This window comes from Hydra vulgaris, chromosome 10, assembly GCF_038396675.1.
Source record: "Hydra vulgaris chromosome 10, alternate assembly HydraT2T_AEP".
Taxonomy (NCBI): Eukaryota; Metazoa; Cnidaria; class Hydrozoa; order Anthoathecata; family Hydridae; genus Hydra; species Hydra vulgaris.
The window spans coordinates 42004304-42076392 of record NC_088929.1 but is presented as its reverse complement, the minus strand read 5'-3'; the positions used below and the strand labels follow the sequence as shown (position 1 = coordinate 42076392).

General features: G+C 28.0%; 4 protein-coding genes and 2 long non-coding RNA genes across 6 annotated transcripts; 3 read left to right on the top strand and 3 right to left on the bottom strand.

Moving 5' to 3' along the window:
- The first annotated feature begins 4643 nt into the window (after window positions 1-4643).
- On the top strand, window positions 4644-8723 carry LOC136085978 (uncharacterized). The gene is made up of 2 exons (XR_010641299.1): window positions 4644-8218; window positions 8547-8723. It is a non-coding gene; the product is annotated as an uncharacterized LOC136085978 (long non-coding RNA).
- Window positions 8724-30452: 21729 nt separating this feature from the next.
- On the bottom strand, window positions 30453-31016 carry LOC136086359 (uncharacterized). Its single transcript, XM_065808653.1, has one exon. The coding sequence runs from the start codon at window positions 31014-31016 to the stop codon at window positions 30453-30455; it is 564 nt and encodes a 187-aa protein (XP_065664725.1).
- Window positions 31017-33268: 2252 nt separating this feature from the next.
- Window positions 33269-34742, bottom strand: LOC136085977 (5-hydroxytryptamine receptor 1B-like). The gene has a single exon (XM_065808062.1). The coding sequence runs from the start codon at window positions 34317-34319 to the stop codon at window positions 33372-33374; it is 948 nt and encodes a 315-aa protein (XP_065664134.1). The 5' UTR covers window positions 34320-34742; the 3' UTR covers window positions 33269-33371.
- Window positions 34743-40451: 5709 nt separating this feature from the next.
- On the top strand, window positions 40452-42002 carry LOC136085976 (uncharacterized). The gene is made up of 2 exons (XR_010641298.1): window positions 40452-41147; window positions 41821-42002. It is a non-coding gene; the product is annotated as an uncharacterized LOC136085976 (long non-coding RNA).
- Window positions 42003-52105: 10103 nt separating this feature from the next.
- On the bottom strand, window positions 52106-52522 carry LOC136086358 (uncharacterized). The gene has a single exon (XM_065808652.1). The coding sequence runs from the start codon at window positions 52520-52522 to the stop codon at window positions 52106-52108; it is 417 nt and encodes a 138-aa protein (XP_065664724.1).
- Window positions 52523-60389: 7867 nt separating this feature from the next.
- LOC136085975 (uncharacterized) lies at window positions 60390-65041 on the top strand. The gene is made up of 10 exons (XM_065808061.1): window positions 60390-61451; window positions 61591-61883; window positions 62049-62261; window positions 62375-62614; window positions 62767-62843; window positions 62992-63197; window positions 63303-63632; window positions 63769-63927; window positions 64336-64528; window positions 64705-65041. Exons 1-8 carry the CDS (start codon window positions 61041-61043, stop codon window positions 63772-63774), a joined length of 1776 nt encoding a protein of 591 aa, XP_065664133.1. The 5' UTR covers window positions 60390-61040; the 3' UTR covers window positions 63775-63927; window positions 64336-64528; window positions 64705-65041.
- The last annotated feature ends 7048 nt before the right edge of the window (window positions 65042-72089 follow it).

Sequence of the window (72089 nt, the reverse complement as noted above, 5' to 3'; positions counted from 1 at the left end):
CTTTCAAAAATTTGAGAACACTTAAAACGAGCCGATTTCTGCTCGTGAGTGTTTAGCTGTATGAGCAACTCAGTATAACATTTTACTTGCTGCAGCATTTGCTTTACTGGTTATTCTTAAGCCTTTTATTTTAGACTTACCATCAGATGCCAGAACTTTACCATCTACTTCAAAAGTAACTGATATAGTGACTTGCGGAGGTGGTCAACATTATCATTTCGGATTAACTAACTCTCTGCGCTTACTTTTGAAAACTTTATTAATCCCCTTGAATGATATATAAAATACATTAACGATTCATATAAATATTGATGGCGTACCTTTATCAAGATGTTCAAATTTATGTATTTTGCCTATTCTTGGAATGGTAAATGAACTACCTCATCTTGGTGTCTTTACAATAGGCATCTACTCAGGAAATTTCAAGCCAAATTCTGTCAATGATTATTTAAAAGCTTTTGTTGAAGATATGTTGACAGTAGCAAGAATTGACTTTGATGACAAAAAATTTAATATTGCTTTTGATGCTGTTATTTGTGAGGCAACTGCATTTTTAAAGTGTACAAAAGGGCATTCTGGATATTATGGCTGTGAAAGGTGCACACAGAAAGGGGAGTACTTCAACAATAGTATAATATTTCCTGAACTTTCTTCTCCGTCAAGAACTGATAAGCAATTTAATACATTTATTTACCATGGTCATCATAATGGAAAATCTCCTTAGAAGATGTTAGTTTATTTATTTATTTTACTTAAGTATTGGATTTACACCCATTTATTTTTCATTTAGCTAACTATGAAAGAGCAGTGGAAAAATTGCGAAAAGCAGAGACAACATCTGATTTACAAACGACGGATACAGAAATCTATAGGCCACAAAGGTAATTTTTTTAGTCTGGTATATAAACATCATTTAAACATTTTAATGGATAGCAAACTATAATAAATGTTATTTTTACGAAAAATTTTCATATGATTTTACTTTTTTTAAATTCTATTGAGTCAACAAATTTGAATATTCCTAATAAATTTGGCAAAGACTTACTTTACAGATTCACTATAGATTTTCTAAAGTCTTCTTAATTTTCTCTTTGTTCTTTTTACATTTTATTGAGCAAAAAACAGCAAAAAGGTAATTCCGTCTGACTCAGAATCAGATGATGATGATGATGATGATGATGATGATGATGATGATGATGATGATGATGATGATGATGATAATGATGATGATGATGATGATGATGATGATGATGATGATGATGATGATGATGATGATGATGATGATGATGATGATGATGATGATGATGATGATGATGATGATGATGATGATGATGATGATGATGATGATGATGATGATGATGATATTGCTGTTCCTCTAACTCCAAAGTCATTTGCACCAAGTATTTCCTTTTCGCTAACATTTTCTTCTTCAATTTCTAAATAGCCATTTGCTTTCCAATCATCTTCTCATGAGCTCAAACTTTGTGTTCCTTCTGAATCACAAGGCAATATACAAACAAATTGCAAAAAGCCTTCTCTTTTACCTAACAATTCAAATGGTAGGTATTTGTTTTAAATCTTTTAATAATTATGGCATAAAGAATCTATACGCAAATTACTAAATTAGTAGTTTATAATGTTACATTATATAATATATAATATAAATAATTTTGTTCACATTGTGTTCAAAACTATTAACAATGAAGATATTTAAAAGCGTCACAAAAAAATCCTATTGAAATACATTTTTATTTTGTGGATCGGTACCCAGTGAAAAATAAAACCGCGTCCCACATGGGTTCCGCGTGGGTTCCGTGTGTGATTGATGGGATTTACGTGGGACGGATTTTCCCATGTGGTATCCGTATGGAAATTTGTCACCTTAAACCCAAGTCGGTAATCCCACATGGGTTACATGTGGGAACCATATGGTATTTACACACATGGGAAATCCCACGTGGGTTTCTTGTGGGATTTGCATGGGAATTAATTTGAAAACTGGAAACTAAAAAAAAAACTTTTTAAAAAAAGCTAAATAAAAATTTTTTAAATCGACATTGCATTGCGTTACGTTTATATTGTGTGAAAATATTTTATATTAAAATAGAGAATGGCAAGCAAGTATGTAAGTACCACGATTAATGTTTATCTTTCTTTATAGAAATAAGATCAAGAGTTGTGCAAATAGACGTATTATTAGGATAATATAATAGTTATTTGAATATAGATCTTCAGTATCTTATCTGCAAACAATAAACTGATGAAAGTTCAAATGTTGTCAAAAACCAAGTATGCATGCATAGAACACTACAGTGTCCCACAAAGAAATGCAGGTTTGAAAGTCAAAGAATTCCCAATTTTCTTTGTTAAAGAAGAAAAAAATAGGGTGGTGGTGGTGGGGGAGATAAGTTTCTGTAACTTTTTTTATGCTGCAAAACTTTTAACTTTTGATATAATAAGGTCCTTATGACTTAAGGGACTTACAAACTACATTGAGGAACAAAAACAAGATATTAACAGAAACTTTTCAATTTTTAATCTGGAGTACCGCAGTGTTATTGGAAATAAAGCCTCTGGGTCCAGTTTTCAAAGTAATATAATCTAAAGTAATGTTTAAATAAAATAGTATAACTTAAAATGCATATAGTTATACATATAACTCCTGATATAGTTATACATATAACTCCTGATATAGTTATACATATAATTCCTGATATAGTTATACATATTTCTCCTGATATTCAAGTATATGTATAACTAGTTATACATATAATTTGTTTTAGAAACATATTTTTTAAGGTTATGTTTGAACAAATTAATTCAAATTTAAGATTTAGTTCAAGTTCAAGTTAAAGTTCATATTTATTCATTGTTTTTGTTAATTTTATATTTATTTGTTCAAATTTGTTAATTAGTACTATTTCTTACTACAGTAAGAATGTTTATCATTGTAGAACGGGATTTTATTTGTTAATTTTATTTTCAACATTATTTTTAACATACTTTGACAACACCCTTTACATTTTAAATGATGACAGCTTTACTTTTCTATTGATGTTAAATTTATTACGTTTCAATAACACAGATTGTATCATAACTAAATTATTGTAAGCTTTGTAGGGGTTTGTTGTATATCAAATGGTGTTGTAAATAAAGTAAAAAGAATATATATATATATATATATATATATATATATATATATATATATATATATATATATATAACATTAAAACAATAAAATTGATACAAAATTTCACTTTAAAACGAATACCATTAACATTGTGATGGTAATAGCATTAGGAAACTAGTATTTTTGTATTAATATTATACTATAAATTAATAGTTTTTTAATTCATTTTATAAAATAGAGACTGACAACTGATAATTAATGGAAATAAATACAAATTATAAAAATCATGTAATCTTCATTTATTATTTCTAAATACCATATTAATGTTAGTCTACAAAGTTAAAATCAATTTGGAGCGTTGTTATTAGTTCTTTTGCAATTCGCACTTCCACTTCTGTCTCTCAAATTTATAAAATAGGTGGTCAAAGCTTGCTTAATAAGTAGGTTCTCAGCATAACAATGCTTTTTTCTTACACTTTCTAAAGAGAAATATGGCAAATTGATTACTTATTTTACCTAAATCATAGGGTCATTTATGCATAATGATGTCAGATGATGATCCGGTTTATTGAACACCTTCACCCTTTATCAAACTCAGTCAATTTTTGCCATCTCCCATTGAAAATGATGTCAGTTTTTGTTATCATATTATGACGGTATATCTGAATTGTTAATATAATATAAAAAATGCATATACCATCAATTTTTTTCTGGTTCAATTATACATTTATTCTCAACAGTACTAAAAGTAAAAAAAAAAAACACAAATTGTTCTTTCAGATAAGCAAGCTAATTTCTGAATTTAAATTGTTTTTCCTATGATTTACAGTTTTAAGCAACAAAAGCAAGAAGCTTTTAGACCACATTGTAGGTGTAAATGCCTCTAAAACCTGCTCATAGCTAGCATAAATTGTTTTACTTTTTTTTTAAGTAAAATATAGTACTTTTTTTTCATTCAATTTTTTAATTGACATTATTTTGGTCTCAACATTCCCTCCCCATTATTAGTTATTGTTAAACTCACACTGCCCCTCTATCTACTGGCATCATTTATAGATGATCCCATAGCCTAAATACTATATATATATATATATATATATATATATATATATATATATATATATATATATATATATATATATATATATATATATATATATATATAAATATATATATATATATAAATATATATATATATATTATTTTTACTTTATTTACAACAAAATTTGATATACAACAAACCCTTACAAAGCTTACAATAGTTCAGTAAAATTCAATATGAGTTATTGAAACGTAATAAATTTAACATCAATAGAAAAGTAAAGCTGTCATCATTTAAAATGTTAACGGTGTTGTCAAAATATGTTGAATGTAAAATTAAGTTACTAATAAAATCACGTTCATCACGTTCTTACTGTAGTAAGAATTAATACTACTTAACAAATTTGAACAAATAAATATAAAATAGTGAAAAAACAATAAACAAATAAGAACTTGAACTTGAACTAAATCTTGAATTTGAATTAATTGGTACTAATTTGTTCAAGCATAACCTTAAAAAATAAGTTTATATAACTAATTTTATGTATAACTAGTTATACATATAGTTAACTATCAGGAGTAATATGTATAACTGCATGCATTTTTAAGGCATTTTATTTAATTTATATATTAGTTTAGATCATATTACTTTGAATACTGGCCCCAGCGACTTTATTCCCAATTACACTGTGGTACTCCAGATTAAAAATTGAAAATTTCCTGTAAATAACCTGTTTTTGTTCCTCAATGTACTTTGTAAATCCCTTAAGTTTTATGAACCTTATTATATGTTTTTATGAACCTTATTATATATTATAGTTAAAAGTTTTGGAGCCTAAAAGAAATTACAGAAACCTCCCTATCTCCTCCCAATTTTAATATTTTTTTTAATAAAGAAAATTTGACTTTCAAACCAGCATTTCTTTGTGGGACACTGCAGTGTCCCATGCATGCATGCTTGGTTTTTGACAACATTTGAACTAGCATCAGTCAATTGTTTGCAGGTAATATACTCAAGAACTATATTCAAATATCATATGAACATGTTAGAGTATGTTTATATGATATTTGAACATCACAAATATAATAATATTGTTGTGATATGTTATATAAATAATACCATAATAAATTATGATATAAAAATTAGATAGGATGTAAAGGCAATGATCAAAGAATAAATTTACTTATAGAAATTTAGATGTTTGTTTATTAGTTTCAGAATATTATATTATGTGTGACCGCGGCCTTCTATAATAACAGGCCTTGACATTGCACAACAAAGTTGTTAAACTGAAGGCTACCTCCAAATACTGTGTTTACATTTTTATCTTTTAACATTAGACGAAAGTTTGGGGTCGCGCTTTTTTAAAAAATCTTTAAAATTTGATTGGTTTATAAATTAGATAGCGCAACATCAAGACGATAACGTTGTAAGTTTCAAGGCATTAACAATATAAGGTAATAATATTGTCAAACTAAAGATTAGTTTTTTTATATGCCTTAAAAATGCCTTTGAAATGCTGTGTATCTCTTTGCAAGTCGAACTATCTCAACTGCAACAAAAATATCAATTTATACAACTACAACTACAATATCAATTACAACTACAACGAAGTTTATATGAATGTTTGTGTAATGACTACAAGTTGCCAAGTATAAGGATTTTAACACGATTGACTTCAAAAATAAGCTCAATGGAGGACCTAAGTTTCATAAATAGTATTTTTACGAATTTAAATCCATTGAAAAGAACTTCCATACTACTAATTGATGAGGTCTGTGTCAAAGCTTCATTACTTTACCAAAGAGGTGCTTTGTTTGGTCAAGCAGTAAACTACCCTGAAAAGTTAGCTAAAACAATTTTATCATTTATGATTAAATGTCTTTTTGGAGGTCCAGAATTTATATGTAGAGCTCAACCTGTTGCAAGTTTTTCCTCTGAATTTCAGTTTGCTCAATTTCAACAAATTGTTGATACGATAAATAATATTGAAAATAGTAAGTCACTAGTAATAATTACTGATGGTAACCGTGTAAATCAAAGATTTTTTGGAATGTTTAAAACAGTTGATAGTAAACCATGGTTAACAACATCAGGTATATATTTATTTTATGATTATGTACATCTACTAAAATCTATACGAAACAATTGGTTGACAAAAAAGACAGGGGAACTTCAATTTTTGAACAATAAAGAACTGGCTTTGGCTAAGTGAAGTGATTTAGAAATTATATATAAAACTGAGTGCAATAGTCTTTTTAAACTCTCTAAACTTACAGCTAACTCAGTTTATCCAAAACCAATAGAGAGACAATCTGTTAGGTTTTGTTTGCCTGTTTTTTGCGAAGAAACAGTAGCTGCATTAAGAATGCATCCAGAGATTGAAAATAAAGCATTTGAAGGTACTGCTGTATTTATTGAAAAAATAATTTTTTTTCGAATGTTTTTAATGTCAAAGCAATTGGTTCTGGCATTCAGTTTAGAAATGAATTATGCTAAGAAATCCACTCAGTTGGAGATCAACAGTTACAAATGTTATGAGATATTGCTGAACTGTCAAATTTTATGAAACCTACAGGTAAGCGTGAAAAACAGCTTACGCTAGATAATAGCAATGCAACAGCGCATTCCTGTTATGGCTTTATTGATCTTGTAGAAACTTTGTTGAGTAATGGAGCAAAGTATGTCTTATTAGGTTGATTTTCAACAGATCCACTTGAAAAAGCTTTTCCTAAGCTTCGACAGGGATCTGGAGGTACTTACGTTATAAACGCTAAATCTGTAATTGAAAAAATTAATATTCAACATACTAAATTGATATTACAACTTGACATTCCTGTTGATGGTATCAATGGTCATACTTGTGACATATGTTTTAGAGATATTTCTACTGATGAAAAAGAACTTCTGGATAATATACATGATCTTGAAAGCTCAGTTAATAAATCTATATTAGTGGTTATAGTTTACATAGCTGGCTATGTGCAAAAAAGCGAAATAAAAATTTATGATAATTCTACCAATTATTATTATAAATATGGAAGTTATCTGTATAGCCTAAACAGAGGCAGACTTGAAATTCCTTCTGATGCTCTTTTCTGATGGTCAATATTTTGCTTTTTTTTTTTCAAGGTGCTACTGACCTTTTATTCAGAATATTTTGTGTTACTCAGTTTCGGTTCATTGCTGCTAAATATAAATTTAAAATCACAAAAAAGCAATGCAGAGTATATTCTAATATTCTGCTAAAGAATTACTTACTAATTACCACTCCCAAAATACTAAAGCTATCATAATTTATGTGAAAATTAGTTTTGTAATTTATTATGCTATTTACTTGTAATTTTTTTAATTTTCTCATTGGCCTATATGTCTCTCAATATGTTTGGATTTGTAAATATTTACCCTGTTGAGATAAATTGATTCAAGCAAAAAAACTTTTTTTTTGCTTGAATCAACTTTTGTTGGTGTTTTTTATTGTTGGTGATTTTGATTGTTACTATTTTTAGCAAAAAAAATTAAAAATACAGTTATCTTTTTAATATATCGATATATACTTCGTTTTGGTTCTGCATGTTATTGATACTATTTAATATTACATAAATATTCTTAATGAAATTTGAAATACGAAAAATATGATTATCTTTTACCAACTTTTTGGTTTTCTTTTTATATTTCCGTCTTTACTAGAGATTTTTATTAGAAAACATAGACTGCCATTACACCCTACCTAATATAAAAATATATCAATATAAGTAAAAATGAAAGTTTAATCGACCTTCAGTTTTTACGGCATTTTGCGCGATGTCAAGGGCGGTTATTATAGAAGGCCGTATATGTGTGACGAAAAAGTAAAGATACTTTTGCATCCAGTGGCTATTGCACCCAACGTCTACATCATTGAAAAAGTAGGTTTTTACATTTTTGTTTTTGTTTGTTTGTTCAACTACTTTTCATAATTGATCACTTTTTTTCAGGATTCTCTTCATGGGTTCAAGCTCATTACGCATAATATGTGTTCAATTACCCATAATACGTTAGTCATTGTAAGTAATAAATTAGGAAATAATAATTTGCGAAATATTTAGTCATTAATGACTTCAACGTGGCTAATAATTAAAATTGCTCGACTAATAAGGTTTCTTAATAAAATTTCTCTCTCTCTCTCTTTATATATATATATATATATATATATATATATATATATATATATATATATATATATATATATATATATATATATATATATATATATATATATTTATATATTTATGTTTATATATATATATATTTATGTTTATATATATATATATTTATGTTTATATATATTTGTATTTATATTTATATTTATTTGTATTTATATTTTATTTTAAGAAAATGTTTGAAGAAAGTTAGAAGATACTAAAAACCTTAGTATTATGCAAGCGATTTAATTAATTCAGTCGACAAAAAACGGCGTGTTAATCGCAAAAGAAAAAATAATATTTTTAATATTCATTTTGGATGTATTGATTAATAGCATTTATTTTAAAATAAATTCATTTTGCAACACGTTTTTTAATTTTATAAAATTTCGTCATATTAGTTTAAGGTAAATCCCACATGGGTTATAGGTGGAAAACATCACATGTAAAAGATCAAAAATGCTACACATTTTGAATACCAAATGGGATAAAGAAGCAAATACCAGATTAAGTTAAGCCTCTCTGAAAGCTTCGATGATTAATTTTAAATTACTATTTAAGTAATTTTTAAATTAAAAGAATTGTAAAAATTATCATAGAAGCATTCGGACTTTCATTTGTCTAGTATTGACTACTTTTATACCATTCTGATTAAAATATGTGGCATTTAAGATCTATAACATGTAGTATTTTCCACCTATATCCCATGTAGAATTTACCACATAAAACCCATGTGGGATATACGATATAAAACCCACATGGGACAAAATAATAATCCCCCCATGGGTTTCATATGGAAAAAATCCACGCGTATCCCATGTGCGCTTTTTCACTGGGTAGGGGGTGTCAGATTCATACATTGGTTGATTGCATTGATTGAATCTCCTAGTTCCATTGGCAATGGTGAGGTCAAACTAAGAGTTGAATAAAAATAACTTACGCATAATTATCAAAAGTATTTATTTTTGAATATTTTTTTTAGTTTATATTAGGTCAACTTAACAGAATTGTTTCGCCTTGTACTCTACACAAATCTTTTGTGTAGAGTACTAAGGCAGCTCTAAGATATGAAAAAAATGCCGCGCTTACAAATGACAATGGTTAAAAGTTTAGAACAGCGGCCACTTCAAAATGTGGAGATTCTTCCAGATGGAACTGTTTTTCATTTATCATGTGAGTTAGAGTTTGATGAAATGGAAATATAACTAAATAATATTAGTTTTATGATTAGTGTGGTAGCTATTATTTGATTTTTTAATAATTTAATAAATTGATCCTGTCATACTAAGGTCCAAATGATTTTCAAATTACTGTGTAAAGTATTAAGTAAATTTTTAGGTTAAATTTGTAAGTGATATTGGGGGTAATTGTCTTGATTAGGTAACGAAACGTATGATGACACTTGTGATGTCCAATAACTTAGCTGTGAAATTTAATGTTTTTGGTAGGAGAGATAAAAGAGGATTCAGGATCACTAAATTTTTTGAGACTATACAGCAACTGCATTTTTTTTCTTATGTAATATTATTAAATTTTAAGTTAATGAATTGATAAATAATGTTCAAATGAACTTTTTTTTTGTTAATGAAAAGGTGTTGTTATAACTCATGTTACTGAAAACTTGTGAGAAATTTAGTGAATAAACCAAAACACTGGAAATTGCTTGCCAAATCTAGGATGATATTTTTAAAATTTTGAAAGAAAGATTTAATATCACTGTCAATTTTATTAAAAATTAAAGTTGGGTCAAACAGCTTAAAAGCATTTTTTATTCTTATTCTATTTATTATATTTTATTATCATTTAATATAGAAAACATGATTTAAATAAATGAAAAAGCAGTTTAATATAAAATACTGGTAAAATAAATAAACAATAATTTTTAGATAAAAAAAATATTACAAAATTATTTGAAATCCAATAAATTCTCCTAACACAATTCCTTGATATAAAAAGTTCAATACTTCTATGTATTTAATCATTATAATAAAATTCTCTCACAGAAGCAATAAAAGGAAATCAAAAAACAGCTGATGTAAATCAGAAAGATTGTGAAAAAACATAGGTAATTTGGTTAACAGTTTTTTTAATGATTTTGTATACATTAGAAAAAAAAATTATATGTAAGCAACGTAAGTAATATAAGTAAGAATTTATTTATTGAATTTTTAAAAAAATCTTTTTTCACTAAAAAATACAAATTTATTGTTAAGTTTTAATATTTATTGCAGGAAAATGGCTACTTAAAAGCGAGACCGTGATGGTAATCGTGCAATATTTCCAAATGTTAGGATCACAATCAATCGATTAGTTTCTCACACGCACATACATAAGCACGTGTGTGAGTCTATATATATATATATATATATATATATATATATATATATATATATATATATATATATATATATATATATATATATATATATATATATATATATATATATATAGTAATAGTTTCCAAAAGATGTAAAGTATTGGAAGCTAATCGTTAACTCAAAATAAAGATTTTTAAATTTTAATCTTTTTTTACAATTATTGAAATAAAGCGAAATTATTAAAATGGTAGGTGTTGAATAGACTTACCATGACCAGTAATATATTATTATTCAAAAATAGTTATGCGGGTCATGGTAAGTTCGTTATTCCACATATTTAAGTCATCTCATGTTTTTTAAGACTTTTTATACCAATGGTACTTAATTAACACATTTCAAGCTGGTATTCTAAATATTATTTAAACTGGTAATAATATCCATTTTGTAGATAAAAAGAGATTCGCGTAACGTCTACCGAAACGTTCAAAGTTTTTTAAAGTTAAGTATAATATAAAATTTGTTTTATTGCTTTAATAAGTAAATAATAAGTATAGTTTTTGTATACGTATTTAACTATTTTTCTACCTCTTACTAGAATATATTGAAGTAAGGAATGAGTACAAAAATGGTCGGTGTAGAATAGATTTAACAACACCAGTATTTTACGGGTCATGACAGCCAGTATAAATATTATTCATAAAAGTATAAATATTTTTAAAGTTTATAAGTTTTATATTTTTTGTTGTAATTTGGCAAAACTATTAGCGTAACACATCGTGGTCACAAATTTTTAATAAACATTGGCAATAACGTTTACAATATCCAATTATTAAAAATAAGTATTTGACGTTATGGTAAATGATAAAATAGATAAAAATTTTAGCATGTTGAATTGTTCTAAAAGACTTCGAGAAAAAATCGACCAATTTAATTACTTATAAGCAGAAAGCAACCCGTAATACGGGTTATGGTCGGTCTGTCTGGTTGTTTTCCACAATTAAAAGTTGCAAAACCTTAATTAATACCCTTTTAGAAAAACGCCTTTATATTGAAAAAATTGAACCATCTGTTAAATTAGCATAAAAGAGTATGAGGAGGTAAAATAATTTACCAATTATTGAGCATTATTTGAGTAATTTACAACTGACATTGTAAATTACTCAAATAATGCTCAATAAAAACTTGTAAAACTGACCATTTTCCTCGACATTCAAAAGTTCAACACAATATGCTTTTAGATTTTTAGATTTTTAGCTTACACAAAATAATAACACTTCATCATGCTTTAAATTGACGATAAACTAAAACTAAATTTTTCTAATATTTTTTATAACATGAACTTTAATTAATTATTAAGATTAATATGAAGTTAACTTATATTAAACAGGAATTAATAGTTTTTTGGTATTCCCTTGATTCTTTTTTCTTTAAAAAAAAAATTATCTAAAAAACGTTAAATGCACACAACTTAATAAATTTATTAAAATAATTAAACAATTGAGTACAAATACGTTTCAATCAAAAATAAAAATTAATTTAAAATCAAATCTGTGTATAACAAATTTAAAAAAATATGTGAACTTTGATCTTTTATATTGCATTAATGCGTCGAATGACAAACCTAAAACAAAATTGTAACAGATTAGTAGACATAAAAGAAAAAAAAGCTGGAAAAAAATTTACCTTGTACCTGTACGAACATAGTAAACTTTAGTTTAATGTAAAAGACACCATGATAGATTTAAAATAGTTTAATTAAAAAGCAAAATAACAAATGCTTCAAGAAGCCAAGCTATAAACATTAAAGATAAAAAATCAAACTGAAATACAAATAAATTGCATTTATATAGCTTAACATATTGTCTTGGCTTATTGTAAACTTTAAAAGCAGTTATTTCAATAGATTAAACTATCATTTAATCATTTTTAACAGTAGCATCTTTATAATATGATAATTAGGTAACGAATCAGTTTAACTATATTTAAGTTAAATTGGTAAAAAACAAATAAAATTTTAATCAAAAAAGACCAAAACAAATCAAATATACAACATAACATGTATTCCAAAAAAAATTACAAATTAAAAAATAAAAAAAAAGTTAAAATAAAAAAAAATCACCCAACAAAAAGCCCCAACAAAAAAGTTATAAATATCTTCACTGAGAAAAGACATTTATAACCGTTTGGTTGCTGTTTTTATTCGATGTCTCACAACACCCCGGTATGGATAAGCCCTCTATTTGAAGGAGGGCTCATCCATACTGCCCATATTACACCACTTATTGAAGGACCTCTTTGAGAGAGGTCCTGGGTTTTGGGAGCAATAATTTTTGTAGTCCTCAAATGTTAACAAAATGTTAACGACTCTAAAATTACAAATAGAGGGATATAATAAAAGTTATAAATATTTGCAATTTTATCTAATCAAAACATAAAGCATAACCTCACCCTTTTTTACAGGATTAAGAGGAATGCTAAAAATATTTAAAAAAATAAAAAAATGAGAATAAACTAAAAAGAGTTAAACGTGTGAAAATTTTATTTCAATAAAAATAGCGTCTTTAAAGTTTTTTTTAAAAACTCTAGCACTTCCTACATATATTGATGGCAAAACTACAACTCGTCTAACATTATGATAATTTCCAAAGTTGTTTACAGTTTGTGTAAGGCATCATACTGCTCTCTTCTCAGTTTGTTTTGGTTATTTATGATAAAAGCAAAGCGCTGACCTTTTCGCCACAAAAAAGTGAAGGAAAATATTTGTCTAACTGAAAGTTTATAATTGTAATACTGAGGTAATGTAACATGATTTCAAACCAATGTAGCCCGTTCAGGGTTGTAAACAAATTGATTATGCCAACCAGCATTACCCCTTGGAAAAAATAGAGGTTGAACCATAGGATCTAAGTTGGCAAACATTCTTGATATAGTTTTAAGACGAAGACCTCTTGGGTAATTAACAACTTCCCTGGAAGCAGGTGATGCACCATCTTCAACAACAAATACAACTGCAATTTCCTACTTCATTTTGTAAAGGGAGATTAAAGCGACGTCTATCTTGCCCTTCAAATAAAGACAATTTTACAACTGACACTGAACAACCTTCTATAGCTGCTCGATGAATTTCTTCATATTCCATTTTAGCCAGGTTCTCTTCACTAATAATAGTTTGCAATCGAAACATTAAATTATTTAAGCAAAGATTATTACCACGTTGTTGCATTCTAAAATTTACTGCTGCAAGTGGATCTTAGATGTATATTTGACAATATGTTGGCGGAACACCTTGGTTTGGTGGTCCATGATTCATGACTTGACTACATTAGCTTTAAATAAAGCAAAAGAAAGACACGCATTATAATTTCCAATATGTTTTAAAAAACTCAAATTAGCATTTCCATCTGCATAGTTTCTTTTAAATACATATTGTAAATCTTGTGGAAATGGTGAAGGCTGCGACAAAATTACCTTTCCATACTGGCAACATAAAACATATGTTTCATTAATTTAATTTTAATCGAAAGCAGTAACAAAAAACCTTAAACAAATCTTGAAGATTGTGATCTATCCTATATAATTTTTATTCTACTCTAAATAGCACACACAAATAATTTTTAAATATAACAAACAAACTTTAAATAAAACTTTTAAAGTATTAGAAAAAATTAGTTAATTATTTAATTCAAACAACTTTTGCATAACGTTACTGCCAATATTGTTCTATATCACTATTTACTGACAATTTTTTTATGCAACTAAATTTTTTTCCGATTCGAAAAGATGTTTAAATTATAATCTTCTTGTTTTTATAATATTATATGTTTAGCAATTGTTAATAAAAATATAAATAAAACTCAGTTCATAAATTTCAGTATATTTATTAAATATTTATATAGCTTTTTAATTCATTAAAATACCCAACTTTTACACAATAATAATTCTAGGATATATTTCTTTATAAAGAAAGATTCTCAAGAAACATCATTAGTTTTTTGTTTTTGGGTTAGCATGGTTAAAATCAAATTTACTTATAGTAGCACTGTTTTTACTTTACTTTTAGTGTGAATTATATTAAATGTCTTTGATATTTACTTAAAGTGTTACATAAATTATTAGTATAAGTAATACTCTAAGTAAATGTCAAAAGCATATAATATTGTTTGGCCTAATAGATATAATGTTAATCTTATTTCATGCCTTTAACTAAAGCTTAGTCGTCATCATTGTATCATTCTTTGATGAACTTTATTTATTAGTGGAACAAAAAGATTTTAACCCAGAAAGATTTTGGAAATACCACCTAACACAGATTGAAACAATTGGAAAAGTGCACTTATAGTTTTGTTTACTATCATGTTTTATTTTTAAAAATGTGGTAAAAGAAAAACCTTCACCAAATTTGCAAACCATAAAAAACCATAAATTACAAATTTTTGTAAAATGTGCATAAAACCAGTTTTATTTTTTTTGTATATGTTCACAGGAGTGAACATTTTTAAAAGTTACTTAAAATCTAGTCTTATTTTACTGCTATTTTTTTTTTGTATTTTGTAACTAGTTATAAATCACTTCTTTTTATATTTAGTATCATAGGCAGATTAATTGAACAATGGTATTATGATCCTGAAAGAAGTAAAAAAAGCTATTCAACTATGCATTGATGCTGTCATATCGGAACAAGCAGAGATTAAAAATGAGTTGAAGGATTTTAAAACCTAATATAAAAAAGACTGATTTACATTACTTAATTATGCATTACTTACCCAGCAAACATTGTTTTAGTGGATTTGCAGTAGACCCATATCTGCATTTTTTAGAAGCTCATTGGAGCTTTGCTCATTGGTTACTTGGTAAACCATTAGTGGCAGCCGCTAGAAATGGCAAGCCAATACCTTTCCGTAATTTTAATAGTGGCTAGTCATCGGCTAGCCAATTTTTTCGGCTCCTACTGATGGCCCACTAAGTAACCAATGAGCAGAGGTTCGCTCAAAATGCCTATACAGGTCCACTGAAAACCCGATATAGCATGTTTGCTGGGTGGCCATGGCATTGTTATCAGGTAAAATGTATCTTGCTTTATTTTAAAATTGATATTTAACAGTTTATTTGTTGCTATTACTTATCAACATTCCGCTTTTTATATTTTCACTGCACCCTAATCTACATACACGTATTAGAAACTGTATGTATATTGCTATACATACAGTACACACGTGTAAATACACACCCCATATAAATAAAATGTGTGAATACACACCCCATATAAATAAAATGTGTGAATACACACCCCATATAAATAAAATGTGTGAATACACACCCCATATAAATAAAACGTGTGAACACACACCCTATATAAATAAAACAATTATATTACATAACATATATAACACAAAACTGAGATGAAATAAATGTATATACAACTTTTAAAAAAAGAATATATATGGTAATATTTTTAACATTTTATATACAGTTATTTTATCTCATCCCAGTGGGCAGAAGAACGCTTTTGCAATTGTTTTTTAATGGTCTCGTAGAAAAGCTATTTATTGGTTTTTTAAACGTCAATCTGAAACGGTGACAGGTCTCTTTTTTAAAAACGTTAACATTTTTTAAGGGTTCTACTAAAACGTTTTTATTGGTTTTTTAAATATTTATATAGGGCGGTGAACGGAACTTGTTCTTAAAACGTTTTTTATTGGTTTTTATTGTTTAAATGAGACGTTCTATAGTTTTTAAAGTTGTTCTTAAAAAACCTTTTTTTTACGTATAAGTTATTACAGTAAATTACTTTTTGCGTTTATTTATAACTATAGCATACAAAAACATAATAAAATAGTTTTTATGCTATTCTCTTAAGAGCTCTCTTCAAACGACTGCAACTTATCGACTAAATTGAATTTTGATATACGTGACACTGTTTCTAAAAAGCATAATACTATAGAAATCTTTCATGCGTTTCACTAGCATGTAAAAAATGTATTAAAATGTAAATAATGATACTATTAAGATATAAGTAATATCAATCTTCACACGCTAAATAAAAAGAAAAATATAAACGACATTCAGCTTTCTTAAACAATGCTATAAGACATTTGGACATAAGTTTAATTCAAACATTATTAGCTGAAGCGGAAAAAGACCTAAGAAATCATAGAATATATATAGTTTGATCACATTTTACTTTATTTAAAAAAACATTATTCACAAATAAAATATTACTTTATTATTTAAAACTATTTCACTTTAACCAAACCTAGTTATATCTTTTAATTTATCATTAAAAAAATAATGAACCTTAAAACTCAGTCTTTTTCTCCAGCATATCCATTGCAGATAAAAACTTTTTGATTTCAGATTTTAGGCAATGAAGTTCCATGAATATTGCATATTGATTTTAGGCAATGAAGTTCCATGAATATTGAAAAACAGTGATAAAAATAAAAAAAATTAAAATAGAGTAAAATATTAATGGAAAACTTTTGTAGAAAACTAAAAACTGAATTAAATACAATAACGTCTTCAGAAAAATGTAAAGACAACATTTATTAAATAGGTATTCCACTTATAGGTTTAATATTTTATGCCAGTTCATCATAACAATAAAGTGCAGCGATGCTTCTTTGGAAGTCTTTTTTAACTTGTGGAAGAAATGTTTCAAATATTATTTATCAACTTGTTAAAAATACATACATATTTTTTAACTTGTTGAGAAATATTTATTTGGTTTTATTCAGCATAAAATATTGAATAAACACAGATGACAAACTACAAGTTCTTTAAAAAGCTTACATTTGGTAACTTTTTGCACTGTAATATCAGGGATTGATTCTCTTATGTGCAAACAATTGTCATATGTTGCACTTTTCATTTTAAATTGATATTAAAAAACATATACAAAAGATTGCACAGTCTAATACTTCATAAAAAAACAACCTGATTCTTGAAGTTTAGACTCTGAATCAAACTTTATGCGTGCATCTTACATCTCTTTAGTTCTTTAGCCAAGATTTAGGTTTGTCATTACTTATAATTGCCATTCTTTATAAGGTGAAATAAATATTTTTGTATTTTTTACCTAATGCAGGGCCAACAACGTCGGAGGAGGGAGGGGCGGGAGGTAAAAGGACTTTTTTTAGAAATCGACTATTGTGCCCCTTTACTCCGTTCCCCCTTCCTCTAACCCTAACATCCACTTCGAAACCCGTTTCGTCGGTCATGCAACGTACAGTCGCTTTCTTAATTTTGTTAATAATTGATGATTGTTACTACCGTATAAAGTCATCCGGTCAAGCTAAAAAACTCATTGCTCAATATTATATCTATAAAAGATATATATGAGATATTTCTATAAGAAGCTCTACTTGTATAAAATATAGAGTAATTGCTAGCTGGAGTAAAATAATCTATATATAAATAGCTTTATACATTCATTAAAAGATTTATTTATGAAATGTTTCTAACCTAAACTTACTTCATTTTAGGTTATTGTAACTATACTTGCATCTTTGCTACTCAAAATTGAGAATAGTAGTTTAACTTTTTCAGTAATTAAAAAAAATATTTTAAATACATAAATAAAAATAATTATAAACAAAATACATGTAAAGCATAGATAAACAAAATACATGTAAAGCATATATATATATATATATATATATATATATATATATATATATATATATATATATATATATATATATATATATATATATATATATATATATATATATATATATATATATATATATATATATATATATATATATACATATATATATATATATACATATATATATATATATACATATATATATATATATATTTTCTTTTTCCTTTTTTTTTTACATGTTTTATTTTACAACTACAAAGTAATTACAAGTTACCAATCACTGATTGGCAGTAAAGATATACAAATTTAAATCATAAATATAAAGTTCAAAATATACGAGGTAAATAAAAGTATAGTTGCTTACAAACTCCGAGACATGAATAAAATAAATACCAATTACTACGATATAATAACGTGTAAGTAAAAATAATCCGAGAAATATATCTATATATTACTCCAATTAAAATAAAAAATATAATAAATGAAAATAATCTGCTGATTTTTTGGAGGAGAGTTTAGATGTTTCACTATAAGTTAATTTACCACATTTCAAGATAATGTTAGTGTATAAATATGATAAAAACAAAATTTGTGTAAGATTGATAATATGATTTATATTCTTCATTACTGCTTCACATATTCTTGGCATACTTAAGATTAATTTGTTTAAAGTTTCCATGGGGACAGCGTTCCAAGCTTTTTGCAGTAACTCCCATTAATGTTCCTCAGATTTTACTTGGAATTTCTTCACATACCGGTCTATTCCATCCCAAAGAAGCTCAATGGGATTGAGGTCTGGTGACTGCGCAGGTCAGTCCATTAAAGTAAGGGTTTTTTCTTGTATTAGTTGATTCAAATAACTTGTACAAAGTTTAGATTTGTGCTTTGGGTCATTATCTTGCATAAAAACAGGCTGCCGTCGAACCACCATTCGATGCGCAGATGGAACGGCATGATTCTCCAAAATTTCTCTGTATTGCTCCTTTCTTATAGTTCCACAAACTCTGATCAAATCGCCTATTTTGTTACATGCAAAACAACCCCATACCATTATTGAACCTCCTCCATGCTTAACAGTAGGCACAATGCACTGCGGAATGTAACGTTCATTCTGGTGCCAGCGTACAAATATTCTACTCTTGTTGCCAAATAATTCAAACTTGGACTCATCGCTCCATACTACTGTTTCCATTGACTTATTGTCCAGTTGGCATGTTTGCGAGCCCATTGTAGTCGCTTCACCTTGTTTGCTTTCCTTAGCAACGGTTTTTTGGCAGCTACATGCCCTCTATGTCCAGCTTTCATCAAACGGTTTTTTATTGTCCATACACAAACAAACTTTTCAGCAGTTTCATTGTATTCTCTCATTATTTGTGGAGCTGTTAATTTTCTGTTAGACATAGATAATCTCCTAATACGACGATCACCATGTTCATTTATCTTTCTAGGCTGTCCAGGTCGTGGTAAGTCACAATATTGACCAGTTTCCTTGAAACGCTTGATTGTATTGTGAACTCAATTCTATGCTATTTTCATTCTTTCGGCAATTTTTCTTTCTGAAACACCTTTTTCATCAAGTAAAACAATGCGAACTCTATGTTCAAAACTCGAATTGGAAATTCTCGAATTGGAGCCATTTTAGTACGACAAAATAGAAACTAAAAAAAAATAAACAGTTAAAATAATACAATATTTTTATGTTCATTTGCAAGTGATTATATACTATATCAAATCTACATAAAGTATCTACAAGAAACTACCAATGAGAAAAATTATATTTTCAATATCAATTACAAGCCATTAATCAAAATTAAGTAACAGTTAAAAATAATACTTGTATTTATGCTGGAAGAACTCCGCACATACACTTTTGTATACTTTGGTATATAGGCAAATTTTTGGGTGCAAAAATGCTCATATCCAATTATATCCACTTATTTAATGTGCTCTATTTATTTTTGATCCAAAAATAAAGAAGTGCAAATATAATAATCAGATATATTTATTTTTGAAATGTAAATACCGCTTTTAACCGCTGGTCTCAAATTATTTGCCGGTAATATATATATATATATATATATATATATATATATATATATATATATATATATATATATATATATATATATATATATATATACTTATGTATATATTGAAGACTCTAAAGTTTTGAAACAAACTTTATACATGTATCACATATCTATATTGTACTTTATATAAGATATATATTTTTTAATATATATTATATTTACTTGTATAATTTATTTTGAAAAAATAAAGTGTTAATATAAAGTTAATATTTCTGTATTTGTCTAATTAGTATACCGTCATATTCTTCAGGTTTTTATAATCAATCATTGTTACTACTGAATTAAGTAGTGGCAATCGTTGATTATAAAAAATTTAGTTTTCCACTCAACCTGTTGTTATATATATATATATATATATATATATATATATATATATATATATATATATATATATATATATATATATATATATATAAATATATAAATACATATATATATATATATATATTATATATATATATATACATATATATATATATATGCATATGTATATATGCATATATGCGGTAGTGGTGTAGTGGTAGAGTGCTCGCTTCATAAGCGAGAGGTTCCGAGTTCGATCCCCACCACGTCCCTGGTAGTACCGCGCTCCACTTGTTTCTCCGCGCCACAGCCTTGTTCGTCAAGTTTTGTGTTTCGAGTTATAGAGTTGAGTGAGGATTATAACTACAATTAAGTAGCCTCCTCGTCTGTAGTGGCCTTCTGAGCCTTGGGGAGGTGAATTACCAAAAAAAATATATATATATATCTACCTGATTTAGCCGTCAAACAGTTTGATCTATTGCTTGACATTCGTATCACTCCAGCTTCTGTGTCTAAAGTGATTTGCTGCTTAGACTCTTATGCAGCGTGTGGTCCGGACAACATACCTGCTATAGTCTCGCAGAAATGTGTTCTCCCTAGCTGTTGTCTATACTTTCAAAACTATTTAACAAGTGCTTATCAGAATCTTGTTTTCCAGCCTGCTGGAAAACGGCATTTCTTATCTCTTATTTCAAAAATTCTGGAGAGCAATCTGATTCGTCTAACTACCGCCCCATTAGTCTTCTTCCTATCATAAGCAAAAATTTTGAATCTTTGATGAAAATATACTTAATCTCTTATCTTGAATCTAATAACTAATTTCTGATCATCAATATGGATTTTGATCTTCTCGTCCGACAGCTGATTCGATAACAGCTAACCGATTTTCTAAACCGATAGGTTTTATCGTGCATAAAATAAAGGTGGAGAGGTTAAGGCCATTGCTCTTGACGTTTCTAAAGCTTTCGTTTTCTGTTACTTTAGGTGTTCCTCAAGGTTCAATCGTTGACCCTATACTCTTTTTAATTTACATTAACAATCTTCCAGATATTCTAAAAAAAGTGGCAAGATATTTTCATCTGATGTGGCATTGTTCGCTGATGATACTACCATTTATTCTTGTCATGATAAGAAGCCAACACTCTCTGATTGCTTGCAGAGGGCATTTGAACTTAAAAAGGATCTAACTTATACTACAGCATCGGACTCACAGTGGCTGATAAAATTTAATTTCGATAAAACTCAAATTTTTTGCAGTCAATTGTTATCGCAATATTTTAGATCTTCCATTATTTATGAACGGTAATGTACTCGATGATTCATTTACCCTTTATCCTCTAGGTTTAATTCTTTCTTCCGATCTTTTTTGGAAACTATATATCACATCCGTTGCAAAATTAGCATCTGCTAAGATTGCATCTCTTTATCGAGCACGACACTTTCTCACTGCGGATTCTATTCACTATCTCTATAAATCTCAAATCCTGCCTTGTATGGAATACTGTTGCCATTTTCTGAGGCAGATCTTTTAATGATCCCCTTTCTCATTTGGACAAGATGAAAAAACGCATTGTAAACTCAGTTGGACCTGCTCTTCCAGCCAACCTCCAATCATTTTCACATTGTCGTAATGCTGCTTCTCTTTCTCTTTCCTACAAGTACTTTAATTGGCATTGCTCTAAAGAGCTGGCGTCTCTTGTGGATCTACTAAAATTAATTGTCGTATTACGAGTCTTTCAACTAAGTCTCATCCAATTTTTGATTGTTCCTAAATGCTCCAAAAACTCTTATTCGTCTATTTTTTCTCTTTGAACATCAGTTCTTTGGAATTCGCTTCCTTCATCTTTCTTTCCTGATTCATATAATTTGCAATCTTTTAAGTTGTCTATCAATCGTTATCTTGCTCTACAATCTTTTATATATATATATATATATATATATATATATATATATATATATATATATATATATATATATATATATATAAATATATATATATATATATATATATACATATATATATATATATATAAATATCTGTTTGTGTGTGTGTGTGTGTGTGTGTGTGTGTATGTGTATGTGTAGTATTGATATATGACCATATATCTTAGTAAGAGTTATTATCGAACTTATGAATGTATATTTTGCTTTAAAAAAGTTTCTTTACAATCGTGGAATATAGTAGAGAAACTGGAAAATGCTCTATATTTAAAAAGTTATGGATTCTCGAAACATTTCGTGAAAAATCAATCGAGAAAATTTTTACGTTACAGTACGAGAGGTTTCGATCAGTTACGAGAGCGAATTTGAAAAGTCACCTAAATTCTCGTAACAATTCGGTTACGTTTCGGAAAATTCTTGGTAGTTACCAGTATCATTACGAGTATGTTTTCGAGTATTCCGAAACTCAAATTTCCAAAATTTTCATTGTTTCATTTCAAGAATTATTTGTGTTTTGGGATTTTTCGGGATATTTCGAGTTAATTTGAATTTTCCCAAAATGACTTGCAAAAAATTTGATTAACCTGTTATTCCGTTAAAGTACGCATTTTCAGGACAATTGACGCGCGCGACAGCTGAATTTTGTTTTCTTTTTTAAAAAAAAACAATTAAAGGTTGAAAATATCAATTTAAAGTCTTTTATTATATTATTTATCAAGAAAAAAGAATAAAGTTCAACTAATTTTTGTGGATTTTTCATCTTTTACGGTAAGAAAACACTTTTTAATTGTTTCTTTGTTATTTTTGTTGCTTTTAAAGGAACATTAGACAAGATTGTTGTTAAACTTGCTAGAAACAAATGTATTGATAATTCAATTTTTTTAGTTAAATAATTTAAAACATAAGTCATTAATTCAAAAGTAAGTATTATTAAAATATTTTAGACCAAAATTTAAAATATTTAACAGTAGAATGATTAAGTTAAGAAAATGTCTATATTCGTAAAATGCAGTACAAATTTTGGTTCTTTTTTTCCGGGATAGTGCTTGGTTAGTTTTGTATTTCCTGAAACTTTTTGAAGGTCAGACGTGTTTCATTGAAGTCCGGAAAAAAATTAAATTGTGACAAAATTTTTGATACTTAGCCTAACACTCAAGTCAAGTCAACATGGTCAGGTTAGACTCAACACTCTTGTCACTTAGACTCAACATGGTCAGGCCTAGAGATCTGGAAGCATTTCACAGAGGAGAAAGTCACTGAAGGTGGTGTGGGCAAGACCTAGGCTAAGTGCAACATTGGGGGCTGTGGACACCTGTCAAAGATCAATGATGGCAGTACCAGTGGAATGAGACGGCACATGGTCAGCCAACACTCTGTTGAATGGAATGCATTAAAACAGGAAAAAGCTGAAAAGAAGCGCCAAGGAGACCAAGCCTATAAAGAGCTTGAATAGGTGCGATAATTAAAAATTTGGTTTTACATTACATTTTAATTTTAGCTCTGCTTATTTATACTATTTGCCTATTTTGAATAGTTTTTGACTTTTGTTGAAAATAACTTAATTAAAGCATTGGTTAAAGCTTCGTAAAGTTACTTTCAAGTCATAAGTTATTGTTATTTAGTACTTTGAAAGTTTTAAATTATAAATAATTCCTTAATGTACCTTTAATGTACACTGTTTTAATTTTTTTTAATGTACTTATATTGCTTTTTTGTTACTTTTTTAGTTGCATGATAAAGATGAGCAATATGAGCAGGAAAAAGGTAGCAAAACTCCAAAGGTTCTAAACCGAACTGTAAAGAAAAGAAGGTTGGCAACACCGACCACTCCAGAAAAGGTAAAGAACATTGATGCGTACATGAAGTACAAATCACAGGATAAGGAACAACTGCGAGGAGATATTGAAATTGTCAAGTTTCTTGCAAGATGCAACCTCTCATTCAATTTGGTCGAGGCAGATGGCTTCAAGGATTTTCTGGCCTATTTTGCACCTAAAATAAATGTGAGGAAAGCCAAGACGTATTCAAAGTTTAAGTAAGTTAAATGCATGAATTTTACTTTTTGAAGTAAATCATTTTGGGTTGCTGTATTTTTTTGTTGGGATTATGAAATTTTTGAAATAAATACTTTGTGTGTTTTACTTTTCCCAAAAATACCCTTTTAGATATAATGTTAGAAACAAGCCTTTATTGTATAAGTATAGTATACTTATATTCCCATTTACAACCCTATTTGAAATTAAAACGAAAATTTCAAACCTAACCTTGAACCATGTTTTTATTTTTATTTTTAGACTACCATTGCTGCACACCAATGTAAAGAATGCCGTTGACAACGTTTTACTGTCGGAACTTCCCAAATCACCTGGATTTGCCCTTTTTTCAGACCTTTGGAGCAGTCGAAACAATGACTCATATCAAGCCATTACTTTTCACTACATCTGAAAAGATTTCCAGCTCAGGATGTTTGTCATTGGCACTGGACCTTTTGCTGAAAGACAGACTGCCGATGCAAATGCCGAAAAACTTGACAAGTAAGTTTTAGTAGTAACACAATTATAATAGTATTATAATATAAAATATTATTTCTTTCTGGGAAATATTGTTATTTCTCAAAATTAACATTTCTAGCTCAATTAATTGAGCTAGAAATGTTAATCTTGAAACTATACTTCTTACATAACGGGATATAACGAGTTATAACGAGTTATAACAAAAATGTTCACAAAATTGTAAAATTTGTAACATTATGTACATTATTGTTTTTGATTTTTGCAGGTATGTTTCTAACATTCCTGGAAATGATGGCTTCAGTTCAGTGGTACGTGTTCATGATTCAGCTCCCAACATGAAGGCAACTATTCCAAAGTGCACGTATGTTGATGATTCTCTCTTGTGTGCAGACAACCTTCTCAATCTGGTTGTGGAAAACACAATTAAGGAGACAAAGTCAGTGCAAACAATGAATTTCGAAGCTGCCATCATCAAAGCCACTGCATTGAGTTCCAAGTGTCACCGATCAAACTTGGCCTAGCAAAGGATTGAGAAGGAGGTAAAACTTAAAATTGTCTAAATGTTTTTGACCTTATTCAGTTTTAACTTGCTAATTTAACTTTATTTAAGTAACAATTAACTTGTAGATTTTATTTCAGGTTTTATATTTGGTTACAATGTACTAATAACTTTTTTTTTTGGTTTTTCAGTACAAATCTTTAATGGACGACAGTGACCCGAGCAGTTAAGAAAGGTCATCTCTAAAAGTCGTCGAGGTCATTTCCCCAGTCAAAACTCGTTGAAATTCCGTTTACATGATGCTTGACAGCATTATGCGAATGAGCAAGATTTTGAGCTCTATGAGTGATAATCCTGGAAATGACATTAGCCGGAAACTTGCTGAGTCAGTGCCTACTGAAGAGGAGTTTAACCCTTATGATGAAATTCTGCCAATTTTGATAAGAATCTATGACAACTCAGAAAGTCTTTCAAAAAAGTCTGCATCCACAAGGTCATTGCTCACATCTATGGCATCAATGTTTGGGCACAAGAACAGTTTTACACTAAAACTCTGTCTCCAACTGCTGAAATTTTTTATTGAAAGTTGAAGAAAAATGTGGAAAAGTATTTTCCAAATGGTGGCGTCAACAACACGTTCTACGCCGTGACTAACCTTCTCAACCCCTTGTACAAGGGTAAACTATTGAAAAAACTTGTTTGCGGGTTTTTTGAAGCTGCCTATAATGCTTTTGTTGTCAACTCTAATGCTCGTCAATAGTGGCTTGCTTCAATCCTGGATATAACCACAAATGTGCAGCAGCTCAAGAATTTCATGGCACTTGAAGATGAGCCATGTTTTGACTTGATCAAAGATGAAGAGATGGCAATTGTTGGGCCTGAAAGACCTCCTACCCAGTCATCAATTGTCAGTGAATGGGACATGTACACTAAAATGCCTGCAGAGATGGGAACTGATGTGCTGAAATTGAAACCAAAAAAAGTTTCCATTGCTTTCAGAGATTGGAACTGATGTGCTGAAAATGAAACCAAAAATATTTTTCATTGCTTTCAGAGGCTGCCAGGCAATGGCTGTTTGTTCCTGCCTCTTCTGCTCCTTTTGAGCGAGTTTTCAGTTCTGGAGGTAACATTGTCTCCTACAAGAGGACCAAGATTCAACCTGAGTAAGTTGAAAAACTGCTTTACATCCAACAAAACTACAATTGAGTGAAGATGAAAACCTACAAGCTCACTTCCACTGAAGAGGCCATTGCCGAAAAGGATACACCAAGGACATCTACTTCCTCATCTTTGCCTGAAGGGATTGTCCCGCTAGTTGACCTTGGAGATGATTCTGAAGATGATGACTCTTTTGCTACATCTGCCACAGCTACACCTGGACCTGCCACATCAACTCCAACTGCTTAATTTGTTGACTTTACTTAATCTTTTTTTATGAAATAAATTACTATTTAACTTTTGATTAAATAAAATTGTAAAGTTGGTGTTTGTTTCATTTCATTTTTCCTTAAAATCTTTTAAACTTTTGTTTAACTTATGACTAAGTTACTAAGTAATTTTGAATAACTATTTTATTGAAACAGTGCAATAAAACTAAAAAGCATGTACATTTATAAATTTTTTTTTTTTTTTTTTTTGTAAGCCATGTTGAATTTAAATAATGAATTTTTATAACTTTTTATTGCATTGTTTCAACGGTCGAGCGGTCTGAGGCATGAGTCCCGTTCTCAGAAGGTCGTGAGTTTGATTCCTGCCTCATTCAAGCAATCTTTCATCACTTTTTTAAGCTGCGTCACTCAATTAAGGCTCAGTTGCCAAATTAAACAATTAATGACGTTTTTGTCCAAACTTGTCGACAATCAATAACGTTTTGTGTTTAGATGTCAGATTTGAAAGTTAGACCGTTGAAACATTTTTTTGTGAAATTATATTCATATTAGTTAAATTAGTAAATTAACTAAAATTACTATAGTTAAATTTCGTATTTGTATTATTTAATTTGTTGAAAAAAAAAACAAAAGCATTGTTTCAACGACCACTGGGTCATCATTGGCAATCATTGTCTGTCCTGTCCTATTATTTATTGATATATTGCTTGAAAGGCACTTGGCAGATTGGGCAATATTTTTCCTCCTTTCCACCTGCATCAAATCCATGGACAGTGCATCTCCAGGCCTGGACTCGAACTCACGACCTTTGGATAACAGACTCATGCCTCAGACCACTTGACGATTGAAACATTGCTAAAAAAACTTTCAAAAATACATTATTTTAATTTAACAAAAATATTTATTATATTAAGAACCAAAATACTGATTTGATGGCATCGAAACATGGTCTTTAACCCTCTTCAATTTAAATTTAATTTTTTGTGTGTGTTTGTTAACCAGTTTTATCATCTGCTTTGCGTGATTCGAACTCACAATCTTCCAATAACTGGCAAGCGTCTTCGATCCCTTGACCATCAAATCAGCTTAAAAAAACTTCCTAAAAATACATTATTTAAGTTATAAATTATAATGTATGTATAATGCCACATTAATGTGTAACAAAAATTAGGGATTTTTTATTACAATGTTCCAATGGTCAAGTGATCTGAGGCATGAGTCCGTTATCCAAAGGTCGTGAGTTCGAATCCCACCAAATCATCAACAATCTATGACGTTTCGCAATTTGACTATTTCTTTAACTTCAGCACTTCTTCAAACGACGTCACATTTCAAAAGCAAACCATCTTAAAAGCAAATTATGACCATTAAAACATTTTTTATTAATATTTTTTTCATTTTCTCGATATGTATCGAAATGTATCGAAATGTTTCGGGAAAAAATGGTTTCAATTGGTACTCTCGTAACTTCAAAGACCCAATCAAAATAAATCTCCCGAAAGTTTAAAAACCTTACTCTCGTAACTCAAAAACATTTCGAGAAGAGTTCCCTTACGAGTCTCGTTTCGTAACGTATTGAAACAAAAATAGTTTCGAGAATTCCATGCTTAATATTTAAGTAAAGTTGCACATGCGCAGTGCACCGTTTTTAGCTTTGAAAAAACCATTTTTAAACGTTTTTTAAAGGTCCCGGAAAAGTAATTAAATCAAATGATAAAAAGTTTTATGAAAACGGAAATTTCAGTGGACCTATATAGGCGTTTAGAACGGACGGCTGTAGTTTTTTGTAAAACTATGTTATATTATAAAACATTGGTGAAACTATAAATTACGCAGGGCTTCGACTTTATACAGTCTTTATGATCTTCTTGAAGTCTTTCAATTAATCTTTTATTTATATTTTATGTATTTTAAAGAATTGTTACAATAAATAAAACTATCCGATAACAAAATTATTTTTTTTAATCTGTTTATTTAACCATAAAATAAAAAAATTTACTATAATATTTTATAAAATCACATAAATAAGGTTAGGTGTCACTCATATAAACAAAAACTTGTCAATGGAGTGACACAAAAATACAAATTTCCAAAAAAAAATCTAAAAAAAAATAATCTATAAACAAAACATAGAAAGAAATTGAAATAAAATAAAGAGGGGAAAAAAAAAAAAATAAATAAAGCACTAATAAATAAAGATAATATTAATAATTCCAATCATAATATAATAAAAATAATAATAATAATATGAATAAAAATAAAATAAATACAAGCAGTAACTATACCATGATAACTTTACTAAAAATTATAACTAATGATAAAAACTATGGTAAAAATAAATATAATAAAGTTTATAACTATGACCGAAATTATTGAAATAAACATAACAATAGCAAAACTAAGGACTATAACCATAAAACAATTACTACAATAGAATTACTATCACTCTCATTATAAATAATATTAATAAGATTTTTAAAAAAGATAAACTATGTGTAATTATTTAAAGTTTTTCTTGTAAGCATAGTATAAATTTTTTGGAATATATAATAATACATGTAACAATATTTCCAAAAAATGTATTTAATGCATATGCACACAATACATATAACAATATTTCCAAAAAATGTATACTATGCCTACAAGAAAAATTTGAAATAATTACACATGCAAACCAAGAATGTTTATTAAACAAAAAATCGGAATTAATTTCTATTTTTATAATTAAGGCACGAACATCAGTTTCTCCTAAAAAACTATAAAAATAAATGAGCTCAAATAATAGTTACAAATAATAGTTAAATTAAGTCCCCCTTTTAAAAAATATTTTTCTCAAAAGGCGTAAGTAATCATTTCCAAAGAATTCTTTTTATATTAGTGTCAGCAAACTCCACAAATGTGTGAAAATTTACATTAGCTAAGACATTTGCGACTTTCTGTAATTTAATTTTTGGTACAAATTGAAGTTTTATTAATTTGATCATTCATTTCTGACGAGTCTTGATGAAACACAGTGTTAAATGAGAAAAATTTTCGTTAAGTGATTTTCTACTAAATTGTAATTGCTCTGTACTTTTAACAATATTCAGCACTCTACTTAACAACCCGATAAACATTATATTGGCTTAACCGAGGGCAAATGGAAAAAATGTTATGCCAATCACAAACAATCTTTTAAACATAAAAAATACTCAAAAGAGACTATGCTGTCTAAATATATTTGGCAACTAAAAGAAAAAATATTAATTTTAAATTAAACTGGTCTATCCTAAAAACTGCGCCTGCCTATAACAACGTTTCCAAAAAATGTATACTAACGGGTGATGCGGAAGTTATCGGACAAAATAAAAACGTCAATAACTTATTTATAAATAAAAAAACAAACTACTATTATATTTTTTTTAAATAAAGCATTTATCTTTTAATAAAAATATATTATTTTTTATATGAAAAAATACCACCATCTGCAATTGATCTCAATTTTGCTCTGACGCCTTTCATATGCGACTGTAAAAAGTTTAAATCAATTTCTTGTAGTTTTAGTTTAATGCGATCAATCAAAACTTGCTCTGTTGAAGCTTGCCAATCTCCCTCGTAAACCTTCTGTGCCAAAAGTCCCCAAAAATTTTCAATTGGTCGTGCTTGAGGCACATTTGGGGGATTGGATTCTTTATCAACGTAATAGACATATCGGTCCATCCAATTTAGAGAATCTTTAGAATAATGAGAACTTGCTAAATCTGGCCAAAATAAATATTTAAAGTCTCCATGATACTTGTGAATAAATGGAAGAAGTTGTTTTTCTAAACATTCATTAATATAGATTGATGAATTGATCGCTACAGCCTTGGAAGTACGAAATAATGGCTCGGACATACCACGGTCAGATATGGTTATCCACATTAATAATTTTTTTGGAAATTTCTCTTTTCCTATAAAACGAACACTTTCTGGGCATGTCTTTTTGTTGTTTGTGTAGTATTCAGAATTTCCAGGCATGTTGTCCCCTGCAAAACAAAAGTATTTTTCGTCACCGATGACTAGAAGTTATTTTGTGTTATAGAGTTGGTTAACTAGTTTCCTGCTTCTTTTCTTTGCCTTTATTTGTTGTTCTATAGAGTATTTTGGAGTCTTTTCACGTTTTCTATATTTAATATTCATTTTTTGTTAACAGACGACCAATTGTTGATTGATTTACACCGAATTTAATACCTATTTTTCTCTAACTGACCCCTTTTCGATTGTTGACAAGTAATCAAATTAGGATTTGTCCGATAACTTTCGCATCACCCGTTATGTTTACAAGAAAAATTTGAAATTATTACTCATTTAGATCAAGAAAATTTACTGAATAAAAAATCAGAACTAATTTCTAAATGCAGACATGAAAATAAGTTCCTTTTAAAAAATTATAAAAACAAATGACCAATCCAAATTTATCCTAATTCTAAAGAATTCTTTTCGTGATTTTTTAATTATCTAATGTAGTTGATGCAACTTCCTGGTTGCAAAATACTACAGTTATTACATAATTAAGTATAACAATTCCCAACTTCCTGTGGAATAATTTTTTCTACAATTTGAAAATTTTTTTATGTTTAGACATTCTTCCTAATGAACTTACTGATGGTGAAACACAATGTTGAAGTAATCAAAAATTAGATAAGTGTTTTTACTAATTTATTATTGCTCTGTTCTTTTAGAACATTGAGCACTCTGTTTGTGGAATACTCTAACATAATTTATATTATATATATATATATATATATATATATATATATATATATATATATATATATATATATATATATATATATATATATATATATATATATATATATATATATATATATATATATATATATATATATATATATATATATATATATATATATATATAGTTTATAATAACTTTTAAATATATAAACATAATACTTTTTAGTCTAGAAGTCAATCACTTGTACTGTAAATAAAATTAGCAATAAAAGAAAAAAGAGATATTACGCAGTATAGTGAAAAAAATTCAGAGCTTCATAATGCATTATACCTACAATATATTGTAGGTATAATGCATTAGTAAACTCTTAGTGCTGTTACATTTGCTTGATATGCTAATCCAGTAATGCAAAACTATTTAACATTTACAATAGAAAGGTGATACTTTAAATCATAGTTTATGAAAAAATTGATGAAATGTTGATCTTTCATCAAACAATAAAGTAGTAAAAAAAATACTTTTTTTATGCTTCTTTTCTGTATATAATTCTACTGGCTTTAAGACTTACTGAAGTTTTCTACCGGCTTGAGACACTGTAGTTTTCAACTGGCTTACTGAATTTACTAAAGTTTTCTACCGGCTTGAGACGCTGTAGTTTTCTAATTAAAAACATATTAAAGTTTTGATTAAGTTACTGACTAAGTCTGGACTTGAACTCTTTAACTGTAGAGGTCTGGAATTGAACTCTCTAACTACAGAGGTTAAGAGTATTATAGTGTGTTAAATATATTTAAAAAAAAGAAAATGCAAAAAAGAAATTTAAATGTTTTAGTAAATAAATATTTTAGCATGGTTTTATGCGGCAGTCATTATTTAAATTTGGTAATTATAATTTCTACTAAGTGGTTGAAAATTCTTCATTCTCGTGGCTCAGTGATTTTTAATTTTTGACTCATAGTCAGATTCAAAAAATCACTTTAGTTCTACGAAACATATTTATAAATTTTACTGTGTAAAATCTAAAATAATGTTCGGTAAAACCTATGTTCGGTGTTAATCGTACCTGCAATTTTTTTCAAGTTTTACTTATATGATACTTTTTATCAACTAAGGTTTTAAAAAATCAAGGTTTAATTTTAAAGGAGAAGATTTCAAATACGTTACATTTTTCATTTATATTTTGTTTTATTATTAAATTGTTATAGAAAATCAGGTAAAAACATTTAAAAAACATATTTACCAAAATTGTTACCAGTTTGATAATGGTCTCAAAAAAAAACAGTGCTAAAAGAAACGGTTGAAAATTTTTTTTACGATAAAACCGATTCGAAACATAACAAGTTTAATTTTTTTCATAAAAACCGATTTCTCATTGTTTTTGTTTTTTTCTTTGCTGTAAAATACGGTGCAAAGCAATTAATAACTTTTTTTTACCATATATAACTGAATTTACAAGGGAATGATAAGTTATAAAGGGATCTAAATATTGCTACTTGTTGTTTACTTACATAGAGAGGAAAAAAACCATAAACGTCTTTTAAAAATTTGATAAAATGAAATCTTTTAAACATAAAATAAAAAAATTTTGGACACACGCTGTTATAAGAACAAAAGAAATTGTTATAAAAAAAATCTATTTACGCTACAATAGAAGATCGATCTAATATATTGCTAAAAGCCACCTTCATTCTATTTCTCGACAGCTTAGAAGCTTTTTTAAAAGTCCTGTTTCCTATACAATAAATAAATGGCGCAATAAATCCATCCATAAACGTCATTATTTTCATAATTAGTGTTACAATTTTCTCACTTGTAGAGTTATGATAGTTTCGGCGGAAACACCTCTCGTGACACAAAGATTCCAGCAAATAATATATGCAACTTGGACCCCAACATATAACATAACAGAATACAATCAAAAATACTATATTGGATTTGTTTAGATACACAAACCTTAGATTTTGAATTAACCTTTTTTTTTTTTCAACTGCTCGTGCTTTTTTAAAGATCATCAAATAAAGTATTATAGTAAAGAGCAGTGGAACACTAGTATTACAAATTAACATAAGTGTTGTCCAAAGTTTTGATGGAATGTAAGAACAGTCCTGCCTATTAATCTGGTTTACAAATGGTATTAAACATAGCGCTATCGTATATATCCACATGATAACTAAAAATATACAGATTCGTTTTACAGTTATATAAACCCGATACTTAAAAGGAATTTGCAAATGCAGAAAACGATCAATTGTGACAATCATCAAGCTTAAACATGCCGCATAGTTTGTTAACATGTAAAAAAATCGAAACATGTCGCAAGTCAAAAATGGGATTTCGAAGTTGCTACGTTTTAACGTATACAACGGAATAACAATAACTCCTTGAACTAGATGTGCTAAAATTAAACTGCAAATTGCAACATTGGATGGTTTATGCAGCTTCCGACTTTGGTATGTAATAATTAGACAGTATAAATTAATAATGATGATAAACAGAGACAATAAACTTAATCCAGTCAAAGAAAAAATTACTCGAGTCGAAGATACAACCAATTTTGTAGTATTGTTTGTCAAACTTTTATTCATACTTTTTGCAACTTAAGATATTTTCAAGATATTATTTTTCTTCTTCTAAGATTCTTATTTATATAAAATCTCTGAGAGCTCTTCTATTTAAATGAAAAAACTGGATTATCTTTACTAATTGTTTACAGTTATTTTAAATTATCCAATATTAAAAATTATCCGCCTAAAATCTGCTTTTTGTAATGTAAGTTTTACGTCATGAAAGATTAAATACAATACATACAGCTCAAATTAAGTTTGAACTTTCTTTGTTTCTGTTACCTCGTAGTTAAAATTTGGATTAGGGCCCACGAATATACAAACGTTTATACAACTACATATATTTAACGGTACTTTATCATTCATTTGCTTCTAAATTTCCACCTAAAATAAAACTGTTTAATGTCTTTTTGTAAATTTGGCAATATAAAAGAGCTGAAAACAGCTAAGCTCTTGGTCTAGTCCCGCTGAGGGTAACAGACATCTACGCGCAGGTGGTATATATAAAACTCTGCGCAGGTGTTTTTTAAAACTCTCATATCTTTTGCATTTATAACATAAGAAATTAAAAATCTTGAAAAATAATTTTATTTAAAGTATCAAGTACAGCGGTATAAACATGTCAATTAATAATTGATATATACTTTTGTTCAAACACAGTGAGGGGTTTTAATATGATTCTAAATGTAGTGAGTTGAGGTTTAAAAATAATAAAATAAATACAAAAAAAAATATGAAAAAACTCAAACCAAAAAAATTCTTACACAAATTGTTATTTTCTTACATGTTGTTATTTTCTTTTCATGTTTTTTTATGTCATTAGTTTATGTTATTTGCATTTTTTAATGAATTTCACCGTTATTATAGATTGTTATGGGTTTTCCTAGAAAATAAAAAAATTTGACTTATATTTCCAATAAGATATTACAGTTATAAAAAAATCTGTTACCAACAATGAGAGTACAATCAACGGTTTGAAACTTTTTGAAACTATAAAATTTAACAAAGGAGAAAAATAATTTTTTTTTGAATTATAAAAGTTGTTTTCACCTGCTTGAAAACAATTTTTAAGTTGGCGCACTTTATTATTTAAATGCATTGACCATTAATAAGTTTGATATTAATTTATTACACGATATTATTTATTCAAACTTTTTTTTCTTTTGAAAAAAGGTAACTCATTCACATTGAGACATTCTAAGATTTTATAATGCCTAGACAAATTTTAATGAATTCTAAATGAATTCTAGAATTTGTTTCAAATAAATTGTTTTACATCCGCGTCGCGCATTTTATGAAAATTATTACGTCAAGGATTTAAAATATTCAAAACGTTTTATAGTTGAATAACAATTTTAATTGACTGAAAACGAAAATGCAGAACTATTAAACGGACTCACAAAATTAATAATTAAATAAATCAACTTCATATGGATGGTTAAGCGCCCAATCAGCCTACACAACAAAACTGAAAAAAAAAAGTTTGTATTAAAAAACATGATCTACGTAGTATTTCTTCGTATACGGCAATAAATCTTTCAATAAAACATTTAAGATTAGCCGCTAATTAATCATTAAAGCGTTCAAAGTTAGCGCTTTTGAACAATTAACTTTGGGGTCAACTGCAAAACACAGTTTTGGAATGTTTTATACCCCTTCTCTCCCCCCCCCTCCCTCGTCACAACATTGTAACTCTTTAGTAACAAGTTCCATATGAGCCGTCACAAAAACACTAACCCCCTCCCTTCCTAAAAGCGTGACTTAATTTATAGACGATCCTTTTAACTTATTTGAAACAAATTTTTCGTCGGACTTAAAGGTAAACATAACTTTCATTATTTATTTACTGACTTTTTTTACTCATTGTTCATATAAGTATCGTAGCGAAGTTAATAAGTGATATAAAGAAAACTAATGACAAATGTATGAATACAGAAATATCCAACCAATTTAAAAAACCTGTCAATCTCATAGAAGAAACTAATAACTTTTTCTAGTATAATTTTTTTAACAGAAAGTAGGATTAACTCATTTATTTTTAACAACTCAAACTTTCATTTTCGTCATTTTGAAATAATCTTTTAAAAAGTTGTCGAGTAGTTGTTTACGTAAAACAAAATCTTGCGTAAGTGATTAGTTAAAATTGATTTGATTTAAGATTTTGTTTAAACGATTTAGAAACGCGTCTTTAGTGGCAATAAAAAAATTTTGCTAATAAAATCTCAGCGATTGTTTAAAAACATTTAATGAAAAAAATTATTATTGACCACCTGCATTGTAGGAGAAAGCCTGAAGATTTTTTCTTTACAAAATCTTTTTATTAGTGGAGGTTAGAGGAAAAAAAGGAATTTTCAAACCAACCCATAATGGTCAAAAAAACTTTTTGGTTTTCGGCCAAAATTAAAAAAATAATAATAATCTGTAATTTGTGTTATTATTATTATTATTTTTAAACACAAAATTATCCATTATTCAAAAATATAGAGTTTTCATACTTTTTCTTGAAAGAAAAGTAATTAACCGTATCCAAGAGCGATTAAAAATCGATGAATAATTTCTAGCAAAAATAAAACATTTTTTTATTTGTGTATAAATTTAAAACTATATGCCCATATGCATAGATTTTTTTTTAAACAAATTTTATAGTATAGAGTTTAATTTGAAATAAAAATAATTTTTTATTATTGCATATTTGCATAAGTTATTTATGTTTGAAACTAGCATAAAACAAACGTTTTTACTTCGATTTCAACTTCTACCTTTAAGCTTAAGTCCGCATGCATGGAGTTGATCGATATGATTCTATTTAATCGTAATTTGCACATATTATTCACAAAAAAAAATCAGCTGCAGATATAATTATTTCAACCAATTGTAAAGCCAAAATATTTATGTTATTAAAAATACTTTTTTGTTTTATTTCTTTAAATCCATGTTTAAAAACATTTGTTTTTCTTTATACAATCGTACCTGCTACCTAAATCGTTAAAAATAGTTCAAAAATTCATTTTTATTTTATTTATATAAAATATTCCGTATATTTAACTAAAAGAAAATACTTAAAAAAATGCATATTTTAGAAAATTTAAAATCCATGTAAAATGCAAAGTCCGCTATTATAACAAAATATTTTTAGGATATTTTAAACATCTATTATAACTTAGGGAAGGGTGGGGCAAGATGACCCGTGGGACAAGAAGTCTTTTTGCTTATGTGAGAGTATCATAGAACTGTAATGTTTTATCCCTTTATAATACTATTCATAAAGTTAAAACAAAATCGTAACATAAAAAATGTTTTTAATATTGCTGGTAGGTGAGGTATAAATCGGTTTATAACTTTTTGGAGTATTTTGTTAGTAAGTTGCTTCTAATTTTGAATGTTTATTGGATTGGTAATACTAATGCGATTAAGGTAAGAAATGTGTTGTTTTATAAAGAATTTATTCCACAATAATATATAGTCGAGAAATTTTATAACTAAGCAATAAAATTAATTTCATTTGTATAAAACTTGCACTCACTACAGATGAGCTAAGATGTTCTCGGTTACGTGGAGTAAGATGCCCTCAAAGGGCTTCTTGCGTCGTGGTTTTACGGAATTTCTACCATTTTTAAAGTGTGTTTAGAACATAAAAACGTTTACTAATTTAGTTATTGACAATGTTTATATGTTGGTTTATATTTATATTTTATTTATTGGTTTATATTTTCTTTATTGGTTTATATTTATATTTATATTTCTATGATAACTATTATACATATTTATAAATAGCTTTTTAAAATAATTTTATATATTAAGTAAATGTTATAATGTAGGTACGTGGAAATCGCGATTTACGGAACCGATTTTTATGCTAAAATTTTGGTTCTCGTTTTTTTAACTCTTTTTTAGACAGCGTGAGACAGACGTAGTTTTGTGGAGTTTCTTTTTAGAAACACATATACACATAGATACTTTTTGGAAAGAAGAAAAGCTAATCTTGATCTTTTAAATACTTTTATGCATGGTTACTAACTTTTTAATGGGATATTTTGCTCCTGAATATTAGGTTGATGTTCTCTCATAAATTTGTGGTCGAAGAAATGTAGAGTCCGCCTATTTTATTATTAAAATAGTTTGCTTCATGCATTTTCTATGCACATGCCAAATTTCAACGAAAAATAATGATAAGCAATTAGTTTAATTAGTGTTATACCAAGTATACCACTTTTTTCAGGTAGCCTTAGGCAAACGGTTTTTTGATGTGGTTCTTTTTAGAAACATATATAAACCTTGACGACTTTTGTAAAGAAGAAAGGTTTGGCTTAATTTTTATATAAATATTGTGTATCGCTACCATACTTTTTTATGGAGTATTTTGCTGAGAATTTTGCATGAAAATTTGGTTGATGTTGTCACTTGGATTTGTGGTCGAAGAAATGTAGAGTCCGCTTTTTTTATTATTAAAATAGTTTGCTTCATGCATTTTCTATAAACATGCCAAATTTCAACGAAAAATAATTATAAGCAATTAGTCTAATTAGTGTTGGACTTTAGGTACCAAATTTCAGTTTTTCTGTTTGTTTATTTTTTACTAAGCGAAATCCGGGTGGGACCGAAATCCGGATAAGGGGGCGATTCAAATAAAAATCTTATTTTAAATTATTTTAATTTATATTATTAGATTTAATTTAATATGAACAAGCTTAATAAAACTGTTTTAGATGCACTAACAGATAGTAAGTTCAATTTTTTTTATTCATGATAATAGTATTAATAACTATTTTCAAATCCAAAATATAATGATTAATGTAAAAAGTTCTTTATGTAACATATAAAAAAAAGATTAATGTTTCAGATTAAAACTGTTGGTATTCAATTGCAACAGTTTTAATATTTTAAAACACTAACATTTAATATTTTAAAAACACTAAGAAGTTTTTTGTTAAGATTAAATTAATGAAGTATGTAATATACTTATTTATATGTGGTTTATAATAGCCTATTAAACTATTGAATTGATTGTTAATAGATAGTACCAGTTGACAATTTTATTAAGATATCACATATTAATAAAAATATTTCATACTTCATTAGTTTAATCTTAACAAAAAACTTCTTCGTGTTTTTAAAATATAACAAAAGATATCATTATTATTGTCTTTTATTATTTTTGGATTATATACTTCTTTATCTTTGGGTTATTGTTTAAATCATTATATAAGCATGTCTAATATTTATTTCTTTTTTAGTAGATCCTACCTGGCTTTTTGTTGATTTTTTGAGATTTCATTAGTATAAATTACATAAATTTTGGGTTTATTCATTAAAAAAACATTAACATAATCACAAAGAGAAAATAGTATACAATGAGTTAATGTAAACATTTGTAATATAATGTAAACATAATGTAAACATAAATAGTAAACATTTATATGTAACATGTAATATAATGTATTCTTGATTTATGTAATATAATGTATAATTATATGTAACATGTAATATAATGTAAACATAATGTAAACATAAATAGTAAACCATATAGTAGTATAGTAAAATAGTAAAATAATGTAAACATAAATAGTAAGTGATTATGTAATATAATGTATAATTATATGTAACATGTAATATAATGTAAACATAATGTAAACATAAATAGTAAACATTTATAATATCTTTTTTATATAGAAACACTTAAAAAACTTAAGTTAAAGTTTTTTACTTATTGTATAGTATCTTTATCTGTGTTTATTGTTTACATAAATTTATAACTATTCCTAATGTTATCTTGTTGCTTATAAATATATTATCTTTATATTTTAATAGTTATATTTTCATTGCTTATTTTCATTTCATTAGTATAGTTGTTGCACCTTAAGCAGAACAGCTTTGACAATTGTTACATTTGTAACTTACTGTTAATAATTTCAAATTATTTTGTGTACAACTATTTTTGTTACTTTTAATCGAATCTACACAGCATATCGCTGGTAAGTTTGTATCAGTTTGTATATGTTAATGATTATAGAATTTGCTAAAACTTTTTAATCTGTGAATAGATTTTAAAGATTACTAATTTCAAAGTCATTATTTGCAATATTTATTTTTTATTACAAATTTTGAATTTTAATTACATCTTTGTCTTCAACGAATCGTAAGTTTACTAATTATTACTTTTTAATATGTGTATATATTTTCGACAACTGAAATATAAATTTTTTTTAAGTATTTTTTAACCTCAGTTCTTTCTACATCTACTATAAGTGGTATGTTTACAAATTTTTACTTTTTAATATGTTTATGCATATCTTGGCAGTTACAGTATTTATTTTTAATTACAACTTTGAAATCATTAGTTACATCTTCAGCGACTACTATGACTAGTAAGTTTAAAAACTATTATTTGCAAACATGTACACACCTTTCTTATCAATTACAAATTTTTATAAAATGTTTAGTTCCATGTGCACAACCTTCTGCTTGTAAATTTATGATTTAGAAATGTTTCTGAATGATTATTGAATTTATGTTTCTATTTATATACATTATTTAATGCATTAGTATTGTGTTATCCCTCAAAGTGCAGTGGAGTTTTTACTCTCATTAACATTTTTTAAGCTATCATTGATTAATACGTTGTTCATATTATTTATTCAGTCTATCACTTTCACAATTAATTGTTTTATATTAAATTTTATATAAAATTGTTTTATATTAAATTGTTTTATATTAAATTGTTTTATATTACATTTTAAAGCAGAACAGCTTTGACGATTGTTAAATTTGTAACTTACTGTTGACAATTTCAAATTATTTTGTGTACAATTTTTTTGTTATTTTTAGTTGAATCTACACAGCCTATCACTGGTAAGTTTGTATCAGTTTGTATATGTTAATGATTTTAGAATATAGAATATTTCAAATGTCAATAAATGTGAAGAGTATTTTGCATACTTATTTACTATTCTTGTTTTAGTTTGTTTAAACTGTTGACTTTGTTAATAGTTATTTGATTTTAAATTAGTTTACCTTATGTTTACAGTTCCTAAAAATTATATTTGCATTATTGATGTTGAAATAATAGTTTATTTTTTTACATTATTTATAATGTTATTAATTTCTAATAAATTATTATATATTATTTCTTTGTTTAGTGTAATGTGGTGAGATTTGTAAAGTTATTTCTCCCTTTTCAAATAAACACAATTAAAAATTTTTTTTTTAATTTTCATTGACATTTTTTTCAAGTTTGAATAAGAAGGGGGGGGGGGTCATTGGGCGTGGCACACGCCCCTCCTCTAGTAAAATAATTTCGAATACTTTTTTCTCTTTTTCAATAAACTCAATTTAAAACCTTTTTTCGAATATCTTACAAATTTTTTTTTTAAGTTGGATAAGACTGGGAGGGGAGGGGGGGGGTTTCGTTGGGCGTGGCACATGTCCCACCTCTAATGTCAATTTATACACCACTTATATATGATGTAAAATAAGAAAATGTAATTTAAACTTTTTAACACAAAATATAATCAATGTTTTTTAGGTTAAAATATTTATCAAAATGTAACATTTCACTACGAGGGTGTTTAAACGTAACAAAGACATCCACCCTTTAATCTAAAATAGACCACTAATATTTGGGAATGGAATGGAAGCAAATCAGATTAACTTTTTATGTATAAAGATAACATATTTTATCAGAAAAACACTCTTTCGTGTGAAAAACTTGTATTTTTTTAAAGTTATGATGGTTTTCCGGTACCCCCTCTGGCCCTCTAAACACCCCTTTTATCTATAGAGTTATGTGAACTTATAGCCTACTCTTACATCTATCTTTTGATACCAAGGTATAGGCATTTGGATAAGATTTGACAAAGTTATAACAATTTTAGTGGAAAAAAAAAATTTTTTGGAACCAGTTTCTTCAATAAATCCATATATCGAAAATTTGCTACTAAAAACGTCATAACTTTTTTTTAAATTGTTCGTTTTTAATAATTTTTTCATCTTTAAAATACTGTACTGAAGGGCTTTCTAATGATATATAACATTCTAGGATATGCTCAATCTAAAAAAATCAGTCCACGTACCTATTATAATGTATATGCTAAGTAAAATGAAGCTGTATCACATGCTATTGCTGCAATTCAATACATATTTGTAAAACTTTTACAAATATGCATCGCATTCAGCTGAATGAAGTTGTATTAATACTACTTCATATATTATTACATGCGCATAATACAATTTTTACTAAAAGGAGCTGTGTTTAGCATGCAACATCATATTATTAATTTCAACATTGTGTTATTGTTAATAATCTTGAGTAATTTTGTATGTACATATAACTTTAGTAAGTTCTTATTTAACTCAAAGAGAGTTAATTTATAGATGTTATGTAATGTATAAAATAATGTATTAAATAATTATATAATACTGTGCATGTGTTTGTATGTTTATGTAATTAAAATTTTAAGGTTTTAATATTTCTTTAGATACTTATTTAAATATTACAAACAATGGTAAGAAATTATGTGCGAAAAACACAGAGAGGTGCAATAAATGATAAAATAAAGTCAGGATTAGATGTAATAAAGATGGGCTGCAGTCTAAAGAATGTTGCATCAGAATTTAGTATTAATAAAAAAACATTACAACGTCATCGAGATGGAAAAGTAAAAGTAGCTGGTGGTTTGTCTCTAGGTGGAAAATTTCCTGTATTTAGTAAAGAATTTGAATTAAAGAATGTTACACAAGTTCAGATTATGGAAACAGCATTATTTGGCTTGACAACAATAGATGTGCGTCGCCTAGCATATGATTTTGCTAAACAAATGGGAATCGATAATCCTTTTAATAAAGAGTCAAAAATGGCAGGAGTGGATTGGCTGGGAGGATTTATGTCTTGCAATCCACAACTTTCTATTCGAACTCCACAAGCCACCAGTATAAGCAGAGCCATTGGCTTCAATAAACCAAAAGTAAATCAGTTTTTTCCAGTATACAAGTCATTATTTGAGGAACATAAGTTTTCAGCCAAACAGCTCTGGAATATCGATGAAACTGGAATCACAAATGTCCATAAGCCAGGAAAAATAATTGCAATGAAAGGCAAACAACAAGTTTCGAAAATAACTTTATTAATCAAAATCAAATTAGCATAAATCAAACTAAAATTTCAATTACTAAAAAATAACTAAAAAAGTATTGTAAATCATACAATGTGCCACTATTTGATGATTGGAGAAAGAGGTGCTACTGTGACAGTTGTGTGTGCAATGAGTGCAAGTGGCACTTATGTCCCACCCTTATTTATATTTCCCCATAAGCGAATGACTGATAGGCTGGCTGTTGGTGCACCTTCAGGCTCAATTATTAGAGTTAGCTCCAGTGGATGGACTGATTTATCTTTATTCATTGAATGGTTAACACATTTTGTTGCTGTGACTCATGCATCTAAAACTAATGAGCAATAAAATGGGATCCATCTCATAACTCTTTCACCTTATTGTACACACAAGATGCAACCTTTAGATCGTACATTTTTCAAACCATTAAGACTTGGCTACAATACAGCAGCAAGCAACTGGATGTTATCACATCAGGGACGTAGAATTTCATTTTTTGACATGGCAGGTATTTTTGCAACTGCCTACAACCAACTGCCTACAATCAGCAATCTAGTGAATTGCCTAATTTGCCTCGTGTTGCACCTATACAGTTGGCAAATGTCATGAGCACAACAACTACTGCTGCAAAATTGAAGGCTGTTGATGATGCAGTTTTGCCAATTGTGCCAAGAGTATCTTGGCCTTGAGTCTCCATTAAATATTTTGGAAAAGATTTCTCCGCGTCCCAAAATTCCTGTTTTAAGACAACCAAAGAGAAAGACAGAGTTAGCTGAAAGCCTTACTTCTTCACCTTTCAAGAAGCGACTAGAAGAGCATGAAAACAATGTAAAAAAAAAGCAACAATCAGTCATATTGCGTAAAGAAAAAACTGCACTTAATAAGGTGATCAAGCAAAAAATGAAATCAATAAATTTGAAGACAAAAAAGGTAAAGAAGCCTGAAAGCAGAAAGCAGAAAGAACTAATGGCATAAAGAAACAAATGAAAAGGAAGATATGGTTTCTTCCTCTGAAAGTTTTATCACTGATACAACTCTATGCACCATATGCTCTTGTCCATACAATGCGCTACTATTTGATGATTAGACACAATGTACTAAATGTACATCTTGGTACCACTTTTCATGTGGTCCAGATGATTCAGACTTATGCTACTACTGTGAATCATAATCATGTATATGTTATTTGAACATTTATGTTAGTGATATAAATTAAAAGTTATTTATCTGCAATTGGGACAAAATGCACTCCTAGGAGCATAAATAAACTAATAATTGTGCAAGGAGATATCTTGCCCCAGCCGTGGGGCAAGATGTCTCCTTGCCTTGATATAAAATTGATTTGTGGGGGAGGGGGTATTGTTCTTCCCTTACCCCCACCCCACCTGCACCCTGGTTGCGGTCTATTTGTATATACATATATATATATGTATATATATATATATATATATATATATATATATATATATATATATACATATATACATATATATATCTATATATATATATTTATATATATATATATATATATATATATATATATATATATATATATATATATATATATGATTTAAATGTTGACAACTTGTGCGAGAGTATATATATAAAAACTAATTTAAAACATCAGATAATACGAATTCTCTCAATACTAAATAATTTAATTTATTTGAAATTTTCGCCAGACTATAGACACCGGCATCATCAGCATATAATATAATACAATTACAAAAAATAAATTGTGACCGTTAAATAACAACAAAAAAGTTTTTTAAATTTTGACGTCACATTTATAATGGCTTCTAAAGTCCAAAAATTTGTTTTAACGTATTGTCCATTGCCCAAATTCATACCACCGTACATCGGAGAACATTGATGTTTTTGTATTTCCAAGGCTTCTCAGACTTTTCTTTTAAATTTTTTATCTTCAACTTTAAGTGTTTCTGCCCTATTCCATTTAATATCCTCATCGCAATTTACTTTATGCAAAGCTAATGCAGACTGATTTAAATTGCTTTCAGTCAAAAAAATTTGGTGTTGTTGAACCCTTATTCTGTTTTGATTCACCGACATTCACTTTGGAGCATTTACAATTAATTAGATAGGTTCCAGGTTGGCTGTTGCGTGATAATTTTGATTTATTTTTAGACGTTAATAGCGTTTTTAGGTTAGCATTTGACTTAAAAACAGTTCTATAACCAGCTTTTCTGAATATTCTACTAAGTCTGGGAGATTTATTGGTATCCATGGTAAAGAAATTGTAGGAAGGTTATTAGAGTTTGATAGAATTTCATTTTTATTTGCTAAACATTTTTTTCGAAATATCTTTAAATCATTGTGATACCAAGATACCTGAAAATCAAATCGATCTTCTGAATCTTGGAGCACACTTTGTACCTTTCTTGAGATCTATACCTTACATGGACATTATTACAACAACTGAATCGTCTGCCTTAAAACTCGAATATAATAAAGAAGTTGAAAAAGCGCAAGCCTTAAGAAAAAATATACTGAGAGGGGCAAAAATATACTTAATAGGGGCAAAAAAATTAATCATAATCTAATGAGAGATCAAAGAAAAGCATTTAAAGAAACTAATCAAGACATAAAAATTGATATTTATCCATTTTATGAAGGAATAGGATTCGTGAGAATAAAACATGATAAAGAAATTGAAAAAATTAGAGAACAGACTGGCCCAACACAAATTATTAGTTTTGATCCCACTCTAAGTTATGGAATTAAAATAAAGTCTTTCCTTTCAAAGCTTAACAAAAAGCAGCGTTTTTCTAAACATGAATATGAAAGCATATATCCCAGTGATCCTGTTCCACCACGTTTGTATGGGTCAATTAAAGCTCATAAACAAGAAAAATCTTATCCGATGAGAGTCGTTGTATCAACTATTGGCACATCTTGTTATGGAATTTCGAATTACTTGGTTAGAAGAATACAACCGGTCTTAAATGAAAATCCTATTAGGTTAATAAATTCAAAAGACTTAATTAACAAAAGTCGTGGTTAATTAACAAAGATGATATTCGATATTTTTTGATATTGTGAAATTATACCCATCAATACCATTAACTTATACCCATCAATACCATTAAAAGAAGCAACTTTAGTACTTTTAGATCAATTAAATAAAAGCGTTTCTTACAAAAACTCAACTATACTTACTTTAACTGAAACAAAACAGCTAATTGAACTTTGTTTGTTTCGTTGTTTTTTCTTGTGAAACGGAAGATTCATGAGTTAGAGAACTCAGGCCCAATTGAATTGTCTTTTTTGGTTGTTTTGACTAAATCTTTTTTACAATACCATGAGAAAAAAGGCAATTAATGATTCCTTCAATTGATATTAAATCCTTTTATAGATATATAGATGATAGCCACGCTAAGTTTTCTAACTAACAGCAAGCGGAACAGTTCCAAACAACCTTCAACAGACAACATCCATCTTTAAAATATACTATTGAAGTTGAAAACAAAAATAGGAAACTTAACTTTTTGGATATAACTGTTATTAATAATACACAAGGAAAATATGAATTCAAGGTTTACAGGAAAAATGCTATAACCAATATCCAAATCAAACCTCATTCTAATCACGGTCCCAAAATTATAAAAGCAATATTCAACGGATATATATACAAAGAATACTCAATAAGTTTGCTTAGTTATTACTTTTAACATGAATATTGTTCTTGAAGTATTTCTTTAACTAATTGTTATTTATTTTTACATTTATAATTTTTTATAAATATTTTGTAAAGTATAAATATATTATACGGCTATTGTAAATACGTACAATTGGGGCTCGGTGATAAGACAAAATAATGTCTTCTACTTGTCCCGCCAGTGTTTTTATTTAAAAACTTTTTATGAAATTGTAAAATTTATTAAACGGCGAAATAAATAAATGAAAAAATAAAAAAATATGCAGCGAAAACTATTTAGAAGATGAGAAAATGTTTTTTATTCAAGTGTTTACTTAAAATGGGTACGATGAATGTACGGTGGTATAAATTTGGGCAATGGACATTATGTTAAAACAAATTTTTCGACTTTAGAAGCCATTATAAATGTGACGTCAAAATTTAAAAAACTTTTTTGTTGTTATTTAACGGTCACAATTTTTTTTTTGTAATTGTATTATATTATATGCTGATGATGCCGGTGTCTATAGTCTGGCGAAAATTTCAAATAAATTAAATTATTTAGTATTGAGAGAATTCGTATTAACTGATGTTTTAAATTATTTTATATATATATATATATATATATATATATATATATATATATATATATATATATATATATATATATATATATATATATATATATATATATAAATATATATATATATATATATATATATATATATATATATATATATATATATATATATATGTTTATATATATAAAACCCGCATCAACCGGGGAGGGCAGCAAAAGCAATACCCCCCTCCCCCAATAAATTTTCAAAAAATTAATTTTGAAGAAATTTACTGAAAAAATGACTAAAAAAAAAACTACTTCTGGGTAGTACTGCCTCCTCCCCCTATATATTTTTTGTTCCTTCGGCCCTGATATATATATATATATATATATATATATATATATATATATATATATATATATATATATATATATATATATATATATATATATATATATATATATATATACAGTATCGGACAAAACGAGTGCAACCAAATAATGCTAATTTAGTTTCTTTATATAAAAGTGCATCATTTTTTCAATTTAGAGAAATAACTATGTAACTGTTTAGAGACAAAGTTCTTCAAGTTTTATTCATCACAAAGTTCATTATTTGTACACGAAATTTAATAAATTAATCAAAAGTATTAAAAAAAGTTGATTTCCTTCTGGACAAAACAAGTGCAACTCGACAAAATGTTGACCAAGCAGTATTTCGCTATCAATATTTCGTGGCGAATCTTTTGTTGTCGATCACAGCCTTGCATCTTTGAGGCATAGGTTCGATCAGATGATCAATGAAACTTTGTGGAATCGCTGCCCAGGCCTTTTGGATTTGTTCAAACAGTTGATCCTTATTACGAACAGCTTCACGATTAATTCTGCGGTTGACGATCTCCCACAGGTTCTCGATAGGGTTGAGATCCAGAGATTGATACGGCCAATCCATCACCGATACGTGGTTGTCTTTAAACCACTGCTTGACTACTTTTGCAGTGTGTTTCGGATCGTTGTCTTGCTGAAAAACCCATTTTATTGGCATATTCCATTCAGCATGAGGTAACATAACATCTTTCAGGAAATTTTTATATATGAAATGGTCCATTATTCCATCTTTTCGATGTATTAGACCTAGACCGTTAGCAGAAAAACACCCCAGACCATTACATTGCCTCCACCATGCTTCACGGTCTTATGCCAGTAACGTAAATCGAGGCGTTTTCCGGCCGGTCGACGTACACGACAAATGCCATCGCTCCCAATGATATTGAACTTCGATTCATCACTGAACAGGAAAGTTTGCCATTTCTGCACATTCCAGTCAATATGAGATGTAGCAAACAGGAGTCTTTCCTTCTGGTTTTTTAGTGAAATCAGCGGTTTCTTTGCAGGGCGTCGAGAAAACAGTCCGGCTTCAACAGCACGTTGTCTGATTGTTCGGTCCGATACAGGCAGCTCTAATTGCTTTTGTATCTCGACTGATGATATCCAGGGATCTTTTTTGACGGATCTGACGATCATAGAATCCTCTCTAGAAGTGGTGGAACGCGGTCTTCCACCTTTCTTATCTGCTGCCAACTTCCTCGTAGAACGATATTTGGAACATAGTCTTGATATTTTTTTATCACAAATACCTTTTTGTGATATTCCACTTACGTAATCGCTAATAATATTCTTTCTTAGTTCCAATCCAAGACTGTCGGGAGCCATTTTGCACTTGAAGTCATAAAAATAATAAAAATAATCACGCTTCTCAAGGCTTACCGTGTTACATTTACCTTGTGATGATACAATAATGCTCTGTGGAACACAACGTCTTGGTTGGATGTGGACTGTATTGATGTAATGAAACACTTGTTGTATTTGACTTCTTGTTTTAATGTTCTTCGATAAAACACTTTGATAAAACTCACTTCGATAAACTGTCATGATAATACTGACTGATTGACTTCCATATACTGACTGAATTACATGTCGATTTACATGTCTCTTATATAGTAAAATGAACCTGTGTGAACCTGTTCTGGAAGATTCTAGATGCTTCTTTTCGATGCTTCTGGAAGCTTCTGGATGCGTCTGGATGCTTCTGAATGTTTCTGGTTATTTCTGGATGCTACTGGATGCTTCCAGATGCTTTTTATGGAAACTTCTGGAAGCTTCTGCATGCTTCTGGAAACTTCTGGAAACTTCTGGAAACTTCTGGATACTTCCTTTAATTATTAAAAAACTTCCATGAAGTTGACACGGACCAAACTTAAGAAAATGAAACAAACCAAAAAAGTTGCACTTGTTTTGTCCACTGCAAAATGGCACTTGTCAACGAAATTCTGGTTGTGTGCTGCCACCTGTCAGCTGATTGCTCATGTCATGGCATGCTATGACTCCAGACTCCTGAACTGTTTGCTGTGGTAGTATAATTCGTTTCGTTTTTAAGACATGTAAAATTAGGAACACTTTTTAGCATTGTTCGATGTTGGTTGCAAATGTTTTGTCCAATACTGTATATATATATATATATATATATATATATATATATATATATATATATATATATATATATATATATATATATATATATATATATATATATATATATATATATATATATATATATATATATATATATATATATATATATATATATATATATATATATATATATATATATATATATATATATATATATATATATAAATGCGGTGTATTATGAAACTACAAGCAAAAAAGTGAAAGCTTATACTGAAGTTCTTGTCTGAGCGACTTATGCGATATCTGAACAAAAAACCTTTAAATCAAAAACTGTTTTCAGATTTGGATTCATTATTATCAATTTAGTATTAAGACATCAAAACTTTAATTTTGGACATAAATATAGTTTTTTAGACCTCTTTGCAATGATTTGAATATGTTTATGTTTTCTTTAAAATAACGACCACAAAATTAAAAACTTACTTACCAGAAGCTTTATCCTTTGATATGTTACTTTAAAGACAACTCGCTAAGTAAACTTATCGATTCTTAGATAATATCATCTCAACAGGTATCTTTAACAAATGATGCAGGAAAGAGTTTACTAAAACTGGTGTAACGTTTTTAAATTACTGCGTTAAAATTTTACTACGCGGCAACTTTCAATCGTTAAAGATTCCCTTGCGGTAAAACTATAACGTTAAAATATTATTGAGGCAGTATTATTTTAACGTTATGATATTACTGCGCTCGATATTATTTTACTGTAAAGTAATTTTCTTTTTTTGTGCGACGAAATCTTATCTAAAAATAAATTAAATAGCTATTAATTAAATAGAGATCCTTGACAAAACTTTTTTAATGTTTTATTACAAAAAAAGCTATTAATAACAAGAACATAAATATTTGTTCCCTTTGTTATGAAAAACATGCAATCATGAGATAATTATTACGGATTTTATAACAAAAAACATATAAAACAACATTTTTTACTTTATAGAGGTTTTAGTGGCAAAACAACATTATATTGATTATTGTTTTTATTTTCTAAACGAATAGTGTTAGCTGTTAGTTGGTCGAGTTTAACGGATGCTGGATATTTGAGCCATGCTAGTTTCTGTCCAGTGAATGACCATACAGCAATATCAATTACAATAATATTTGCAGTACCCAGGATCTCTGCATCTGTAGCCCATATACAATTTGTAGCCATACCACTTTTAGTGATATACTTTTCCACATCATCACCTAAATATCCAGATAAGAGACTGGAATAAGATTTTGATATCATATGCTTTACAACAACATTGCGAACATGTATATGTTGACACTCAGAACCTGTCAGCAAAAACGAAATTGCACGAAAAAAACAGTTGCCATCACCTTTGCATATATGCATTTTGGAAGGTACATGATTTTCTTTTCCGTCAGTAAGATCTGGCATAATAAATATTTTGAGCCCTTGTTTTTCAGCTATTTTTTGGCGAATTTCTTTGGAGGGATTTTTCATTAATTTGAAGTGACATTCATCATGATTATCACACTCAGTAGATAAATTACACAGTTTTGAATTACTTTTCTTTTCAACAAATGTTTTAATATGATGTAGAGAATATTTCTTTTTTAATGTGTCGCCTTTACTGTTCCTTAAAAAGCATGTTGAGTTAGATAAAATATTAAGTACCTCATATGGACCCAGCCATGAGAAAGTCATTTTCCCGCCTTTCCTATCTTCTCTTTTAAAATTTCTCAAGAGTATCTTTTGACCAACAACAAATTTTGATGACGTTGCATGCTTTCTGTCATAGTCTAATTTTTGTTTTTTGTGTGAAAAAACAATATTGTTCATGGCTTTTTCCTCAATTCCTCTTTTCATTTGTAAAGCTTTTTGGAAAACCTCTTTATCATATACAGGTTCATAATTATCCCCATTGAGTATATCTGTGTATTTTACATCAATCGGAAAGCAAGGTTGTCGGTTACACATAAGGTAAAATGGTAAATACCCGCTTCAATCGTGCACTTCAACACGTAGAGCAAAAAGATTTCCATCTAAAACTGATACCCAACCTAAGACATTTTCATTTAAGACCTTGATAATGGCTTTCTTAATTGTCTGATTCTGTCTCTCTTGAAGGCCATTGGCTTGTGAATAGTAAGCCGAGGTGACACGTTGCTGAACTCCAGTCATCTCGTGCAGTGCAATAGATACTGTATTTACGAACTCTCGACCTTGGTCATTTATTTGTATTTGAAAACAACCATGTCTGCAAATAACTTTGTAAAAAAATAATGCTACTGATATTGCTGTTTTGTCAATAAGAGGTTCAGCTTCAGTCCACTTAGAGAAATAATCAATAAGAACAATAACGTAATTGAATCCATTTGATGCAGGTAATTTAATTAAATCAACACCAACTTGCTTCATTACGTGTTGCTCAAATAAAATAGCTGGCTATTAATGCAATCAAATTGCAACGAACCAAGGCGATCTATACTGAAGGCCTATTCATCGCGCAACCGTAAGCCGTGGTTGGGGGCCTATTTTAATATTCTAAAAATTGCGAAGGTGAAAAAAGGTCACATTAAAAAACTTGCTAGAGAATTTTTAACTTTTTCAACTTAATCTTGTTTATTCTTTTATATTTCCAATAACTTTGTATTATTAATGTTTTTTAAATTAAAAATTTTTGTTAATAATTTTAAAACACCGTATTTTTACTTACTTGTAAACTCCTTAGAGTGTTAGGAGTTATATATAATATATATATATATATATATATATATATATATATATATATATATATATATATATATATATATATATATATATATATATATAATATATATATATATATATATATATATATATATATATATATATATATATATATATATATATATATATATATATATATATATATATATATATATATATATTAGGTACGCACATAAAAATTTTAAACTATTTATATATAAGACTATTATATATCATTGGAAAGAGCTTTAAATTAGTATTAAAATGGCGAAAATTTCATTAAAAAAGAACGATTGTATAAAAAGTTATGCAACTTTTAGTATCAAAGTTTAACTACAAGGATTACTTAAGAAAACTGCGACCAACTTCATAATTTCACGTTTGGTTTGGTTAACGGTATTTCATAATTTCAACTTCATAATTTCACTTTCATAATTTCACTTTCATAATTTCATTCACTTTCATAATTTCATAATTTCATTCACTTTCATAATTTCATAATTTCATTCACTTTCATAATTTCATAATTTTCACTTTCATAATTCACTTTCATAATTTCAACTTCATAATTTCTTTATGAAGTTTCCAATTTCATAATTTCACGTTTGGTTTGGTTAGCGGTAGTTTTGTAATAAAACTTTGTTGCAAACTCGCGCAGTATTTTCTTCGGGTTTGAATATTTATTGAGATTCTACTGAAGTAGCGATAACAATAATTTTTTTAACTAAAGTAATATTTCTTATATAAAAAAATTTAAAAATCAATTTACATAGGTATATAACAAATATTGCGAACATCATTTAAAAACGATTATAATAATATTGCGTATATTTTGAAAACAAAAAAATTTACCAGTAAACGCTATATTCTATCAAGTATAAAATATATAGATTATAGGAAAAACGTGTCAATGGACTATCTGATATTTTTATTTCTGCCCCCTTTTCACTGCAGTTATAGTTTAAAAATGTTACCCCGTTCCACAAAAATTTTTGAATTACCTTCTTATAAAAAAACTTGTTATAATAAAAACAGACGTGTATTTATTATTGGTGGGGCCTTAAAAAATAGTGGGACTTACGCAATTGCACTTGCGGCACTACGACACTGACCTTATCATACAATAAGTGGAAATATATTATGTCAAATAGTAAGATAAGTAGTTTCCATATCTCTTTCGATATATGCCCCTCTTCTAAAATAGATTACTATTCTACTCCAATAACATAAATACGCCATTCAAATGTAAATAGTTATTTGCTTGTAAATATAATTAGTAGAAAAAAAAAATTACACTTAAACAATTATTTTCCCATTTGCTTAATAATGTTTTTAACAGAATTGTGGCTATGAAAATAGCCTTTTTTGTGTGTGAATATTTATACTTCATGATGCGAACAAGGCGCAAATTTTCCTTTTACCATTGATCATTGACATCCTAAGAGATAAAAAGTCGATTCTTTAGTCCCATAGATTAAACACTATTAAACGGTATCTAAAATAAAATAGATCTCTGAAAAAATATAATACACAATCATCAAGGCAAAAGAAGTCAAATATCCTGATTAATAAACACCTAACTGTTACTACTGCACTAATAAATACTATCTAAATAATATATATAAATATAATTTAACTATTTTCTTGTTTTATTAAGACATCAACATTCATAGAAACAAAACTCTACAAGCTCTTAGTTGAAACCTCGCAATGATAAATAAAATATATCTGGTAAGCTCTAGGGTAAAAATAAATCAAAATAACTTAACTTCTGATGCATAACATAATTTACCATTAAATAGAAACATCTATAGAAGCAAGTTGATCCCTGATGTATAACACATTTTACTATTTAAATAGAAAAATCATTGATAAATAAAAAAAGCCAACCTTTTAATGTTTTCTTGAGCAACTACTCACCATAATACTTGAAATAAAATACATTAAAATAGTTTATAATATAAAATATGTCTAAGGTATATTGGTTAAATAAAATGACTTAACACTAACATTTTGTCTACTTAATGCATTAGCATCTGTGTATCACCAACATCATCATCAACATATTTATGACAAGTCAAGTAAATAGTTAAGTTTAACTTTAAGTGAGCTTTCCTGTTTCCCAGGAGGGTGTTCTTGTAAATGGTGCTCACTTTGCAACCAAATCAACATTATTAGATATCGGTAACTGCCCAACTACCTGAAATAACAACTGATATATACAATTAATGAATTTAAAAAAATATCCTTTTATAAGCATACAAAAAAAAGAGGGAATGGGGGGGGGGTGAAAGAGTAAAATAGATCTAATAAAAAGATCCACATCTGTAAATGAAATCTATTAATGCAAGTATATAAACTATGTTATTATTTACAGTAACATATACCTTTTTACTACCTATTTGCACACAATTTGCTTATGATAACATCAAATCACAGATAATTGATATTTGCTCATATCACATTCAACAGCATCATCGTCCTCGTTTACATTTGGTTTCCAATAGGAAACTATATAGAAAGCATTTTTTTTTTTAATGCTAAGAAGCCTGCCATAGTACATATTTTGGCTTTTTGTGTCAGCATTATACCATATACCTCTTCCAACAGCATCTCCATTGAGAATATCTTCAATATCTGCAGTTTCATTATTTTTCAGATCTGGGAAGAGTTGTTTTACCTGTAGAGGCATGCAGTTTTTTAATATTTTTTCCACTTTTCTTCTTTCTTTCTCTTCCTTATTTTGAATCTTTTTACCCATGCGTTTTATCTATTCTGCCTTCATTTCTTCATGGCATTGTATGTTTGCTAAGCGCTTTTTACCTGCTGAGGAGATAGACCAGACCATCAATTTATTTCATATATCAGTTGGTTTTTTAGAAAGAAAATCAGTTATCTTATTCTTGCATGCGCGAATTTTTGATGACAAATAACAAATTGTGGCATTAGGAGCTTTTTGCTTTGCAGCAGTAAACATACCCACAAGTTCTTCACAGTCAATATTATGTGGACGTGCTGATAATGTCTGGAACTTGAGTTGGTCAGTTAAGGTCATAGTAAACTATCGCTCATACTGACGCTTAATAACACTAATGATAGCATTTAGACAGCTGGCTAATGCATCTCTCATTTCGTCAGTCCTTGGGCAAAAGTCTATAAGTGATTGAAAAACTGGATCATTGAGATCACCTCCAAAAAAGTCTGTTTTTCTGTGAATAAGGGAAAGAGCCTTTGTGCTGCTTTCAACAAGTGCATTGCAAACATTTTTGATCACTTGGATGCCAGACAAGTAGTCAAGTCCTGGTACAACATAGAATTTTTTCATCCAGGGACCAGTCACTAACTTTCCAATTAAACCTAGGGCACACATCTCGCGTATACCTAAAATTAAATAAAATATGCCATAAAAAAAATTAAGAACCAAATATTTTAATTATTAATCCATCATAACATCTAACCTGTTTTAGATGTGAAGTCTTGGAAAAGACTATTTCTCAGTCCTCCACATAACCATAACATAATCCAGAAAAAAGGAAACTCTGAAGTTTATGGTAGTGATGTATTAAAATTCCACACGTATGAAAAAGTATGTGCAACCGATTTCCCCTATAGCGTGGTATAAGTCCTCTAGGAAGACCATGCTCGTCCAAAAAGGTGACACCTATAAAAGTAAAATTAAAACCAAAAGTGCAATGCAAAGAATTTATTTGCAAATTTGAAACAAGTATGTTAACACATTTATTATGTTCAGATTTAAATTCAAAATAACAACTTGAAATAAAATAATTCAAAATATCAAGAAAACATCATTATAGTAAAAATATGATAAGAGTTTTTCATATTTATTTACCTTTATCATCTTTGTAACAATAAATGTATATATATATATATATATATATATATATATATATATATATATATATATATATATATATATATACAATAAATGTATATATATTATATATATATATATATATATATATATATATATATATATATATATACATTTATTATGTCTGATATGGGTAGTGATCTATTATATTTGACAAAAAAGTGTTTAAAAATTTTATGTTATGGTTTGCATATTTTTATATTCTTTTAAATAATTATACTTAATAGATGTTGTGTATATGGCTGCAAAACTAATTACCAAAGTACCAAGTATAATAAAAGCTTTGAAAAAATACCAGTTTATCGTTTTCCTAAAGACAAAGAACAAAGAAATATTTGGATAAAAAGTATTCTAAATTCTAATTTTTTAGTTTCAGATGAAACTGTTATTTGCCAATTACATTGGCCAACAGTTTTTGAAAAAGTTATTGTTCAAGGAAGACAAAGACCAAAAATGCCACCATCTGTATGGTCAGGAATACCTTCAAGTCAAATACCTACTCCATTACCACGTCATCGCACAACATTGAAATCTTTAAGCATTGTTAGAAATGTTAGAACTGATGAACTTAGCACTTTTTTATTGGCTGATACAGCAACATTTATTGATTTTAAAAATGTTTTATTAAATAACCTTAGGGTTTTTTCAGTTTCAGTAATAGCATATATGATTGAAAAAACAATTAATGTTCAATCTATTACGTTTTATGATGGTATTCCTTTATTTCTTGTTAAAATTTGTGAGAATTTACATTTTGAAACAATTCGTTGTTGAATAAAATGTTTTATAAAAAGTTTGTGTAAAAATCGTATAAATATTGTTGATTCTTGGTCAAAGTTTGAGGAAATACTACATTTTTTAAATGTAATGGAAATAGATCATAAGAAAAACATTATTCAGCAACAAATATCAGTTATGTCTGCAAAACTTATTGGAAAAAAAAAAATGAATCAGATACAATTAGACATAGTTTTGAATATTTTCAACATCTTGTGCTTTATATAATAAACTAAGAAACGATTTTCAATTGCCATCAGTTAGTACTTTGACACGCATAACATCAAAAGTTTGCGAAATTGATGATGCTAGTTTCTTAGACTCAGTTTTCAAAAACATTGAAGAAAAACAAAAAAATTTTATAATTATTCACGATGAAGTATATGTCAAAAAAATGATGCTTTACCATGGTGGAACATTGTTTGGTAAATCTTAAGATGATCCATCATTATTGGCTAAAACTATTTTGGGAATTATGATAGTATGTCTCAAAGGTGGTCCTAAATTTCTGTACAAGATTATTCCAATTTCAAAATTAATTTTTTGTTCGAACAAATAAACTCTAGCATAAAACTTTTAAAATCATCATCTGTTGATGTAAAAGTTGTTATCTGTGATGGTAATCGTGTAAACCCAGCATTTTTTAAATTATATCACACTATTCCAGAAAAACCTTGGAAAACGGGAGATGGGATGTATTTATTGTTTGACTTTGTTCAACTTTTGAAAAACATTAGGAATCTATGGCTTACAGAAAAAACTGGGGAGCTAGTGTACAGTGATAATGGTATTCAAAGAACAGCTAAATGGGAGCTCCTTAAATGCTTATACCAAATTGAATCAGAAAAGTTAGTAAAATTGTCAGACTTGAATGAAATTGCAATAGCTCCCAAGCCAATTGAAAGGCAAAATGTATCTACTTGCCTTAAAGTTTTTTCAGATAAGACATATTATGCCTTGCTGACCTATTCTCAAATAATTTCAAATTCTAAGGATACTGCGATGATTATAAATAAAGTTATAACCTGGTGGAAAATTTTGAATGTGAAAGGTCGTGGAGCTGATGTAAGACACAATGATCCACTAAAAGCACCTATTTGTAGTCCTGATGATTGCCGTCTTAATACTCTACTTCAGTTTGGTGATATGGTTCTTGAAATGTGTTGTAAAAATTGCAAAAGAGTGAAGCAGTTATCTAATGACACTGCAAAATCAATTCACCATACTTGCTATGGTATTTTCAAGCTATGTAAATATTTATTAGCAACAAGTCATGATTATGTTCTTCTTGGTATGTTTACAAGTGACCACTTAGAAAAAAATTTGGGAAATTGAGACAAGGTTCTGGAGGTGCCTACTTTATAAATGTTCATTAAGTTATAGAAAAATTGCATATAAATCACACATCACTGTTGTTATTTTTAAATATTGACATAGATTCTTTTGATTTTAGTTCAGGTCATGAGTGTGCTTCTTGTACATATGTTTTATGTGAAGCAGGAAGTGAAATATTTGACAATTTAGAAAAACTAGATTTATATTGCTTGTTATGTATATCGAAATGAATATAATGAAAACATTTTGTTCAATCAGACATTACTTTATTATGAAAAATTTGGTGAGTACCTCAAGTCCATAGATCGTGGTGGTCTTAAAATTTCACCAGACAATGTTTGCCAATGGGTTTTTTTTTTGCTTTGTCTTATTCCATTCGATAAAAGATAAAGTTTGTCGTAAGTCCTTAAGTGCCATCTTTTTGCTAGTTTCTGAATTTTACTATTTTGAAATTAATCAAAAACATTGCAACACACTTGCTAATATATTTTTAAACAATTTTTGTGCACAAATTACACCAAGATCTAATAAAGAACCTGCATTAAAAGTTTTAAAGTTATCATAAAATTGTTTAGAAAAGAATGATTTTTATCTGTTGTTGTTAAAATATATGCAAATATTTTCTTTGTTTTAATTTTTTTTTTATATATGAAATATTAACTTTTAATTACATTTTATTATAAATATTTCTAAATAAACTAATTAAACTCATTATGAGTCATATTTTGACTCCAAAATATAATTTTACAGCAGAGTTGCTGATAATCCGTAAAAATAATAGGCCCCCAGTCATGGCTCACGGTTGCGCGATGAATAGAGGCCTTCAGTATAGAGCGCCATGCAACAAACAGATGCTTTTTTTAACGCTCAAATAATGTTTTCTAGAAGGAAAAAAATATAAAAACTAAATATAAAATCTAAAAACTAAATCACGCAAAAATAACAAGCAGGAAAAATAAAAGATTGAAAAAAAAGAAAGAGTAAAAATTTAAAGAAAAAAGTAATAAAAACAAAGAAAATCTTATAAGAAAAATAAAAAATAATAAAAAAGTAAATAAAGAAAGCGAATCAAAAATAATAACAAATTTTATATCTGTATAAAAACAAAAATCAAATATTAATGGAAAAGCAAGGAAGAAAATGATTTTTTTTCTTGTTTGCATCTTATAATTATTTGTTCTTGTTATACATTTCTTGTTTCTTTATTAATTTTTCCGTTTTGATGTGTCGTATACGATTGATTCAATGGTGATTCAATACTTATGAAAGCTTGGGATTTTATTATGCGCATGCGTCTGTTACAAATACTCTGTTATCTAATTTTATATTTTGCGTGTTCAATTTGTATATCATAATTCAACCTTGTTTTCTGTTTTTAAAGACAATATTTTAATGGTTGCTAATATTTTGACTCATAAAATGAAATTTTACGTAAATGAGTTAGTTTAAGCATAAAATCAATGTGAAAAATATATTTAAACATCCACTTTAATTAATTAACTTTTAACTGGAATATTACCTAAACTAACACTTTACATAGTCTATGTCATAGATGCTAATTATTGACGAAATAAAATTTTTATGGTATTTGGGTTAGTTTTTAATAAAAATATTGTTAATCGTCTCTCAAAAAATTTTAGTTTCTATAACCGATCATTTTTTTATGAAATATATTTTCATTTTTTAGTCAAGAGGTTTTTATAAAATCTTCATTTTGATGATGGCTGAAAAACATCAACAAAAATTACTGAGAGTATGCAGAATTCGTGGAAATTTGACTGGAAAAGACTCTATAAAAACCATCAGTAGGCGTGATAGAATTTATAATATTTTTAAAATAAATATTGCTGAAGATTGTTTAGATGTTCATCCAGCACAAATGTGTTTGAAATGCAATGCAACTATGGTGAATTATGAAAACCGAGGTAATAAAACTTTCAATATATACCAAAAATTTGGTTAAAATGTCAAGCAAATGAGTGTAATTGTGTATTTGGTAAAGCTGGTCGAAAACCAAAGCCAAATGTAGGAAGACCAGGAGCATTTAAAAGATGGACGCAAATAAACCTTAATCTGTTTCTAAAATCCTTACCCTTACCTTTGAACCAAGATCAGTATTCTGAATTAAATCTTGAGCTTAATCCTCATTTAACATTATGTATTTGTAAAGTTTGTGAAAAAATAATGCATCAACCAGTTATGATTAAAGATTGTCAGCATTCTTTTTGTAGCCGATGCATTGCATTGCTTATTAAAGGTAAACTAGAAAATGAAGCAAAATGTCCTATATGTTCAACCTGTATCATGGTTAATAACCTTTGCAGTTCTGTGCATGTATCAGAAATGATAAAACATTCATATATAGCATGCAAATTTTGTGAAAAAAAAATTCTTTTTAAAGACAAATATGAATGTCATGATTGCCAAAACGATCATTTAAAGAGAGAGCATAGTACAATCATTGATGATTTCTATAAAGTCAATAAATCAAGTGATATCTCTCGAAATATTGAAGCTGCAGTCGTGCAAGTCATTAAGCACAAACTTGAGCATTCGAAAACAACTACAATAGAATTTCCATCTGGTGGGCCAAGAGTAAGTATTCAAAAAAAAATTAAATTCGTTATGCAAAATTTTAAGGAAAAAATGAATTAGTCTAAAGTTTAAAATAAACATAATAATATAGATTATTGTTATGATATTTTTAATGTATAAATATATACTTTTTTTAAAGCCTCTTTGCTTAACTGTAACACCTAAAGCTTACAAGGAAAGTGCATCATGCAGTACAAGTACGCTTAAAAAAAGAAACAGACTTCTAATGGAGGAGGTTAGTCATCAGATTGGAATTTCTAAAGATTCACAAGTAATGCAAACTGCAGTTATGCTAAAATCATTTGATTATAATCAAAAGAGAAAAATTTTGGAAAATGCTAACGTTGGAGTTGTTGAATTTTCTGCAGAAGAATTGGTTGCTTTTAAAGCTGATGTGGGGATACCATGGAATAAACTAAAAACAATGTCTAGGTAAAATATTTTTTCAATTAGTTAAAGAAATTTCAATTATTAAAAAAGTTTACACATAAATGTATGTAAAGATGTGTTAAAGTGAATTTTTAATAATGTCTTATTAATGCTTTTATAATAAAAAAAATTAATTTGAGGAAAAAGTTTACTTACAAAATATTGTAGATGGTTGAATTCAAGAAATGTCCAGACTGCTTCTAACAGTAAACAAAGAGTTGTTGCAAATACCTGGGCAGGTAATGATCTTATTGTGTTGGATGAGAATTTTACATTTCAAAATGAAAATAATAAGTCTACTCTTGAAATCAAACATGCTCCCTGGGCATACATAGAAAATCTACCTTCAAATATTGAAAACCGGCTAAATGTTCTTCAAAGGTATAAAGTTTAATATATTTGCAAAGGTTATAAAGTTTAATATATTTTTTACTTAAACATATAAAGAGTCGAAGCTATTATTCTTTTTTTATTGTTTTTTTTTTAATTTTAAGTTTCAGGTTAATAAAACAAAATGGAATAAAGTGTGATGAAATCCACATAAAAATTGGTGGAGATTCTGGAGGTGGTTCATTTAAAATGAGTTATCAAATAGTTAACCAAGATCAACCAAACTCAAAATCAAATAGTATTGTGTTCAGCACATTTGAAGCCAAAGACTATCGAACTAACCTTATAGTAGGACTGTCTCGTTACACATTGCAAGTTGATGAGATACAAAACATGATATGGCAGTAAGTTATAATGCCAATGATAAAAGCAATTATAGTTTATACAAAATTATAATCTTTTTATTTATTTAAATTGTTATTTTTTTATGCTTCTCTAAATATTAATAACTGATAATTAACAATTCAATTGTTATTTATCAGTTATTAATATTTAGAAATTGCAATGTTCGTGTCTTTATGTTTGGTGATTATGATTTTCTTTGCAGCGTATATGGAGTTACAGGAGCTATTGGTAAGTTTGCTCTGCTTTTATTACACTTATACAAAAAACCATTTTTTTTAGAAAGTAAATAAATCTTATCAAGAAAACTTAAGGACTTTAAAAACATTAAAAATCAATGAAAACCTTGCTATACTGATGCCATTTCTGTTATGCATAGGTCGGCATTGCTGTCTTTTTTGTGACATCACCAAAAAAGATGTCCAACTAGCTCCATTATGTAGAGAGCATGTTGTTTCACAAAGGTCTTTAAACTCCTTAAACAATGACTTTCATCGTTTTCAAAGTAATGGAGGAAATTTGAAAAATGCTAAATTATTCAACAATGTGATTAATGAAACTTTATTTAATATTCCTCTAGACCAGGTAATATAATTTAGCACTTCTGTTTTTTAATCTTTTTAGTACTCTTTGTTGGTTCAATCATGAGTTTAGTATTGGTAGTCTAATAAACCTTTGAAATTTTGTTAGGTTGCTGTACCTGCTTTACATATATCTTTGGGTACCTATTTAAAGTTTTTCAACATGTTTGAAGACGAATGCCACTTAATAGATATAAAGCTTGCTGGAGAACTTGCTTTAAAGAATAATATAATTGGTAAAGCTGATTTTGACAAATATGTTAACATGCATGTTCAATCCAATTTTGTAAAATGTGTTATTGAAGACTGTGACAATAAAATTGCACTTCTACAAGACACAATTTCTCTAAAGGTTATATGTGAGCCAGATAAAACAGAAGAAATTAGGAACATATATACACCAAGAATAGTTTACTATGATTTAATAAAAAACGACAAGGTATTTATTATTATGAAACTATGTTTTCAAAAATGTTTAATTAAGTTTAAAATGAAATTTTTGTTAAATAAAAATGTTATTAAAAATTTATATATGTATGCTTATATTTTAAAACTTTAAATATATATTTTTCTAGATATAAGAATTAAGTTCATTAAATGAAGCAAACGTACTTGATAAAACTTCAGGTCCCTGCATTCAGCAACTTGATGAAGTGTTGAAGGCTAATAAAGTAGAAAGACAGGCTTATCATGGAAAATGCTTTGTTGGAAACCATGTTCACATAATGCTTAAGGTTTTTATTTAATAGTATATATTATTTATATTTTTATGTGTTTTTTTATTAGGAACAGTTGTTCTGAAAAGCAGCAATTGAAAAACATTAGGTCACTGGGAAAAATCCTAAAGTGGCTTTCGAATTGTTCATATAAAACCTTTAATTTTTTTCTAATTTTTTGTTTTGAACTACCCGATCCTCGCAAATTAGAGGGATTAGAGACACCCCTGCTTATTACATCCACTACAATTAAGCAGAAAAAGTAAATTGGTTATTGCAAGAAAAAAACTAATGCTTGTCGACAAAAACAAAAGTTATTAGAATTGATCAAAAATCCGCAGAAATCAGTTTAATCTCATGCAAAAGTGTTTTTTTTGTTGTTGTAAAATATTGAAAAATTATTTAATTTTATAAATATTTTTTTAGCCTCAGCCATTGTTAGATTTGTGCAATTCCATTCCAAAACTAATCTCAACTCTTGGTTTTATTGGCACCGATATTCATTTATTATCTGTTAAAGTGAGCCAGAATTTTAGGCAGTTATTTCATTATTATTCAAAATGTCATAAGCTCATGAACAGCTCGCAATCTTTTCAAGAGAATGATATTCAAGAATTAGGTAGGTTTTCTTTTTAAGCAGATTGATGATTGAGTTTAACACATTTTTGAGCTTATTAAAAAGTAAATTTTGCAAACGAGCATGATTGTCTTGATTGCTTTTAGGTAGATATTTGATTAGTATATTTAAAGGAAGTTGTGTAAAAGATTTTCAGTACTCAAATTATTTAATTTTAGACTTAGCAATCCGTACGCTTATGGAGTATTATCGGTTGACTTGGCCAAGTGCATCTGTAACTCCAAAGATGCATTTGCTTGAATCCCATGTAATTTATTCAGAAATGGGGATTAGGCATTGGCGTTTATGGGGAACAAGGCGGCGAAAGTTTACATGCCGAATTTAACAACCTTAATCGTTTGTTTTGGCATATGAAAGGCTGTAGTCGTTTAAAAAGCACGCTGAAAGAACATTATCTCAGAAACCATCCGAAAGCTAAAGCTATGAAACCAGAAATAAAAAAAAGAAAAAAAAATGTTTAGATCTTAAATTTTATTGTATACAAATTTGTATTGAAAATCCAATCTTTAAAAAAAAAGGTTTTCTAAGGAGTATATAATTCAGAAATGTATTATTATTTAAAAATAATAATAATGGCTCCCTATTCTGCACCATTACCGAAAACTAAAAAAAAATAATTGTACTTTAAGTTTTATAGTATAGAAGTATATATTGATATAATTAATACTGCTGTTGAAAATTTCCCGAATTTATAATCAAATAGTTTATAAGGTAGCATTGTGCATAAGAAATGTATTATCAGTAGAAACTACCGTAGAACCCCTTAAATTCTGACCCTGGATAAGTCGAACCCTTTAAATTCAGACCTGGATAAGTCAGATATTTAATTTCCTTTGAACATTCTATAAATACTGAGAGCTTCGTTTAAGGACATTCGCTAAGTCGGACTATTATCTATTATCGAACTTCATCTATTTCCCTTGAGAGTCCGACTTAACAAGGTTCGTATTTATATTTGTGTTTAAAAGTTATCGGAGGGACATTTTTTAGTTTTTTAATGAAAAATTACAATAGAAAAATGTTGCATGAAGTTTAAGTATTTTTAAATCAATATTTTCTATGCATTACAACACTAAGTCTTGCATATTTATAGTTTAATTAATACGTTACACAATTAAACGTAAATTTTCAAGTTAATATCTTGAATATCATAAATCTTATAAGTTGTTACTCAATAAAATATGACATTATCTATGTCTACAAGTTAAGGGCAAACATTAGAATTTCCATAACTGTGGAATCTCTTACACATTTTAAAGTAAATGATTACAAGTGTTATCTCATAAATTATAAATACATGTATCTCTTAACATGTTTATAATTACTTAGTTAGAATTGAATAATACAACACCAGACTTTGTACAATTTTAGGTTTTTATAGTGGTAAGAAATTTTTTCAGAACGCACAAAAAGGTATAGAATATATACATAGCTTGCCGTAAAATCATTTTATTTTAGTTAAAAAAATGATCGGTTAAAACAGAGCATACAGATTTTTTTTGCTTTTATTACAGAATTTGAATCAATTAAACTTTTTGGCCAAAAAATTTTCAAACAAAAGATATTCTATAGGTTGTATGACAGATGTTTAGTTTTTAAACTTAAAAAACCTTTAATTTTGAACTGAGATATTTTCTTTGTTTACAAACATTCTCATTTATTTTCACGATTTAGGTTAAACACTTAAGGATATAAAATTCCAAAAATTTGTTGTGCTTACTTATTCATGTGAAATTTGTACCTCATTAATAACAAATAAAAAAACAAATTTTCATTATTTGCCGAAAAATCTAATCGCCATTTTTTTTTGTAACTTTATCAAACGTAACTTATGCGCATGCTCACAATAAAATGACAGGCTTAAATCGCCGTGCGTAGTTTAATCACTTTTTTTATTTTACATTATTTTAATTCAATTAATGCTTCAATCAGGGGCGCATTTAGAGAGGAACAACGCCCCTAAAAATTTGCCGCTTGGTACAATTGTAACTTTTGTACAACGTTTTACACACCTTTAAGTAAAGAAGTACAAAATCTTAAATAAATTCTAATAATCATAGTGAAAAGAAAAACAAAAAATTTAATTACTTAAAACCATTTTGACTTTTAAACATAACGCGCCGAATTGATAAGTGGTAATCGCTGTTCATTGTTCATATTATTCTGTCACCATAGATTATTTAATTTTGTCTAATATAATTTTACCACGTGATAAGTGATTCTATTTATGATCAGTCTCAATGTCGAATTAATGATAACACTATTATAATATTACTTTTTAATAATAATATATTCATTTCTCAAGAAAAATATATGTATCTTAAATATGAGTTATGATTTATATAACTATATTTGTATAATATAGTTTATATATTTATGACAAGATAGCAAATAATAAAAATGAGAAGCCAGAGTTCATTGTAGTTTTGTTCATCGGTTACTTAGTGAACCATTAGAGCCATCCACTATAACTGGCCAGCCGATAACTTTCCAACATGTGGTATAGTGGTTAGTCATCGGCTTGCCACTTTTGGCTGATGCCACTAATGGTCTACTAAGTAACCAATGAGCAAAACTATTGTTGGCCGCTAAAAATGTTTATATAGTTCCACTGAAATTCCGCTATAGAATGTTTGCTGGGGAGTGCCAATATACTTCAAAAAGAGATCATACTGATCTAGGATGATCTCATTTTCTATTTTCTAATAAGTTCTAATATATTCTATTTTATAATATATTCTATTCTTATATAAATAAATTTCATTTTTTAAATATATTCTAACATATTCTATTTTATAATAAGTTTCTTCATTTTAGAGACCATTTGAAAATAATTGGTACGAATGCACCTAAAACAATTTAACATATGCGTACGTTTATGAAACAAAATAGTATTTATCCATGTGTAAATATAGCACTAAGATTTTATTATGTACATCCATAAATAATTGTTCTACAGAACGTTTGTTTAATTTTTGTTGGGCTTAATTTTTTTCAATGTTCTACAGAACATTGAGAAGAATTAAACCCTATATTAAATCTTGTTCTGGAAAAGAAAGACTTTAGCTTAGCATGAGTATAGCATATAACGTTAGCTATTATGAAATCGTTTGCTATTAGCATTCACCGCGAACGGACGTGTTTTTTTTAATTACTGGTTATCAAAAAAAAATTTCAAAATGGCTACTAAAAATTTTACATCTGCACAATTTTTTTGGAAATTCATGAAAATACTGTTATGAAGATGTTTAATGATAGAATTGAAAAGCTTGAAAACACTTTAAACTTAGTAATTGACGAGAATGAGGAACTAAAAAAGGAATTAGGCGAACTTAAGAAAGCTGTTGATTTTGCGGTAATAGTTATGATAAAATAGTTGCTGATCATCAAACATCAAAAACATCATTGATAAATCAAAATACAAATACTAACATGATTAACAATATGGCTGAACTTGAAGACAGAAGTCGACGCAACAACTTAAGGTTCTGTAGGATTAAAGAAATTGAAAATAAAAGTTGGGAAGACAGTGAAAATAAAGTAAGGGAGTTTTTAAATAATAAACTTCAGCTACACGGAAAATTTGAAATTGAAAGAGCGCATCGAGTTGGAATGAAATTACCTGAAAAAAATAAAAAAAACAGATCGATCGTAGTCAGATTTCTTAACTACAAAGACAAAGCCACGGTATTAAGAAAATACACGACTATGAAATTATGGACTCAAAAGGTTTACATAAATAAAGATTATACGCTGGAATTGCGAAAAAAACTTGTGAATGAAGCAAAAGATTTAAGGGAAAAGAGTAAGTGCGCTAAAGTTGTATATAATAAATTAATCACATGGGATTTATAAAAGAAATTTTTTTGATCTCAATTCGATTATGAAAAAACAAAAATTAAATGGATTCTTACGAAACCTTAAGTTTTGAGTCTAGTTTTTATAATTTTTTTCGAACTAATGATTTCTTATTAGACGAGGAATCTGATCCTGATCTTAATTATTTTACTGATTCTGATGCTTTGCAAAATAAATGCAACTACTTTTATACCCATAAAATTGAACGATTTCTTGATCAAAATAATATTAACTCAATTCACATTAATATCCGAAGTTTAAAAAAAAACTTTGAAATCTTTAGTAATTTTATTAAAGAAACTTGTAATCATTTTAATATAACTTGCTTAACAGAAACATGGTGCAGTTCGGATGACGTAAATTCTATTACCAATTTTGAACTGCCGGGCTTTAATGTAATTTCGTTGGCACAAAAAAAACTAATTAGCGTGGCGGAGGCGTTCTTATTTATGTTAAAAATAACTTACAATATGTTACTCGGCATGACATAAGCATCACTGATGCTAATAAAGAGGTTTTAACGATTGAAATTTTAACCAATAAATTAAAAAATAAAATTCCAAAGTGATGTTATCGCCCACCTTCAGGTGAAATTAAAAATTTTAATTCGTTTATATGTAATGACGTTATTAAAAAAAGTAACCACGAAAATAAATTTATCTGTTTATTGGATGATCTGAATTTAGATTGTTTTCAATACCACGTCAATAATAACATTCAAGGTTTTATGATGGCATTTTTGAAAATGGTGCGATTCCCTTGATAAGCGAACCGCCAAGAATTACTCAATCAAGTGCTTCTTTAATTGATAATATTTTAATCACTAATGTTTTTAACAAATCTTTAAAAAAGACAGTTAAAAACGACATGTCTGATCATTTTTCTATTTTTTTTTCTATAAATATAGATAATAAATTACTTCTTAATGAAAAACGAGTTTTTAAGTGCATTTTTACAAATAAAAACTTTGAACCTTTTAAAGAACAATTATCTCTGATTAATTGGAGCATTATTAACACCTCTGAAAATACAAACTTAGTTTATAACTCCTTTTTTAAAACTTTTTATGATATTTACGACAATAACTTCCCTGAAGTTAATTTAAATCTTAAAGGCCAAAGTATTAAGTTAGAGCAGCCGTGGCGCAGTGGTTAGAGTTCTGGCTCAGAACCCTGAGGTCCTAAGTTCGACGCCAGCTCTAGCTTAACAAGCGACATTGGTACGGAAGGAGGCGTGAACTTCCTTTTAAATGCTCTTCCGCGGTGCTCTTTGATAAGACCGTAAGGACTTCTGGGAGCACCTAAAATAACTACAAAAAAAAAAAAAAAAAAAAAAAAGTTGCCTTGGATTACAAAAGGTTTACGGAAGTATTCAAAATTTAAACAAAAATTATACATTTATTACTTAAAATGTAAAACAAATGAAAATAAAATTATATATAAAAATTACGCTAAACTAAAGCCTTAAGGAAAAAAAACAAAAAAAAATTCTTTAAATTTACTAGATAAATATAAATTAAATTTTAAACGCAGATGGTTTATAATGAGAGAAATTACTGGCGGCAAAAAATGTACATCTCACTCTTTGCCAAACACTGTTAAACATAGTAATGAATTTTTATATGATAATTATAAGACAAATTAGGGTAGAGTTAAATAATTATTTTGTGTCTGCAGGAGTAAATCTTGCATAAAACATTTCCATAGCAAACAGTTTAATGAATGATTTATGTTTCCCTCTAAACTCTTAATTAAACTCTTTAAAAATTTCTTTTGAAGAGTTTGAAATTGCCTTTAAAATATTAAAATCTAGCAAGGCAGTACGCCCTGATGGTATTAACGGCAACATTATTATAAGTTCATTTGATTTTTTAAAAGATATATTCTTTAAAATTTTTTCAATATTAGTTAAACAGGGAATTTTTCCACAAGCTCTAAAATTATCAAAAGCCATGCCAATATTAAAAGGTGGTGACATTAAAAATATAAGTAACTATTGTCCAATATCACTACTTTCTGTATTCTCTAAAGTTTCAGAAAGAATTTTGTACAATGAAATTTATAATCATCTTACTATAAACAATTTATTATACAGCAATGAATATGGATTCCAAAAAACAATTCCAATGAACATGCCATTCTACAATTTACAAAAAATAAATCTGACTTATTTGAAAATTCTCAATTTACTCTAGGTGTTTTCAGTGACTTGGCAAAAGTTTTTGATTCTATTGATCACGAAATTCTTTTTAAAAAGTTGGATTGGTACGGTATTACTGGAAATATATTAATTTTACTAAAACGTTACCAAAATAATCGAAAACAATTTGCTTATGCGGATGATAACGTATCATCTAAGTTGTTAAATATTTCATGTGGAGTTCCTCAAGGATCCATATTAGGACCCCTCCTATTTTTGATATATATTAATGATCTACCAAAAGCTTCTAATCTAATAACAACTACGTTTGCTGATGATTCTAACTTATTTCTTTCTCATAACAACATTTTTACACTTTTTAGCGACATGAACATTGAACTAGTTAAAATTTCCGAATGGGTTAGATTAAACAAACTATTATTAAATACTGATAAAACTAAATGGATTCTTTTTCATCCTTATGGTTAAAAGCACCAGCTGCCTAGCAACTTACCTTTTCTTTTTATCGATAACATAATTATTAAAAGAGTTCTAGTGACAAGGTTTTTAGGTGTATATATAGATGAAAACCTTACATAGAAAAGCCGTATTGCTAACTTGAGCACTAAAATTTCAAAGAGTATAGACATTTAGACAAAGTAAGAAATATTCTTGATAAACATACCTTAATTGAATTATATTATTCGCTAATTCATTGCCATTTTAACTTTGCAAACATTGCTTGAGGTAGCACTTATAAAAGTACACTTAAACCTCTCTATCAGCAACAGAAGCATGTAGCACGCCTTATAAATTTCAAAAACCGTTTTGCTCACGCCAAGCCACTTTTATATGATATGAAAGCACTCACTATATATGAGTTAAATGTTTTAATATTCTTTGTTTTATGTATAAATGCAAGACCCACCTATCAGCCGTTTCTTTTCGTAACTTGTATTTACAAAGAGATAGAAATAAATATATTTTAAGGAACGATAGTTTAATTCGACAACCATTTTCTCAAACCAATTTTGGAAAATTTTTTATTTCATTACGCGGACCATTTTTATGGAATAGTATAGTTCTAAATACTTCTGAAGATGTTTCTCAAGAATGTAATTTTGATTCTTTTAAACAAAGTATTAAAAAACTCATTTTTTCAACTGAAAATATACTTTTTTTTTTTTTTTTTTTTTGTTCTTTAATTCTTACAAATTCGTAAAATATAATAGAATCTTTACAGAGTAAATAAAATTAAAAAAAAAAAAAATTACAAAGTTACGTTATACAAAAAAATATATAAAGTAAAACTGTAAAGTATTAGAAAGTACTTCAAAGAACGCGGAAAACTTGCAGAAGACCGACGGTCTTGTCATCAAGAAACCGCTATGCGTTACTAATATTTTTGGATGCTTTTTTTTAAAATAAGTTTATTTTTTTTTTTTTTTTAATAAAAAAAAAAACAAAAAAAATGTTATCGGTTTTCGGCAGAATGAGAATAAAAATCCAAAATGCAAAAAAACAAAGAATGCAGACAAAAAGAAGT

What these genes read in the sequence shown, in the direction of transcription:
- LOC136085975 (XM_065808061.1), top strand. Translation starts at nt 61,041, where the DNA reads ATGCATCAACCAGTTATGATTAAAGATTGTCAGCATTCTTTTTGTAGC. An exon ending in TTCCATCTGGTGGGCCAAGA is followed by an intron (nt 61,452 to 61,590) that starts GTAAGTATTCAA and finishes CTTTTTTTAAAG; the next exon opens with CCTCTTTGCTTAACTGTAAC. An exon ending in AAACTAAAAACAATGTCTAG is followed by an intron (nt 61,884 to 62,048) that starts GTAAAATATTTT and finishes AAAATATTGTAG; the next exon opens with ATGGTTGAATTCAAGAAATG.
- LOC136086359 (XM_065808653.1), bottom strand. Translation starts at nt 31,016, where the DNA reads ATGCCTGGAAATTCTGAATACTACACAAACAACAAAAAGACATGCCCA.
- LOC136085977 (XM_065808062.1), bottom strand. Translation starts at nt 34,319, where the DNA reads ATGAATAAAAGTTTGACAAACAATACTACAAAATTGGTTGTATCTTCG.
- LOC136086358 (XM_065808652.1), bottom strand. Translation starts at nt 52,522, where the DNA reads ATGAAGCAAGTTGGTGTTGATTTAATTAAATTACCTGCATCAAATGGA.